A 72,089-nucleotide genomic window follows, 5' to 3' on the forward strand; every position below is an offset into this window, starting at 1 on the left:
CTGAAATAGTAAAATGATTTTCAGATGATAACTCAAGAACGCTTTTGCCTAGGATCATGACACTTCATAGGTACATTGATCGTGACCCGCAGATGACCCCTATTGATTTTCAGGTCACTAGGTCAAAGGTCAAGGTCACAGTGACAAAAATTGTATTCACACAATGGCTGCCACTACAACGGACAGCCCATATGGGGGGCATGCATGTTTTACAAACAGCCCTTGTTAATTGTTTTGTATTGTATTTGTCTAATTCCTAGTGTATGCGCTCATATTTTGTATAATATCCTTTATTTATAATAATTTAATGGAATTTTTACAAAAATGCGCATACAGCCATGTATCTAGCCATTTTAGCTTTGTTTGCACGCTTTATGAAGAAATCGCGCGTAAGGAAAACACCATGACTTCCTATGCGGTGGTGCCCTTCCCGTGTAAGCTATACGTATATTACGCTATCGTGCATATATATGTAAAACACAGAACAGCCTGGCTGAGGCTATGCGTATGCCTGTGGTCAAATTTAGGTTAACTTTATTTGGATCAATGCCGCTGTTTTAAGAATACGCATCCCCGGCGTTTCGCGTCAAAAATTAAGGTAAAAAAGCCGACCTTGGTTACATCATACATGCAGCACTTAGACTCCATACAAGGCATCACTTTTGATTCTAATAGGCAAAGCAGATGTAACATAAAGTATCAATGCTATTGCATTTAAACTTGGTTCACTTACTAACTATCATGAGGGGACTGGGCAGGCAAAGTTATATAACTCTGGCTTGCATTTTGACAGAATTATGTGCCCTTTTTACACTTAGAAAATTGAAAATTTTGGTTAAGTTTTGTGTTTAGGTCCATTTTATTCCTTAACTTAAAGGTCAACAGAAGAAATCTGACTAACTGTTCATATTTTATAAAGTAATACCATATTATAACAACAAAGTAAAAAAATAAAATTAAAAAAAAAAGTTAGAGCTAAAAAAACGGATGATTTTGATGATCGGGAATTTCCGTAACGCGTTCGGCAATTTCCGCCGCTATTTTACCCCGATGACGTATGTGTGCACCACTGCGCATGACGAATATTCCCATGTTATGTACAGTATGCACTGAAGCATGCAAATTTCCCTCAAAACTTCAAGGATTACAAGACTGTGTTGATCATTCACTTGCATATACTTAATTTATAATCTCTTTTGTGTTGATTACGAGTCGAACTTTTACATGACATTGAGGATTTACTGATTTATAAGATGGTTCAATGTGCAGCGTTTGGCTGCAATGCTTGTTCTGAAAAGCAAACGGAGAAGAAAGGATTCTTCGGCTTCTCAAAGGACGAAAGTATTAAGCGGAAATGGATTCTAGCCGTGAATTCACGAAGGATTATCGACGGAAAGGTGGTGGACTTTACGCCAAGCAAATATGCAAAACTCTGCATAAAACATTTTGAGGATAAGTGCTTTGTCCACCCCCCCGATCGTGATGGCGAGTGCGGGCTTTGGGATGAGACTGTCGCTGCATCCTGATGCAGTGCCAACTTTGTTCCTTGACACGGACAACTTCAAGGCATTACAGCGGAAAGCCCTAAGGCCAGACGAGTTAGGAGCCCCCAAACGGAAACGTGACAACTATGGTGCTTTTGCCAAGAGAAATCGCAAAACGGTAAGAACTTAATTAATAAGGTCAATGATCAGATATGCATCTTAATACCACAAGTTCTATGTTATTTCAAAAAGCTCAAACACTGACAATGTAAAAAATACTTTTGAATTAAAAATCATTGTATGTAGTTAGAATAGTTGGCAGCTAGTAACCAAACTGACTTTGGCAGTACGGCAAGATCTAATTATTTATTGTAAGTGTTTTGACAGGCATCAGTTTGAAATCGACACATTTCGATCTTAATACAAATGTGTATCTATCTAAATATACTGCTAGTCGACACGGTTACTGGAGGTTTCGGCGAAACACCTGAGTTCGGCGAATTGATTATAAATAGTAGGTGTTAAACCGGTTCGGCGAAATGATTTATGGTTGATCACGCCTTTACATAACTACTTAATAGGTGTGAATAGATCGATGTACAACATTGCTATCACATTCAAATTGTCGGCGAAGTGTTAGCAAACACTATTGTGTTGCCCATCAGCAGATCAATTACTATTGTAGTTGATTGCTCAAATCAGCGCACGAGGAGCAATTAAACAGTATGCATGAGTATTTAATTGTGTGAATAAAACAAAGGAAAAACAGTGTGCAGTGTAATATTTTATTGAAATACCTTTTAACGATTGTTCAACATGTTCATATTCACAAATTTACTTGCAAGTGATTATACATAAAAAATAGTCATAATTACCTTATTTACTTATGCAATTCACCATTATATATGCAACGACAGATCGAACCATCAGATCGAACAGTGTTTGGGACAGTTCCCGGATTGGAGAATTAGGGATACTTGTATCAGGGGGTATTTCGTCATACACTGTTGTTGACGACAATTGACGAACCTCACTGTCCAAATTACAATCCACACAAGACCACTCCATGGTCAGTTGTCCACTTGACATCAAGCGGTACTGCTCAGATGTAATACCGGTGTCGCATTAACGATGTTGCCACCGACCACAACCGTCACAACTTACGGCGTGCATACGCCGAGTCACATTTTTCATGCATTTTATACAAGGATATTCATTCGCCATGATAGCTTGAACAAACATAAGTGACCATGTCGACCATTTATAGAAGTCAGCATAATATGACATTCATCACTAGATACCAAACTGTGAGCTGTTTTCAGGTGTTGAAATTTGACAGCCTCACTTGAGCCAAGCGTTCTTTATAATAAGTGTGAAACAATATCGCTAATTAAAATATACAATTTGGATGTGATAGCAATGCCGTACATCGATCTATTCACACCTATTAAGTAGTTATGTAAAGGCGTGATCAACTATAAATCATTTCGCCGAACCGGTTTAACACCTACTATTTATAATCAATTCGCCGAACTGGTGTTTCGCCGAAACCTCCATAATTCGTCGACACAATTAGCATTTCAAGCAGTGGACACTGTTGAGTCCATTTCCTGGGAAGAACCAGTACTTGGTGTCTATGGAGGAGATAATGAGAAAGCTCCCTGAGTAGGGAGCGAACCCAGGAACTCCCGATCGCTAGACGGACACCGCATCCACTACACCACCGTGACCTCTTACTGTTTTCCACCACGGTTAATTTAGCTCAAGTTCTAATGTAAAGCAGTTGCTGACAAGCCATATTTTCTACCTATTTACCAAAAATTCAATTAATAATGTGTTGCTTATCTTTTTATTGTTTAAAATGTGAAAACGCAAGGGCTTTTTAGTAAATACATTCAGACTTCCAATAATGTATTAATGCTGGTTTAGAAAAAGAGATGATAAGTTAGAAATAGTGTGCCATTTAACTGTTAAAAGAATAAAAAAGAAATTTGAATTAGTAGCCGACAGGTGTTTTATTATTTATATACCATTTATTCTTCGTGTAGTGTGAATCATAAAATGCATCTTGATTTTTTTGTGTTTTCATAAATTGAACAGCAACTGATTCTAGTACTTAGTAGCTGATGGCTATTTAGGCTACTGGTAGTGCCATGATAATTTAAATAACAGTTCAATTTCAGTCTTCAGGGTAATATATTTAGCCAAAATCATTGTTCTATATTAGAAACAGGAGAAAAATCCAATAGCCTGACTATATAAATTATTAATTTCTAGAAGCCCAAATAACATCTTACCAGACCCGGGATGTCTGGCTTATAATTTAAGACTGAATAAATGTTATATTTTCAAATTAATATTGTTACATGCATTAATTGCATTGGAAACAGTTTTCAGTGTAATAAACTCATTTTGCTCCTTATGGGCTTTAGCCATTTTGAGATTTCATTATAGCATTCAATGTACTAAAGATGTGTTGTTTGATTAATTTCTGAAGTGGAAAAAAGAAAAACATGTAGTTTTACTATTATGAATACAAAGTTTACTTTATTTTACAATTTTGTGTTACAAATCTTGTAGAAAATAAATGACAGCATTATAATATGTGTAAAATTAAATAAGCTTTTTTCGGGTTATCATTTTTATATTTTATTTATAAAGTTGCTTCAATTAGGTGGTTTCTGTACAAAATAAGTTGGTCACTAAACTAGCTGAATTTTTGCAAATCACCATGCCAACAAGGTACCAAGTTGTGGTGTATTACCACCCTACAGCTGCCATAAATCAAGCTGGTGTCATAAAATAGATGGTCCTCTTTGTTTCTGTAAAGTCAAGTATTGTTATCAGTGATCTACTGTTATCAATTGTATTTGGCACAGACAGTAATAAAACAAGCAGATTATCAGACTGCAGTAATCATAACAACTGAATATACAACATACTGCACTAGTAGATAGAACAGTATTTATAAATAGAATAGGAAATAAATTGCAAAAAATATAAATAACATTTTAATTTTGAACAACAGCAAAAAATATAAATAACATTTTAATTTAGAACAACAATCTACACTTTTATTCTTGTCTCTTGTCTTTATGCTTTCTTTTAATTTAAACACTGTATTATTTTAATTGGGATATTTTTTTGATATATTGTATTTATTTAGTTTGACAAATTATAATTAAAACAGATACTTGCATAAATACTGGCATCATTTAAATAGATTTCTTCAAAACTTGATTTTTTTATTATTTAAAAAACAAATCCTCATGAAATGAGCTATAATGCTGCACATGGACACAGTTTTAAAATACAGTTAAAATGAAAAAAAACAACAACCATTTTTAATGAAATAGTCATGGAAAATTGCTTACCGGTATAAAGCTTTAATTAAAGATACTTATACTATATTGCAAAAATAAATGTAGATCATGAAATGAATAGTTTTGTTTGAGAAAATCACCAAAATGATGTCCATTCCCTGTTTGATGTCTTATTCTCAATTCACACAATACAGTGTTTTTAGAATACATCATGACTTGCAGTTGACCCCTATTGATTTTGAGGTCACTAGGTCAAAGGTCAAGGTCACGGTGACCCCAAATAGTAAAATGGTTTCCGGATGATAACTCAAGAACGCATACGCCTAGGATCATGAAACTTAATGGGTAGATTGATAACGAATCGCAGATGACCCCTATTGATTTTGAGGTCACTAGGTCAAAGGTCAAGGTTATGGTGACCCGAAATAGTAAAATGGTTTTCGGATGATAACTCAAGGACGCATATGCCTAGGATCATGAAACTTCATAGGTAGATTGATCATGACTCGCAGATGACCCCTATTGATTTTGAGGTCACAAGGTCAAAGGTCAAGGTCAAGGTGACCCGAAATAGTTAAATGATTTTTGGATGATAACTCAAGCACGCTTTTGCCTAGGATCATGACACTTTATAGGTACATTGATCGTGACTCGCAGATGACCCCTATTGATTTTCAGGTCACTAGGTCAAAGGTGAGGTATGAATTGTGATCGATTAATATTATATCTTCAGAAGAGCTAGCGCAGGCATGTTGTTTTTGTCTTTCATAGTCCAGTGGTAATAATTTATAAAACTACAACTTTAAGGCAAAAATTAGTTTATTTCCTACACGATTGATAAATATTTGTGCAAGTTTAATGAGAACAACATTTGATTATGATGCGGTTTGGGTTTTTTTACATTCGGCATTGGTTGCGGAAATTCTAACAACCAAAAATATGATCTTTAATTCAAGTAAAATTAATATCCTAGTTGACTAATAAACATTGTCATTTGCAGTTCATAAACCATCAAGTGCCCATGAGCATATGTCCATAATAAATATGCATTAGTTGTGAAAATGATTTTAGTTCCTTTTTATGCCCGTGAAGGTGGGCATATAGTGATCTCACTGTCCGTCTGTCTGTCTGTCTGAAATTTCGTCACACTTTGCGTTTAGGTTTCGAAAAATGTGGAAAAACACTTTGCGTTTAGGTTTAGACAAATTTGGAAAAAGGGGGCATATGTCATCCTATGGTGACAAGCCTTGTTGTTATATGAAATAGTAATTGTTGATATAATTTGTGATTAAAGGCTATTTTTTGTAATCCAGATTGCATCTGGCAGCCCTGCATTCCGTTTCTAATGCGCACAGGAAACATGCAGAGACGAAGAACGGCGAAAAGCGCTACAGGATTTCGTATCCAAAGTACAAGGCGGGACACCATGTCGTGAAACCTGTCAAAGAGGCCTGCAATTATGGTAATGGTCCTTCTAAGCAAAATAGAAAATTGGCATTCTAATATATAATATACAAAAACCTAACAGTGAAACTGACTAAGTTGACTGTTGTTGTTGTTTTTTATGCATAATATGTGTATTTTTATTTATTTGTTCAATGTGCATAGTTTAACCAAGTAGTAAAAAATAAATTGTTGATGCTTTTTTCAGATTATGTCACAGAGCTCATGGTTGAATTGCTGCAATTAAAACAACAGTTCAAGAGCACCCGGATTGCTAAGCAGGCATCTTCTTCCATTCTGTTCTCTCCACCACCATTAGCATCATCTGCGAAGAAAATTTTAAAGAATGAAGCAGTGCAGTTGCACCGCTCTAGGTTTAATTAATTACAGTAATTGGAAACAACTTGGCATGCCATTTGTCATGTATTGCTCCAGCTGGGTTTAGTGTACGTGCGTAAGGTGTCATCCCAGATTAGCATGTGCCATATATGTTTGTAATTAATTAAAAAAACCCTCGCGCTGGAAAGATGGGACAAAGCGTGCGCAAAATATCTCATCCCATATTAGCCTGTGTCCCTGATAAGACTGTGCAGACTCGACGTGAAAACATGATATGCCCCAAGTTTTATATGACAATGTCTACGAATGTGCCCTTTTGACAAATTAGAACCTAGCTGAAGCACTGATCACGTATTGTTTCAAATTAACATAGCAACTACAATTATTTTTTTGAAAAATGTGAATGTATTATTTTGACAAATATGCTGTAATAATAGTTTTCCCATTGTGTGCTATACTGTTAGTATAAAAATGTTAATGTCAACACCTTTATTTTTAAATGTTGGGACCATGTAGTGTTTTTTGTGTGATAGTATTGGTCTGTAAAAGATGTTTTAAAAGTCATTTTGTTAAAGGTACTTAATTTGACTCCATGACAAGTTGTATTGCAACATTGTGCTAGTAAAGCTCATTTACTTATTCCGTCCAGTTTTCTAAAACTTGTCGTCAGGTTACAAGTTGTTCTGTTGTTGTGTCTGTGGTAATTTATATTTTTAGATGTTGCAATAAACTTGTATGCTACATATATATTGTTGTGTTGGAATGTTTTCTCCATTTCAAAAACATCGAGAGTAAAAATTTGACATGCTATTTCTCATTAATAATATTAAGTCACCTCGCTCGTGGAGAGTTTAGAAAAATTCAATTGCGTCATATTTATATAAAATCAAGACTAATTATTAAAAAATATTTATTAAAAAACAACAGAAATGAGATCATTCAAACTTTGAAGTGAATGTCGACATAAATGAGATCAATTTACCATAAATAAAAAATCGTGTGCAGGGAACACATCGGGTTTCAACAAAATGGCCATGTCAGGATACTAGCAAAAGAAATAAAACATCTATTCTCGGTCATTTAGTATTAAATGACACGACCATTTACGTAAGAATTATTCATTTCAAATCAACATTATTTATTTCAACTAGTACGTTGTTGAAGTGTTGAACTTGAACGGTTAGTAAATTTGGACTGGCATTCGTACGTCGATCAGTTTCAGGGAATAATTATATCTTTTCAATGTGTCAATTATATTTGCCTGATTAAATTATAATTAAATACTTAAACAGTCAAGATGCGATGTCCTGTGGATGTGTACTATGAAAAATAAAAACACGTTATATGACGAACTTTAAAAAGACAAAAGCTGATACCGTTTCCTTTGTTATGAACTCGTAGCAAGTGGTTAACTCATACGTCACTTCCGGTTGAAACAAAAATGTCGACTCGATCACGAAGTGCGAAAAATCTGCATAGTTATCGGCTGTATACTCGCTGAATACGATGGTTTAAATCGAATTATGATATGGAAATGCATTTAAACGTTATAATCTCCCATAATATTGGTGTATTTCAGGATTTTTTAATCGGGTCCGTTGATCTTTAAGTATCAAAGCTATTGCTTTCATACTTGCAACACTAATTAACTATCATACAGTACAGCCAACGCGGCACAAACATAATCCGCGGCTACGCCACGGCCAGATTATTAGTACACGGGGGCTGAATCGAGTGTTCACGCGGCGTATCGCCGTGGCACCCGGCATCGATCCGCGCAAAGACGCCGAGTCTGTATTAACCTCGCGTACTTTCGGGTAGTTAATCCGCCGCATACGTACGCGGCGGATTTGGTGAAAAGATATCCACCTACATGTTCATACATGTATGTGTAGCATAGACTTAATTACGTGCAACTGTTAATGTTTCGTTCGATTATCATTATTAAATTTGTAATCTGAAACACACTTCCGAATTGTAATGCTAACGCGACCTTGGCAAATTCTAGCGTCAAATAAACAGTGCTAAAATATCCTTTGTTTCATAAAAAGCGTTTGAAAATTATGCAGACATGTAGAACGTCGTGGAAAGTTTGGGTGTATTTTATGTTGAATAATTACATGAACATCACGTCAGGCGTAAATCGCGTGTTCAGTGGGAAAAAAAAACGCACGATTAGACGTTATGTCATCATCTCTATAAATAGTAACAAATTCCAAAATGTATTTGATACTTAAGGAAATATCAAGAATGTTTGTGTATCGTAAATATTTACCAACATTTGCTTTAAAACTGGAATATACGGGATTATTGGGTAATTAGTAGCCAGTGTTCATTCTAGACCGCGCGATTGCGCGATTCGCGCTATTTTTTCAAAGATCGCGCACATCTGCAGCATGTGTGCGAGAAAATTCGCGCACTCGATATCCGTTACGGGTTTTTTAAACTGTTAAATTCTGCTTCGCGTATTTATTGAGAAAAACACCGGAAATCAAAGGGAATTAACTCTTCGATTCACGGGTTAATAAACTTTAAAGAATTTTCGTTTAAAATGATACTTGGGTTAATTAAAAAATAAGAAATTTCGTTTAAAAAATAAAGGGATGCGACTCGTGAATGATTAAGGAAGAAAATTGTCCTTTGATACTGGAATGTAAAAACTTAATTCTATACATTAATTAAGACACTTACATGACTTAGGTTTTAATATCATATCATCATTCATATCATATCATGATAGACAATCAGTATTTTTTTTTTATTGTTTTAAATGATACAGAAATATCATGTGAACAATTATTTTCATAATCCTTTGTTTTTATTTAAGTCAGCAATATACTATGGAAAGTGCAGTTATATTTAACAGCAGTTACAATGGTATTTCACTGACTTGACTGTTTTAAGTAATGTAGAAGTTAAAACAAATAAACATTAAAACGAAAATGAAAACATATAAATGGTACTTGATCAATTCCCCCTCATTTGTGAAAAATCCCCCCTATTTTTCAAAGTGAGGGGGGAAATTCCCCCCTACTTTTCGATTTCTAGAATGAACACTGAGTAGCCATATTAACTGTACAATATGAACAAAATAAAACGTGTTTTATAAATGCATATTCAAACAATAGTTATAATAAGCTGATAATTAACAAAACAACAAATACGTCGTCACCGTCTTGATTATTGATGTGGCTTCAAACTGCTAATTTTCTCAGCTTAAATATAATAGCAAAATCAACATGCAATTAATTTATAAATCCACCATATGCTGGAGCCTTGACCACTTGTATGTGCGAAAAAATTTTTACGTGACCTTGTTTATGTGTGAAATACATACACTACAGGTGGGAAACAAACTTAATTGGCCAGACACATTAACTATGCTTACATGTATATGCTAATACAATCCGCGCACAATAAATTTATTATGATTTTAATTATTATATAATTGTTCTTTCAAAATTTGTTAACTACATTTAACTAATAATTTTTTAAAGATTTTTTATTTCATGATGCGCATCGACTCGGCATCATGTCGCGGATCATGGCATGCCTCTGCGGACAGATGCGAAGTTTTGCGGCGAAATGCGACTTGCCGCCGCATACTGACGCGGCTTCAACGACTGACGCGGCATTGACTCGTTTCGCCTTGCCGCCGCGGATCGCGAAATACGTTTGTTCCGCTTTGGCTGTACTGTAAGGGGACTGTGCAGGCAAAGTTATGTAACTCTGACTGGCATTTTGACAGAATTATGTGCCCTTTTTATACTAAGAAAATTGAAAATTTGGTGAAGTTTTGTGTTTAGGTCCACTTTATTCCTAAAGTATCAAAGCTATTGCTTTCATACTTGCAACACTTACTAACTATCATAAGGGGACTCTGCAGGCAATGTTATGTAACTCTGACTGGCATTTTGATGGAATTATGGGCCCTTTATACTTAGAAAATTAAAAATTTGGTTAAGTTTTGTGTTTTGGTCCACTTTACCCCTAAAGTTTCATAGATATTGCTTTCATACTTGGAACACTTGCAAACTATCATAAGTGGACAGTAAAGGACAAGTTGCATAACTCTGAGTGTCATTTTTACGGAATTATGACCCTTTTTTTGACTTAAAGTAACTTTGAATATGTGGTTAAATTTTGTGTTTAGATCCACTTTACTTCTAAAGTATCAAGGCTATTGCTTTCAAACATTAAATACTTTCATGCTATCATGAGGGTACTGTACCTTGCAAGTTGAATTTCACCTTGACCTTTGAATGACCTTGACTCGTAAGGTCAAATTATTAAATTTTGCTAAAATTGCCATAACTTTTTTATTTATGATTAGATTTGATTGATACTTTGACAAAACAACACTTACCTGACATACCACTATAGACTCCACCCAAACCATCCCCCACTCCCCCCCCCCCATTTTTTTTGTTTTTAAAGATCATCTAATAAATGACCACCACACCCTCACACTATAGCCCGCCCCAAACCCCCCCCCCCTCCAATTTTTATTTTTTAAACATGTTTTTTTTTTTTTTTTCATTTTTGGAAGATAATGTTATAAATGACCACACCCCCACACTATACACCCTCTCCACTCCACCCCTCCCTCATTTGTGATTGAAATTGAGGTAGGTCCCTTCACCTTTAAAAAAAAAAATAGATGAGCGGTCTGCACCCGCAAGGCGGTGCTCTTGTTTTTTTTGGCACATTTTAGGTAAAATCCATGTAGAAGCAGCATTTCTAATGTCGTTTGACCCAACAAAAAGGCTTGCTTGCATGGAAAAACAACACACTTTACTTCCTGACTCAAAAAGTCATCGTCAAACATGAGCTTTAAGTCTTCTGTCACACCTGGACCTATGATACCTCTGCTCGAGTTCCGTCTTGGACAGGCTCCAGAAAGTGTCAGTCTGGCCCGGGTGCTCAATTCCATGTAATCTGAGAAAACAAAAAGTTTTTTTGTGCAAATTTACCCATTACGGTGCCAACTAATGTAAGTGAGATACAATTAGAGTAAGCTGTCATTAGTCTTTGTTGCTTTATTTGCTTCAAATGGATAAGTCACCACGCCGGCATCACATTGTCGGGCACACTGTCAAAGTTATCGCCACAAAATGTGGTTTCAGAGCTGCAGTAATTGTAAAAAAAACAGTTTTCCTAATTTTGGTGACAAAAGTGTGCCAGGATATCAAAGAAATCATTTTACAATAGATTTTATTGAAAATAACAGCGTACTAACCTGCAACGACACCGATCCTCTCAACACAATTGGGAAAGTGTTGAGAACCGTCTCCGAATCAGTCATACTGTGCAGTTTTTGATGGCCTGTCACTTCAGCCGGACTTGTAAACCAATTTGACAGAAGTTCAGGCAGAGCTATAGACCCATTTCAACAGCACCTAAAAATGCACACTTAGTTGACGCATAATATTGAGGTCACTTAAATACAGATTCCCTGCTGTTTTTCACGCAGGGTCTATCACAACAACATTGTTCCAGGAAAGAAAGCGTAATATTATTATCATTTTTGTGTTTTCAGCTGAATACTTGATTTAACTTGAACTCAGCAAGATATCCAAACAGGAAAAATAAGGCAAGGTAGTGTTATCCTGAGTAGATCTGACTGCACGGGGTTGAAGGCGAAGGCAGATAGCAGTGTCGGTCCAAATTTGGCGGGCAATTTTAACAGTTAAAGGCTTCTACGTTATACTGTAGTGGACATCTTCACGCGGCAGTTATAGTGCTGGAAAATGTTGAGAAGAGGTATCACAACAATGTAAAGGTTGTTTGTGCAAATAGAGGTATAAAAGGAGACAGTGATCTCCAGGTGTTTTCCAGCATGATATCATATAACAGTAAAAGGCTTTAAAAGTAAACAATAGTAATAAATACTGATGAAATAAAGACATGCATTAGGTTCATTATCGAGATTGATGCAAATTTATGTCAAAATGTCACTGAAAAACAATACCGAGTGTATACGTAGTCTTAGAATATGTCTCCGGAACAGGTTTTGGTGTGATTTTCCAGCCTTTACCCCCCTTAGGACTCCAAGTGCAACAGCGGTGCTCTTGTTTATTTCAACATTGGATAGGTTGTCAGTATAAATGTTGTGAAAAAAAAGACAAATACATTTTGGTTGAATAATTTGTATGTCAGTCCAAATGTTAATGGATTACTTCCTGTATCTCTTCGTGTTACAGAAAGATCTTTGTAAAGTCGGTGTGATGTAAAATTCGCCCAGGTTGTATGTTTTGTCAAAACCTGATATTGTTTTTCTGTTGCACAAAATTGTTTAAGTTCAGTTATTTGTTGATTGCTAATGAGGGTTATTACATGTTGGTTTATGCCTTTTAAATGCTTGACGCTATATACTTACTCATTGGTTTTTGTCATTTCCTTGTCACACATTATAGACAATCCCAGAAATCGATACCTCCCGGATTACCGCCCCTGAATACTCGTGCACGCCACCAAAACGGTACTGAAGAAAAAAAACAAGGAAGTGAAATGATCTTATCGAATATAATTGAAGAATTAATTAAATAGTTTCTGATATCGATCTGATAAAACAATCGCTACGATGCCTTATGACAAAAGTGGAGGGAAACAGTGTGTTGTCATAGGCTGTACAAACATTCAAAAGAAGTTACACAATTGGAAATTAATTAGATATAAATGTGTTCCTCTCTGGTACAGTAACGACCTTCTTTAGCATTGATGAATCACACCGCCATAAAGCGCTGATACTGCAATTGGCCGCAAAGTAAGCTAGATTATTGTGGTCTAAGAACTGAGGCCGTTTTGGAGTAGAATCACATTTGATCTTTTTTTAGTGGTATGATCGGCATTCACTATTTCCTGGAAATCCTCACAGGCTGTAAGAATCTCTGAGGCTCCTCTACCCCACATCTGCCTTCTGTCGGTGCATCCCTCTCTAGCGACTCCATATTCCTATGCCATAATTACTGCATACAGCACAGCAGCAATATGGCTGCAAGAACGCCCAGCACCTGCTGGGCATGTTCATTGTCCAGTCACAATGCCAGCATCCGACACAGCGACCCAGGATTGGTATTCTGACTTGGGGAAACAGTTGCCTTCATAAAGTGTAAATCGCCTTCCTTACAGTGCCGTACATCCTCTAACCATCCACTTTCCACATAGTTCTTGCCATACAGGACACGGAAAGCTCTCATTTCTTTCCCATCATATGCCTTCTTCAGGATCATGTAGTTCACCAGGTCTTCATACACAAGCCTGGGCCAACCTTGTGGATTGTTCTTGGACCATGCTGCATCATCGGGTGGTATTTCTGTGAAAACAACCATTTTCAAACATTTTTAGTGCACCTGGATTGCTCAGGTGAGCTTTTGTGACCGGTCTTTGTCCGTCGTCCGTCCATCCGTCCGTATTTGTCCGTAAACACTCTTGAGGCCACATTTATTGTCCGATCTTTATGAAACTTTGTCAGAAGCTTTGTCCCAATGAAATCTTGGTCGAGTTTGAAACTGGGTTGTGCCGGGTCAAAAACTAGGTCATAAGGAAAAAAAAAGAAAAAACTTGTAAACACTGTAGAAGTCACATTTCATTCCTAATCTTCATGTAACTTTGTCAAAATGTTTGTCTTAATGATATGTTGGTTGAGTTCAAAAGTGGTTCCGGTCCGTTGAAAAACATGGCCGCCAGTGGGCGGGGCAGTTTTCCTAATTTGGCTATAGAGAAGTCACATTTTTGGATATGAGAGTTGAGTTCAAAAATGGTTCCGGTCGTCAGTTGAATAACATGGCTGCCTGGGGAGGGGGGCAGTTTTCCTTATTTGGCTATAGAGAAACCTTGTAAACACTCTAGAAGTCACAATTTTTGCCCATTTATCATGAAAGTTGGTCAAAACATTGGTTTTATTGATATCTTGGACGAGTTCGAAAATGGTCCAGATCGGTAAAAAAAAACATGGCCGCCAGTGGGCGGGGCATTTTTCTCTTTATGTATATAGTGAAAACATGTGAACACTCTAGAAGTCACATTTTTGGCCCAATTTTCATGAAATTTGGTCAAAACATTTGTTTCCTTGATATGAGAGTTGAGTTCGAAAATGGTTCCAGTCGTCAGTTGAATAACATGGCTGCCTAGGGGGGGGGGGAGGCGTGCAGTTTTCCTTATTTGGCTATAGAGAAACCTTGTAAACACTCTAGAAGTCACAATTTTTGCCCAATCATCATGAAAGTTGGTCAATTGGTTTTATTGATATCTTGGACGAGTTTGAAAATGGTCCAGATCGGTGAAAAAACATGGCTGCCAGTGGGCGGGGCATTTTTCTCTATATGTATATAGTGAAAACATGTGAACACTCTTGAAGTTACATTTTTGGCCCAATTTTCATGAAATTTGGTCAGAACATTTGTTTCCTTGATATGAGAGTTGAGTTTAAAAATGGTTCCAGTCAGTTGAATAACATGGCTGCCGGGGGGGGGGCAGTTTTCTCATATTTATATAGTAAAAAAAGCTTGTGAACACTCTAGAAGTCACATTTTTTGCCCAATCATCATGAAACTTGGTGAAAAGATTGGTTTTATATATATCACATAATTAATGCCAAATTATTGCCCTTAGATTGTCCAAATTTTCATTATATTATACAAAATCCTTGTAAACACTCTAGAGGTCACAATTTTGTTTCAGATTTTATGAATCTTGGTCATAATATTTATTTTTGTGAGCAAAGTTTGATGTTTGGTAAGGGGGGGTCAACTCAAAATATAGGTCACCATTTCAAATCTTACAAAAACAAAAACACTCCCTACGCCAGAGTTTTGGTTCAATAATGATGAAACTTGACCAGGATGTTTGTCTGGACAATTTCTAGGTCAATTTTGACATTTGGTAAAGATTCAATGAACCGACTCCTCTCAGGTGAGCGAACTAGGGCCATCTTGGCCCTCTTGTTTAGGTCAAAACAGGCAATTTCACAATTCAAAATTACAATTTGTTTTAATATTTTACATAAGTGAGATAATATATTGATAGTGGGTAGGCTTTCCTATGGTTTGAGATAGAGTTTACCAATCAGAAATTTAGTGTCCAGACATTGAAAATATGATTTTAATGCATTATTTAAAGACGTTTTAATATGAGGCAAGTATTGCATGCTTTAACTATCCTTATTCTTAACAATCTGAATTTCACAATTTTTAAAAAGTTATTATGCACCACTTTGTGAGCAACTGCAATTGTCTTTTAATGTTTGAAACTAAGTTAAGTGAAGTCCTCTATTTTGTCTATAAAATACCCTCTCCCATGTTTCACTTCCATCTGCCATACATTTATCTCTCAGCAAGCCACCTTTGTAACATACAGCATGTCCTTCAGCTACATGCTTCATGTGAAATAATTTAGCCGTGTCCTGCAAAGATGGATCTTATGCCATTTGTGGGAAGGTTTCTCGGTCTTCTTAAAAGACTGCAAATAGTCCTTTTTCTTGCTTCTGGGAAGAATGCAATTTCAAGATTCGACATTTTTTCTCATGAAAACTCCACTAATTTGGTAAAAATAAATTTGATATAACTCTTTATCATTATTCAAATTATGAAAACATAATCCTATCAATTATAGTTACATACTGTGTCAGATAATATCAAAATAAAATTGAGATAAAGTAATCTTTAGACACTTCTTTAAAAAAACAAACCATTCAAATTGGGAATTTTTTTAACATCTTTTTTTTTAGCTCACCTGATTGCTCAGGTGAGCTTTTGTGACCAGTCGTTGTCCGTCGTCCGTCCATCCACATTTGTTCTTAAACAATCTAGAGGCCACATTTATTGTCCCATCTTCATGAAACTGGGTCACAAGCCTCGTTGCAATGAAATCTCGGTCAAGTTCGAAACTGGGTCGTGCCAGGTCAAAAACTAGGTCACAAGGTCAAAAAAAAGAAAAAACTTGTAAACACTGTAAAGTCACATTTCATGCCCAATCTTCATGTTACTTTGTCAAAGTGTTTGTCTTAATGATATGTTGGTTGAGTTCAAAAGTGGTTCCGGTCTGTTGAAAAACATGGCCGCCAGTGGGCGGGGCAAATTTCCATATCTGCCTATAGAGAAACCTTGTAAACACTCTGAAAGTCACATTTTTTGCCCAATCATCATGAAAGTTGGTCAAAACATTAGTTTTATTGATTTCTCGGACGAGTTCGAAAATATTCCAGAAACATTTTTTCGGTGAAAAAACATAGCCGCCAGTGAGCGGGGGATTTTTCTCTATATGTATATTGTGAAAACATGTCTACACTCTAGAAGTCACATTTTTTGTCCAATTTCATGAAATTTTGTAAGAACTTTTGTTTCCTAGATACGCGAGTTTAGTTTAAGAATGGTTCCAGTTCATTGACAAACATGGTTGCCAGGCGGATGGGGCAGTTTTCCTTATATTTATATAGTAAAAAGCTTGTAAACAATCATGAATTAAGGTCATGAAACATGCGAGACAACTCTTCTAAATATTGTATTTAAGTTTACAGTAGTAACTCCCCTTTGATTATTAATGTTTTCATAATGTGTGTATCATTTATGTGTTAATTGTTATTCAAGGTTGGATGTTTTTATGCACCCTTTTCGAAGAAAAGGGGGCATATAGTGATCGGACTGTCCGTCTGTCTGTCTGTCTGTCCGTCCGTCTGTCTTTCCGTCACACTTTGCGTTTAGGTTTGGAAAAATGCTCATAACTTCTATGTCCCTTGAGATATAACCTTCATATTTGAATTGCATGTGTATATGGACAAGGCCTTTCCATACGCACACATTTTTTTACCCCTGTGACCTTGACCTTAAACTTAGGGTTAGCGTTTAGGTTTCAAAATCTGCGTTTAGGTTTCGAAAAATGCTCATAACTTCTCTGTCCCTTGAGATATAACCTTCATATTTGGTTTACATGTGTATATGGACAAGGCCTTTCCATACGCTCAATTTTTTTTACTCCTGTGACCTTGACCTTGAACTTAGGGTCCGCGTTTAGGTTCCAAAATCTGTGTTTAGGTTTCGAAAAATGCTCATAACTTCTATGTCCCTTGAGATATAACCTTCATATTTGGTATGCATGTGTATATGGACAAGGCCTTTCCATATGCATATTTTTTTTACCTCTGTGACCTTGACCTTGAACTTAGGGTCCGCGTTTAGGTTCAAAAATCTGCGTTTAGGTTTCAAAAAATGCTCATAACTTCTTTGTCCCTTGAGATATAACCTTCATATTTGGTATGCATGTGTATATGGACAAGGCCTTTCCATACCCACAAAATTGTGATCCCCTGTGACCTTTACCTTAAAGTAAGGGTCCATGTTTAGGTTTCGAAGTCTGCGTTTAGGTTGCGAAAAATGCTCATAACTTCTATGTCCCTTGAAATATAACCTTCATATTTGGTATGCATGTTTATATGTACAAGGCCTTTCCATACGCACAAAAAGTTTGACCCCTGTGACCTTGAACTTAGGGTCCGCGTTTAGGTTTCGAAATCTGCGTTTAGGTTTCGAAAAATGCTTTAACTTCTATCAAAGCATTTATATGGGGCATATGTCATCTTATGGTGACAGCTCTTGATTTTAGCTCACCTGATTGCTCAGGTGAGCTTTTGTGACCGGTCTTTGTTTGTCGTCCATCCCTCCGTCATCCGTTCATCCACATTTGTTCGTAAACTTTTATTTCCGATCTTCATGAAACTTGGTCAGAAGATTTGTCCCAATGATATCTCGATCAAGTTCGAAACTGGGTCATGCTCCGTCAAAAACTAGGTCACTAGGTCATATAAAAAAAAGGAAAACCTTGTAAACACTGTAGAAGTCATATTTAATGCCCAATCTTCATGTAACTTTGTCTAAATGTCTGTCTTAATGATATGTTGGTTGAGTACAAAAGTGGTTCCAATCCGTTGAAAAACATTTTCATGAAATTTGGTCAGAACATTTGTTTACTTGATATGAGAGTTGAGTTGGAAAATGGTTCCGGTCTGTTGAATAACATGGCTGCCGGGGGGGGGGGGAGAGTTTTCTTACATTTATATATTTAAAAAAAAAGCTTGTGAACACTCTAGAAGTCATATTTTTTGCCCAATCACCATGAAACTTGGTGAAAAGATTGTTTTTTATATATATCTCAGATGAGTTTGCAAATGGTCCCGATGGGTCAATAAACATGGCTGCCAGGGGAGTGGGGTAGTTTTCCTTATGTGACTATATAGAGAGAAACCTTGTGATCGAATACTATAGAAGTGACATATTTTGCTTAATCATCGTGAAACTTAGTCAATACATTGGTTTTATTGATTTCTTGGACAAGTTGGAAAATGGCTCAGATCGGTGAAACACACTTTTTAGCTCACCTGATTGCTCAGGTGAGGTTTTAGGATTGGTCTTTGTCCGCTGTCCGTCCGTCCATCCACATTTGGTTTGTAAACACTCTAGCATTCACATTTCTCAAGCATTCTTTATCAAAGTTGCTGAAAGATCTCAGTCAACTTTGATGATGAGCAAAATCACATAATAAGTGCCATAATTATTGTCCTTAGAGTCAAATTTTCATTATATTATACAAAATCCATGTTAGCAAAGTTTGATGTATGGTAAGGGGGGGTCAACTCAAAATATAGGTCACCATTTCAAATCTTACAAAAACAAAAACACTCCCTACGCCAGAGTTTTGGTTCAATAATGATGAAACTTGACCAGGATGTTTGTCTGGTCAATATCTAGGTCAAGTTTGACATTAGGTAAAGATTGAATGAACTGACTCCTCTCAGGTGAGCGATCTAGGACCATCTTGGCCCTCTTGTTATAATTTAATTATTTATAACTATACTTTTACTAAATTTTATGTTTATTCAAACACAGCAAGTAAACAATTAGTTTCTATTGATTATGCTTAATGAACAAACCAAGTAACAAAAACGTTGTTCTGTGTAGCACTTTAGTAATTATACCCCCACAAACGAAGTTTAGGGGGGTATATAGGAGTGAGCTTGTCTGTCGGTCAGTCGATCTGTCTGTCGGTCCGTATTAGGTGTCCGCTCTCTAATTCAAGTTGTTTTCATCCGATTTTCACCAAACTTGGTCAGATGTTGTATCTAGACGATGTCTAGGTCAAGTTCGAATATGGGTCATGCCGGGTCAAAAACTAGGTCAGGGGGTCACTTAGTGCATTTTAAACTATTAGCATGGTGTCCGCTCTCTAATTAAAGTAGTTTTCATCCAAGCTTCACCACACTTGGTCAGAAGTTGTATGTAGTTAAATAATGTAATTGATGATGATGTACATCTATTTGACCAATACAAATTAAATGATATCCTTTTTACCAAAGGCGGTTTAAATTGAACCAAACTTCATAAAACGTTACCATAATAAAATCGGAATCCATCTTTTTTCGATGTATGTAAACATCCGTTTTAACATGTTCGTACAGTGCATTTCTAACGAACTGTTCCATTAAGCATTACAGTTGTGTGCTTAAACAACTGTCTACTGCATTATTGTTAAATAAAATAAATACATAAAAATAGCTTACTTATGTGTCTGGAATCATCCATATTTGATGTTTCTTGTTAGGCCTATGCAATGTAGAACTCGATCAGCTGTTATCTGTCAAAATTCTTCAGTACCTTTTTCAGTAGTGCGTCACGTGATAGCCAATATGGCGGCGGTCAATTTATCGATTCTGGGATTGTCTATTTGGTCTGCGGGATTTGAGGATCCTAAATATATTGTTTTCATCGATGTGCACTTTATATTTCTTAATTGTTTTTCGTTTCGTTGCTTAGAAAAATCATCTGTGTGAATTTTTTTTATTGTTTGTTCAACTCATTTCACATTCTGTGTTTTGAGCAGGTTTGACAGTTGTGGTTGTACCCAAACTCTGGCAAGTCCTTGGCTCCTTTGTCATACAGGAACTTGGAATGCTGGTGGTTTAGCATTTTCTTATGTCGAACATTATCCACAACTTTAGGCTTTAGAAGCTCATCTGCAATAATTGGCAATTTGTTCCTTGTTCTCTTGAACATTAAATGTCGCGTTGGACTCTGTCCATTCCTTCTGTTGGGGTGTTTCTCCAGTCGAGGATAGCTTTCCAAAGATCCATGTTGCTTTTAGTGGCCTTTTTTACCAGCCCTTTTGCAATTCTGACCGCTAACCCTGCTTTTCCGTTTTCCGTTTGACTGGCTATGGTATGGTTAGGATGTGACATGGTCCAATTCCCATTGTTACTAAATTCCATACTACACAGCTGAGGACCGTTGTCGATATTAGAGTATCTGAATGCTGTGCCTACTGAAATGACCTTTCAGAAATTTATTATAGCAGCTGAGGTTGTTTGTCAGTAAGTGCAATTCCCAGAAATCTGATTAGTAGTCAATCAGTTTTTACCATTACCAACATTAACAAATAGATAAGAAGTAGAGTAAGTCTAATTACTATAGTGGGGGACATATTGTTTTTACCCTGTCTGTTGGTCTGTCTGTTGGTTTGTTGGTTTGTTTGCTCCAAGGTTAATATTTTGCCATAACTTTTGCAATATTGAAGATAGCAACTTGATATTTGGCATGCATGTGTATCTCATGGAGCTGCACATTTTGAGTGGTAAAAGGTCAGGGTCATCCTTAAAGGTCAAAGGTCAAATATATAGCTTCAAAGCGGCGCAGAAGGGGACATAGTGTTTCCGACAAACACATTTCTTGTTATTTCTAAAACTCTGCATACCATTGTATCTTATTAAAATTGTGGATGCTTGTATTTTTTATATGCCCCTTGATCTAATGATCGGGGGTATTTTGTTTTTGGCCTGTCTGTCTGTCATTCTGTCCCAAAATTTAACCTTGGTTAAAGTTATGCGATAACTTTTGAAATTGAACATAGCAACTTGATATTTGGCATGCATGTGTATCTCATGGATCTGCACATTTTGAGTGGTGAAAGGTCAATGTCATCTTTCAAGGTCAAAGGTAAAAATAAATAAATCAAAGCGGCGCAATAGGGGGCATTTTGTTTCTGACAAACACATCACTTGTTTTAAATTCTTCCAAGAAGAACAACAAAGTATTTTTGTAATTCAAAAGCACTTGTTGCCCTCCCCATTAAGTTATCATCATATGGGCACAACAAATAAAACATTTTAAGTACCTCTTATATTATTTTTATGCCCACTTTCGAAGAAAAGGGGGCATATAGTGATCGGACTGTCCGTCTGTCCATCTGTCTGTCCATCATTCCGTCACACTTTGCGTTTAGGTTAAAAAAAATGCTCATAACTTCTTTGTCCCTTGAGATATAACCTTCATATTTGGTATGCATGTGTATATGTACAAGGCCTTTCCATACGCTTACAATTTTTTACCCCTGTGACCTTGACCTTGAACTTAGGGTCCGCGTTTAGGTTTCGAAATCTGCATTTAGGTTTTGAAAAATGCTCATAACTTCTATATCCCTTGAGATATAACCTTCATATTTGGTATGCATGTATATATCGACAAGGCCTTTCCATATGCACACAAATTTCTACCCCTGTGACCTTGACCTTGAACTTAGGATCCGCGTTTAGGTTTCGAAATCTTTGTTGAGGTTTCGAAAAATGCTCATAACTTCTATGTCCCTTGAAATATAACCTTCATATTTGGTATGCAATTGTATATGGACAAGGCCTTTCCATACGCAAACATTTTTTTACCCCTGTGACCTTGACCTTGAACTTAAGGTCTGCGATTAGGTTTCGAAATCTGCGTTTAGGTTTCGAAAAATGCTCATAACTTCTTTGTCTCTTGAGATATAACCTTCATATTTGGTATGCATGTGTATATGGACAAGGCCTTTCCATACGCACAAATTCTTTTACCCTTGTGACCTTGACCTTGAACTTAGGGTCCGCGTTTAGGTTTCGAAATCTGCGTTTAGGTTTAGAAAAATGCTCATAGCTTCTATGTCCTTTGAGATATAACCTTCATATTTGGTATGCATGTGTATATGGACAAGGCCATTCCATACGCACAACAATTTTGACCCCTGTGACCTTGACCTTGAAGTTAGGGTCCGCGTTTAGGTTTCGAAATCTGCGTTTAGGGTTTGAAAAATTCTCATAACTTCTATGTCCCTTGAGATATAACCTTCATATTTGGTATGCATGTGTATACGGACAAGGCCTTTCCATACGCACACAAATTTTGACCCCTGTGACCTTGACCTTGAACTTAGGGTCTGGGTTTAGGTTTCAAAATCTGCGTTTAGGTTTCGAAAAAAGCTGATAACTTCTATCAAGCGTTTATAGGGGGCATAAGTCATCCTATGGTGACAGCTCTTGTTTTATAATTTCTTAAAGATAGATGCACTCCTTAAAGATCCCATCCTGCATTTTTGTGACAAGCTGCACATGTCTTTTTTATTTCCAGAAATACCCCTTATTTTGACTTATAAGATAAAAAATACATAATTTCTGTTTGATTACTTTATACAATTCAATGAAAATCAAAAGTACAAAATATATTATTCATGTTAAAAATAAACTTGGATGCCATTTTTGCATTGGAATACCACATTTTCAAAAATGTAACTGAACAAACCTGGGAAAACCAATTCCAGTGCTTGTATTTCTTTTTCATCGTTATCTGTCATGACAAAATCTGGACACCAGTCTGGATTCAGCCTTTATTAGAATTTCAAGGGCTTTATGAGGACTACAAACTGTTTCATCTTCTGGGATAAACACACCAACATGATAGTCAATGTTGGTGCGAACTGCCAAGAAATATAGGGGTAGACAGTATCTAGATGTCTTGTAAGTTGCATCTAAGCAAGTAACATCATTCCCATAACGTGCCATGAGTGTCTTCATCCATTCTGTTTGAAAAAACATTTGGAACTTCTGAAAATTTATAAAAAATTAATTTAGAATCTGGAATTATTTTTCACAGATTGTAAGTCATTGGTCTAAATACTCATTCTAAGTTGTTCACAGGTAATATGTTTCAACAACTTTTCGGTAACTGAAAACAGAAATTCAATCAGTTTTTCAGGATTTTTTTCTGCTCTATAAATTAAAACTATGATGTACATCATCATATCAAAAATTCTATTTAGATATTTTTTTATAAAAATCTAAATCTAACATTATTTCCTTAATGTTACTATATACTCTGCACAAATTAATTAAGGATTAAAACTTTACTTCTTTTAGGGCTTGGCTATCAGTCAAAGAATTATATGGCTCTAGTAAAACCTTGTTAACACTCTAAAGGCCACATTAATTTCCTGATCTTCATGAAACTTGCTCAAAAGATTTGTCCCAATGATATCTTGGATGAGTTAAAAAATGGTAACCTTTGCTTGAAAATGGGCCTGGCATTTTTCCTTATATGGCTATATATGGCTATAGTAAAACCATGTTAACACTCTAGAGGCCACATTTATTGTCAAATCTTCATGAAATTTGGTCAGAAGATTGGTCTCAATGATATATTGGATGAGTTTGAAAATAATTATGTTTGCTTGAAAAACATGGCTTCCAAGGGGCGGGGCATTTTTCCGTATATTGCTATAGTATTGATCAAATCTTGTTAACACTCTAGAGGCCACATTTACTGTCCGATCTTCATGAAACTTGGTCAGAAAATTCATCCTGATAATATCTTGGAAGAGTTAAAAGATGATGCCGGTTGGTTGAAAAACATGGCTGCCATGGGGCGGGGCATTTTTCCTTATATGGCTGTAGTAAAACCTTGTTAGCACTCTAGAGGCCACATTTATTTTCATGAAACTTGGTCAGATTTGTCCCAATTATATCTTGTTATCTCAGGTGAGCTTCTTTGGGCTTTTCAGGCCCTCTTGTCTCTGGAATTTTCCAAATAATGTTTAAATGTCAAAGGTAGTTACCGTAATGGTATGCAAACTTAGGGAATGGCAGTGATAGTGAATTGATCCACCTCCTTCGTTTCTGTTAACATAATTCAACTGGCTCATAATAGTCAACCTTCTCCATTTCCTGTTTAAGTTTTTCATATTCCTTGTCTGCATGATTGTTTCCTTCCACCACACTTGTCTGCCTTGCCAAACGTACAGGTTCATGTTGCTGATGATTTGCACTCATTTTCTTAGATGCCAGATCTAGGTAGTTAAGGTATTTTTGTAGCCCCTCAAGAAGTTCTGCTAAAGCTGCTTTAAACAATAAAATCTTCCTGTCCAGTATCAGAGGCGTAAGCAGCAAATCTCCGAGGCGGTCAACGTTTTCTTTTAACATCTAATCATGTTATCTGCAAAAGAATATATTTATATATATGTAAACAGAAAAAAGAAAGCAAACAGAATGTTTTACAAAAGAAATGTTCACGTGGTTTATAGCTCAAGTTGGTTTCATATATATGAAGCATAGCGTATGTGAAGCCTCTGCAGTATTGTTCAAGCCACATTCCACAGTGTGTGACCTCTGTCCTGTATTGGCTATGTCAGGTGGGTTAGCTTGGGTCTGCTTAGGACTTGACCCTTCGGACAAGACCTGCAAGCCAAAAATTCGAAAATGACTAACATACAATAGGGAAAAGACAGGCATTCTGCTTTGGAATGAGTACAAGTATATCGTAAATTCATGACTGCTTTGAATAGCTATGTTACAAAATGCAATTCTGAAACTTTAACATGATAACTGAATGAAATAAGCTAAAGTTTCAATTATATTTAAATAGCAGAGGTAATATTGATGGTGTATTTTGATCACTTTAAATCATGCATAGACCTAACATAATGGCAATAGCATTCAATATACCCCCCTAAACTTAGTTTGTGGGGGTATAAAAATTGAACAGTATTTTAAAACATACTAAAAAACAGTTGAATTAACCTCAAATTTGAAATCTAAAACTTTTTAAACACTAAAATATTAAACATAATGAAAAACAGTTTGAAGCATGTTGCACTCAATTTTACTTTGCTCTCCTCCGCAACACTTTTTGAATGTTTTCCAGCTTGTTTATGAACATTTCTTTAGATATCTGTGTCTTTTTTCGAACTACTCATTCCATCCTTTCCATCTTGGTTACATGAAATGGTGGGCGTGGATTGCCCACACATTTGGTTGTTTTCTTTCCGCTTCGCGAGCACGATACCAATTCGTTTACTGTGAAGACGGATTTGGATAGTGACAAGATAATCTCTTGCATATTTAATGGGTTTAAATGCTTTACCGACTCTAAAAGCTGCCGATCCTTGTCAATTACTTTCAAAAATATGTATGAAACATCTAGCACGAAGGAATTCATGAATTATTCATGATGGATCCTCAAAGTCTGTCTCAGAAAAGTCATCAGAAATAATTGTTCATGAAATGTTCATCACTAAGTATTAATGGTTAGATGAAGAACTGTTCATGCATTTTGAAGTGCTCAACAATAATTCATAAACAGTTCATGAACGTGTCTTAAGAACAGTTCATGCCCAAAAGTTCATGAACCAAGTTCAGGAACTTTTTGAGAACCGTTCATGAACAGTTCCTGATTGGCTTGAAGTGTTCATGAAATCATGAACAACTTTTCGCAGGGGAAGTACTGGTATACATGTAATGATATCTGTCTGCTTTTTTTAATTTATATATGGCTGTGGATTTCTTAATAACTTATCTTTTGAGGACTGCAGCACCGTATCTTTATCTACACACTGAAACCAATGTGAGGACTAGAAATATTAATATTTTTTTACAAATGTCAAGTAAATGTGATTATCTACACTTTTAACTTCATTAATATCTGATTTGTGATAAAGTGATCATAGTGGTAAAAAAATCAACATCATAAAATATCAGAATAGTATATTGGTACTGTAAATGATCAATTTGAATTTTAATGAGATTGTTATTTTACAATATTGTTTTATTGTATAGTTAAACTTCAGCATTAAGATTGAATGATACCTTTAAACAAGATTGTGGCCAAGTACTGAATTGCATGTGGTTTCATAATCGTTTTAAACAGTTCAAACTCTGGATGACAAAATCCCCTTATGGTGGCTGGACCTCTATCAGAAGAAAACTGAAAATATTCAAGTTTCCAGATCAGTTTCCTGATATTGAAATCTCCTGAAAAAGATATTTTTATAAATATTGTTGATGTATGGCAATGGAACAACAAAATTTAGGAACTTAAATAGTCACTTATATTCTGTACTATTATTGAGATTGAACATTGTAGTCAATAAATCACAATCTGTTTATTTGTTGTTTTTTATCTTGGACATATTGGTTTATTATATGTAAACATGTTTGATACAAGATTATCAAATAAAGCCACACACCTAATAACTGATTTGCTGAAGGCAGTCCAGGTTTTTCATTATTAAGATCTAATGACTTTAGAGCACCATTACATGTCCGCCATGTGTCAGTAAGTGTTGTTGATGGTGGCCATTTTTCATCTGAGTGTGAAGGAAAGTGTTTCATCAAATTGAACATTTGCTGTCATGTTTCCAGTGCTGTATGGATGGAAACATACTTTGTATCTAGTTTTAATGGCTTAACATTAATCACTTTTGGTTTTGGGTTTTTTCCTGCATTTATTTCAGTTTTTTTTGCATTGATTTCTTTTTTCCCAGAATTGATTTCTTTATTTTTTCTTCCATTGATTTCTTTTTGGGGGGCTTTCTGGTTGCATTCTGTTATTTGCTCTCCTCGAGTCATTTTGTTAGGTTTTATGCTTTTGTTTAAGCCTCACCTTTGCATTTGCTTGAAAACTGTCTTGAGCAGGTGTGGTACCGTACATTTTTTTAGCTCACCTGAGCACAATGAGCTCATGGTGAGCTTGTGTGATCGCTTTTTGTCCGTCGTGCGTTGTGCGGCGTCAACATTTGCCTTGTTAACTCTCTAGAGGCCACATTTATTTTCCAATCTTCATGATATTTGGTCAGAAGATTGGTCTCAATAATATCTTGGATGAGTTCGAAAATGGTAACGTTTGCTTGAAAAACATGGCTGCCAAGGGGCGGGGCATTTTTTCTTATATGGCTATAGTAAAATCTTGTTAACACTCTAGAGGCCACATTTATTGTCTGATCTTCATGAACTTTGGTCAGAAGATTAATCCCAATAATATCTTGTACGAGTTCAAAAATGATGCCGGTTGGTTGAAAAACATGGCGGCCAGGGGGCGGGACATTTTTCCTTATATGGCTATAGTAAAACCTTGTTAACACTCTATAGGCTTCATTTATTTTCCGATCTTCATGAAATTTGCTCAGAAGATTTGTCCCAATGATATCTTGGATGAGTTCAAAAATGGTAACCTTTGCTTTAAAAAAATGGCTGCCAAGGGGCGGGGCATTTTTCCTTTAAGTTATATGGCTATATGTGGCTATAGTAAAATCTTGTTAACACTCTAGAGGCCACATTTATTGTCCAATCTTCATGAAACTTGGTCAGAAGATTCATCCCAATAATATATTGGACGAGTTCGAAAATAATGCCGGTTGGTTGAAAAACATGGCGGCCAGGGGGCGGGACATTTTTCCTTATATGGCTATAGTAAAACCTTGTTAACACTCTATAGGCTTCATTTATTTTCCGATCTTCATGAAATTTGCTCAGAAGATTTGTCCCAATGATATCTTGGATGAGTTCAAAAATGGTAACCTTTGCTTTAAAAAAATGGCTGCCAAGGGGCGGGGCATTTTTCCTTTAAGTTATATGGCTATATGTGGCTATAGTAAAATCTTGTTAACACTCTAGAGGCCACATTTATTGTCCAATCTTCATGAAACTTGGTCAGAAGATTCATCCCAATAATATATTGGACGAGTTCGAAAATAATGCCGGTTGGTTGAAAAACATGGCTGCCAGGGGGCGGGGCATTTTTCCTTATATGGCCATAGTAAAACCTTGTTAACACTCTAGAGGCCACATTTATTTTCTGATCTTCACGAAACTTGCTCAGAGGATTTGCCTCGATGATATCTTGGATGAGTTAAAAAATGGTAACCTTTGCTTGAAAAACATGGCTGCCATGCATGGGGCATTTTTCCTTATATGGCTATATATGGCTAAAGTAAAATCTTGTTAACACTCTAGAGGCCACATTTATTGTCCAATCTTCATGAAACTTGGTCAGAAGATTCATCCCAATAATATCTTGGACGAGTTCGAAAATGATGCCGGTTGGTTAAAAACATGGCCGCCAGGGGGCGGGGCATTTTTCCTTATATGGCTTTTGTAAAACCTTGTTAACACTCTAGAGGCCACATTTATTGTCCAATCTTGATGAAATTTGGTAAGAAGATTTGTCCCAATGATATCTTGGATGAGTTCGAAAATGGTTTTGGCTGCTTTAAAAACATGGCCACCAGGGGGCGGGGCATTTTTCCTTATATGGCTTTATATAGCTATAGTAAAACCTTGTTAAAACTCTAGAGGCCTCATTTATTGTCCAATCTTCATGAAATTTGGTCAGAAGATTGGTCTCAATTATATCTTTTATGAGTTCGAAAATAATTGTTTGCTTGAAAAAAATGGCTTCCAAGGGGCAGGGTATTTTTCTTATATGGCTATAGTAAAATCTTAACAATCTTGAGGCCACATTTACTGTCCGATCTTCATGAAACTTGGTCAGAAGATTCATCCCGATAATATCTTTGACGAGTTCAAAAATGATGCCGGTTGGTTGAAAAACATGGCTGCCAGGGGGTGGGGCATTTTTCCTAATATGGCTATAGTAAACCCTTGTTAACACTCTAGAGGCCTTATTTATTTTCCGATCTTAATGAAACTTGGTCAGAAGATTTGTCCCAATAATATCTTGTTATCTCAAATGAGCTACTTTGGGCCTTTCAGGCCCTCTTGTTTTAAAATAAAGTACATGCGCTTTTCTCGAGGTAATGAATGGAATGGTAGACAAAATGACTGTTCATCTAACAATTTTATAACAATTAAAATGCAATCCACAATATTGTAAAAGCTCTACCAAAGATGCCTGGATAAATTAAGAAAAAAGCAGAAATGGCACATTGTAAATACAAAATTACTTAACAGAAGAGCAAAATATATGTCCCTTAACAAAAAGAATATGATATTAACTAATACTATTTCTCGAAATAATTAAAATTGCCCATTTGTATGACCATACTGCTAAGATTAAATTTCATTCTAAACGTTTACCACCACAGTGAGTACCCATGAAATGTTTATGATATAACAAAGTAAGGAGGCTTCAATTGAAATAAAAGCTTCAAACAATAATGATAATCTTTACTCTGAACATTGAAAATAATGAGCAAAAGTTAATTGCCCATGATGAAACAAACACTTCTGGAAACAGTGTACTAAATGTATATTATAAGTGATATTAAGTGTATTTTTTCATGAAAGTGTTTTATAAGTATATTTAAGAGTGCATTTCTAGTGCATTTAAAGCTTTTTTTTTTAAAGCTCAAAAAAGACATAAACTAAAACAATTATTAACAAAATCAATACATGCATGCGTATTTGAGAAATCATTCCTTAAATGTGTCTTTAGAAGAAGGGGGAGGGGGGATAACAAATATGGAAAACAAAAAAAACATTGCTGTGAATCTAATTTTCTGGTTTAAATACTTAGTTGTTTTTTTAAAATAATGTTTCTATTAGTGTTAAGTAAATACTTATGGAAAACAGAGAAACAACACCATTCTTTTTCAAAATCAATTTACTCAACGTTTCTTTCGGTCAAAGACCTTCATCAGGAGTAAAACATTTGTAATTAAGTAAAGGAAAAGACGTCACAATCACATGACGTCAATTGCAACAACGTCAAAGTGTAACATACATCTATTAGTGTGTGTAATACTAACGAAACAATTGATTACGGTACTCTAGATGAAATTCATTTCCGTTCTGCAACTGGCAGTCCAGTATGACATTCCTGTGTAACTAAATGCTTTTTTTTAATACAAAGACAGGTAACGTCACTTCAGTTTCGCCTAAGTTTATATTCAGCAACGTTGATAAGAATGAAAACGGAACTTTTAAAATCTAAAGTATTGGTAGGTGGACATGTCTATGTTCAATCTGCAATGTTGTTTCATGTTTTGTTATCTTAGAATTATCTACATGAAGCATCTGAATTATAGTTAAATGTACCTTTCGTTGCCTGCAGGAAGGCAAGGAAAGCCTGTGCCGTGGCTTGCATTATCTCCTTGTCCCTGATTTCAGTCCCGATATTTAAAACGCAACAAGCTTCTCGCCGCACTGCTGTGTTCTTTGTTTTTTTAATTTACACATAGTTATGATGCAGTTCCACAACATCAACAGTTTGTGTGGAAGTATCAATCATAATTGGACGATTTATGCACAAATACTGAAATTTATGGCAATAACCGCAATGACATTTATCAGAAAGTTCTGGCGTAGTGACTTCAAACCTTTTAGCTGTAAATAGATCAGCGTTTAAATCATGGGTCAAACAGCAATCTGCTGATGTTTTCATCACTTGCACATTCTCCGTATCATTCATTGTCAATGGTTTACGCACAAGTGGTATGTGCAGGTGTGACTGTTTGAAGGTTGTAGCCCATGTTCATAGCTTGGACGGGATTTTCTCTGGTAGGTTGACCATCCACCAAGCGCACTGAGCCAAGCTGTCAATTAAAAAAATAATTAATAAATAATAGAAAATTTAAAATAGTTGCAATTTAGTGTAACTAGAAACCTCTGCGGTGGAGGTATCTTGTTGATGACAACAACCACAGGCCACAGATTGACTTATGAGTTGTATGGATGAATACCATCAGTATTCATGTTCATTGTCACAGTTGTGGGATTGTTTGTCTTCTTTATGACTATGTCTCTGTTGAGAATGTCAACTAGCTGCTATTAGAGAAGGAAAGCGCCGAAGAATGACTTTCTTCGCCTATGATACTGTGCTGTTTCTCTGACTATTATGGTTTTCCAATCCTCAAAATCCTTCAGTAGAACAATTGAAAACTTCTTAATTATTTTGAAGCACTTATTGCAGTAATCATAAATGAATGGTTCATTATCACAAAAAGGTACTCTTCAGCATCTTTGTTTTTATATCCTCAAGGCTTGAATCGCGTAGAATATCTACCAGCTAGAGAGTTTCCTCTTGTTAACGAAGTGGAATTTAGCAGCTTTAAGGATTTAGTGCACACATTTTCTTGCAAACAGATTGGCTATTTCTTTTAAAAAAATACCGCTACTCCCGTAATCTTGCAGTCTTAGATATGCACTGTTGCCTCCTTTATCGAAAATACATGTAAACAACATGTTATGTTGCATGTTCCTCTTGCTGATTGCTCTAGTACACACATGTGCAATTCATTTTGTTTCTCAAGTTTTCATGTGTAAACACAAACTCACATGATGAACTTTTTGTCGAATTATTAAAATCTTAATGATTGGCTTTGACAATATAAGCCAAGGAGTAGCTACGGTATCCAGCAGCGTTTTTTACAACAACAGATTTCGGGCGAGAATAAACGTTGGTACAGTGTTGTATGGCTAGTGCCTTTTAGAGTATTTCTGTACCTGGGGTACATTTTTGTATACTTATAAGGACCTTAGTACAACTAAGGTAAGTGAAACATTAGTGATATCATTCTGGAACTGTAATTCAACAGAGCAATGTGTGCTGATTAAGGCTTCCCATGCCCATTTGGCGACATCCATGTCACTTTGGGAAAAGGGACATTAATGTTGATTCCAATATGACATTGTTTGTTTTACCACATGTGTGCCACTTTTAAGAAAGGGACATGTCATGTGTATGTGTAGACAAATGATAAAACAATAATGTTAAATATTTTGCCATGTTAAGGATACCTGTTTTTATGCCCCTGAAGAAGGACATATAGTGATCGGACTCTGCGTTTGTCCGTCTGTCTGTCTGTCCGTCACACTTTGCGTTTAGGTTTCGAAAAATGCTCATAATTTCTATGTCGCTTCACATAGCAGCTTGATATTTGGCATGCATGTGTATCTCATGGAGCTGCACATTTTGAGTGGTGAAAGGTCAAGGTCATCCTTCAAGGTCAAAGGTAAAAAAAAACAAATCCAAGGGAAGTCATAAGCTTTAAAGGGAGATAATTATCTGTACCTGCCAAATGATAAAAAAAATCAAATCGGCACAGTAGGGTGCATTGTGTTATTGACAAACGCATCTCTTGTTCTACATCGAGATGTTTGAGCATAAAGTGAATACAGCTATTTTCTGACACTTTTGTCTTTATAAGGCTTGAAATAAAAATTGATTCATCCAAATAGTGTAAAGCTTAGATTAACTGGTTAATCTTTTTTTTTAAACCTAATATTGGGTCATGGTCACACCAGTTAAACCACCATGAAAGAGGAAACTAGCTACTGACCCAGCATCATAAATTAAAAAAAACTTAAAATGAAATTAATTCCAGGTACATAAACAAACACAATAGCATTTCACCTTTTATTTAAATTCCAACTAAACAGTTTTATTTTCATAACTACTTAACGACAATAGAAACACAAACAATGGGTTAATGTGTGACCTATAATTTTGCTGATTATAAACAAAAGATGATGCTATAGATATCAACAACAAAAATTGAGCATCTTAACAATATAATGAGTGTGCATTTTATTTATTGTGGAAAAGAGTTAAAAAAACAATCACATCGTTCTACACAACATTCTCATAATGCGCGGATGCAAACCAATGACAAAAAAGGTAACTACTTAATCAAATATTTGTGTACACTTCACACATCTGTTCAAGTATATTTTCAATGGTTTTCTTTATCCGGTAAAATTTGTGTAATAAACATGTGTGTATGTATGTTACAAAGTCATTAAACTGATCTGGTACTCCGATTTTCCTGAGTACATGTAGATGCACATTGTCTCCTATCTAAGCCAGGTCCAGCCTTGCACATACCACAGGCCAACTCATCACACTGTCTTTCTTTACAATTGCTGTCATTGAGAAGACTCTTGCCGCCACGCCTATAGATGTTTCTACCGTAGTATTAGTCATGTTAGTAGATGCTTTTATGACGTACCAATATTGTCTTCTGTAGCTGGACACCTTGTAGATGAAATATCAAAGAAATATCCACCAACTCCATCTATTACAACAGGAGGAATCTTTGAGAGGACCTTTTTTAAAGTGGCCTTTTCACAGATTTTGGCATGGTTTGAAGTTTGTCATTAAATGCTTTATATTGATAAATGTAAACATTGGTTCTAAAAAGCTCCAGTAAAAAATCAATAATAAAATTTAAAAAAAGAAAAAAAAAGGTAACCCTTAGCAGGACTCAAACCACTGACCCCTGGTGTTCTGGAGTAAAAAGTCTGCGCATTAGACCTCTCGGCCATCCTTCCGTATACCATTATAGGTGTATTTTATACTTCATATAACCGATCCTCCTAGTTTCACAAAATATGACGACAACAACAGAACTCTCCAAATTATTAATTCGTTTCGCGTTGCAACGCTTTATAATTTTCAGGTTTTTAAATCGTCAAAAGATGCATATAAGGCTATTTTAATAGCTTAATTACGTTACCTGCTATCATATTGCTACTCACTCCGAAGGATCGTAATTCATCCGGAAACTTTCTGTCCAAAGAATCCCACACTTTTCATGAACCCGTCAGGTCAGGTCAGAACGGTCACATAGTGCCGTGTAGCCGTATAACCAAAACAGGATATTACCCAGAATCACTCTTATTCCGGATGCGTTATACAAAGGCCGACAATTTTGTTATTTACTTAATTGTTGCTTCTGTTTCGCTGGATTCTTCTGTTTAACAGAATAGAGAAGTTTTTGTATTGTGTTAAAACATTCTCCGTATATATATCCGTTTATTTCTGTATTGTTTTGTGTTTTTGTTTGTTTGTTCAAGGCAAAATATGCCTCAAACACGTGGCTCATGTGGACACATAAGAGCAGCATGGGACAACCATGGTAGCTGCCTGTCGTGTGCCGGATGTACCCAGGATAACTGCTGCCCTTTCTGTGAGCATTGGTCTGTAGATACCTGGGCCATCAAGCGTCGACCTTTCAAGAGTCGTAGACGCAACATGCATAGTTCAGATCAAAGTAGGGAAAGTTCCGTTTGTCGGGACTTTTCACCACACGATCTTGACCATATGCCACCAGGAGATGCCATGCATCGGTCCTTGCCCGGTGACGACACCGTACAAAATTTGCCCGGTCCGTTCATCGGGAACGACCAGTTGACCGGTCCGGAGACTTCACAGGTCACCGGTCAACATTGACCGGTCCGGTCACCGGTCATGCTATGACCGGTGTCGTCACCGGTCAACCGGTCACTGACCGGTCCTGTCAACGGTCATGCTATGACCGGTCCGGTCAACCGGTCACCGGTCCTGTCACCGGTCATGTAATGACCGATCCGGTCACCGGGTACCGGTCTGTGCCACAGATGTCCCGGTCACCGTAGATGTTGACACTACCTTGTCAGTACTCTACAAAGGTAGACGCAGCCGCGTTTCTACTGTGAGTCACAGACGTAAACACCTAGTGTCTGATGTTTCCGGCTACTTCTCCACCTCGGGCTCGTCGTCGTATGACTCATTGTCTACTTCAACTAGCCCTCATCATTATCGGAGTGGACGTCGTTCACGCTCACCGAGTGTTTCTCGGCGTAGATTGCCTCGTAAAGAGCGATCACGCTAGCGCTCTGGGAGACGTTCGATCAGGAAACATCATTCCCAGCGCCGCCGAACAGTGTCTCGGCATCGCAGGGATAAGGGACATAGACCTTCCTCTATTAGGCGCTCTCGGACTCCTAGGTCCCCTAGTCGATCCTTCTCTGAGGAATCTATTGACACCCTTCCACGTGTGTCGGCCTCTATTTTGGCCTCAACACACACATTAGCCATTCCTACAACCACTGAGCATAATTTGTATTCAAACACTAGTTTGCATACATATCAGGCTCAAGGTACAGGGGTTAATCTAACCACTTCGGCTGCGTTTTCAGCCCCACGGGTCTCTTCCACATTGCATAGAAGTATACCCCGGGCTGCCGCTACACCATCAAATCCCAATACTTTGTGGATCCAACAGTCGCCTGGAATCTTTGTCCCTTTTTCGACTGATCCTTTACCAGCGACCGCTGGTATTCAAAGTGAGTCTGCTGACTTGATCTCTGATAGACCTAACTCACCAGCTATATCTTTGATGGTGCCGGAAAACGATCCTCTCATGATAGAAGCGAATAAATCTAGTATTCCTACTTCTGTATCCACCGGTTTCAATCAATCCAATGCTCCCGCAGACGGTTCGATTGAGGCGGGTTCGGAGTCTAATGAGGCCGAACTTTATTATTTGGCCTCCATCAATCAGGTTTACGAACTAATGTTCAATACCTAAGATGAGGACCTGCTTCCGCCCTTCCTTGTCTCTTACAGGATCTGCGGTTACCGTTACAGAACAGGTAGCCCGCAGACGAGAGTCTGGCAGGATAAGTAAGGCGACTTCCCGAGTGGATCTCCGCCTTCCTATTGGCTCTTCCACAATGGCTGTATTCCAGTCACTTGAGCCATCCAATAAGCCTTCACCATCTCCATGGAAAGCCCCTAAGGAGCTGACGGAGCCTAAACAGATTGACGGCGGGACAAGTTATAAGGCCCCGGTACCCGACCCTTCTACCAGTTTGGACCTTTCCAAACTTCCGGTTCCTGATGCTGACATTAGTAAGCTGTCCCTTACATTGCCTTCATCATCTACCCATACAGCAGTCCCTCTTTCCCTGTTGGAAAATTGGGAGCTGAGAGAACGCCGTTCCATAGGTCTGGCTAACCAGCTAGATCTCATGGCAGCCACAGCCTTAGACTTGGTTTGGGAGCTCTCTGATTCAATCCCAGAGGAGCTCCGTGCCTTGTTGATACATCTTTCACGTACTACGCAGTGTTTATCTCACAATGCTGCGTCGTCTATGTCTGAGATGTTAAGGCTTCGGAGAGAGGTCATCCTCTCTTTCTTGCCCAATAATTTCCTTTTGGAAACAGGCGTTAACTCCCTTCGAACTGCTCCACTAACAGCAGATTCTCTTTTCGGAGGGAGGATACAGTTGGCACTAACTGCTGATCATGAAGATCAGATACATGCCTCCTTAGCTAGGAGCAACTCTGGCCAGCGCCCTGTGGTTTTTAAGCGCCCTGCTTCTAAGCCCCCAGGAGCCCCACCGGCCAAGAACGCTAAAAGGGACAGTTTCCCTACTAAGCGTCCGTCTGCTCCACGTCAGCCCACAAATAGGCCTCCTTTTCAGAACAGAACATCTTCCTATCGGAAGCCTTCTGTAAACCAAAATTGGAGTAAGGGCAAACCCAATGCGGACAAGAAGTCATTTAATCCTTCTTCCGGCAAGGGTGGACCTCCAAAAGGTCAGCCCTAGGTCATACCCCTTTCTACCGCCACAACCTCCGATGCCGGAGGTACCAGTCGGGGCCAGACTTATGCACTTCGCAAATCGATGGCTCCAAATAACTTCGGACGCGTGGGTTCATTCTCTTGTCACACAAGGCCTCACTTTTCAATTCGAAAAAAGGCCCCCACTCTCTCGGGTCCCAATAGATCTGGTATCTCCGCATCCACAATCTCGGACTCCTGGAAAAACAGGCGGTAGAAAGGGTTCAAGACCCTTGTTCTCCAGGATTTTACAGTCGCCTTTTCCTTGTTCAAAAGAAAAGCGGCTTCTGGAGACCAGTCATAGACTTAAAAGTGTTCAACACGTTTCTAGTCAAACCTTCTTTCAAGATGGAGACTCCTACCTTCTTCGGCGCTCCATCAGATGGGTGCTGTCCCAATCTCATATCACAGCTCAAGATTTCCTCTCACTCAACTGTATCCTGAGCTCTGTAGCAGACTTCGTGCAGTTGGGACGTCTCTTCCTACGTCCTCTTTAGCACTATCTCTCAGCTCGATGGAAATGGTCTCCAGACAATCTGCTAACACAGATTCCCATCCTTCCGTCCTTAGTCCCCCACCTTCAATGGTGGCTAGACGAGGAGACCCTGTTGACAGGAGTACCGCTTCTTCCCCCGCAACCTTTTTTACATCTCATAATGAATGCGAGCATGGAAGGTTGGGGCGCTCACCTGGAATCACGCAGCCTGACATTATCAGGATTGTGGTCTCCTCAGGAGTCTCTCCTGCACATAAACAATCTCGAAATGCGAGCAGTCTTTCTAGCTGTTTCTCAATTCCAATCACATCTTCGGGACTCCTGTGTGATGGTATCGACAGACAACACATCAGTCGTTGCTTACATCCAGAAACAGGGCGGTACACACTCTCACTCCCTGTATCTGGAAACAATGAACTTACTTGTTCTTTGCAAGAGCCTCAACGTCTCTCTCTTGTCCAAACACCTGTTACTTCCATCGGAGTGGACACTTCATCAGGAAGTGGCCAACCAGATTTTCCTCACATTCGGTTATCCACTGGTCGACCTGTTTGCGACCAAAGACAACCACAGACTTCCTCTGTATGTGAGTCCAGTGTACGAACCAGCAGCGTGGGCGGTAGACGCGCTTTCGTTCGATTGGGATCAACTGGACGCTTACACTTATCCTCCACCCATTATAATTCCCCAAATCTTAGGGAAAATCAGTGTGAGCTCTTGCCGGATCCTCCTGATAGCCCCTTGGTGGCCCAGGAGATCCTGGTTCAACGACCTTCCCAGGGAACTTTCGCACAGGTCAGATCTCCTATCTCAGAGAGGCAGACTTCACGTGGATCCAGACATTTTCCACTTACACGTCTGGCCCTTATCAGGCAATCCCTGCAGAAGAAACGCTTTTCTGTCAGGGCTTCAACGCTTGTTGCCTCTGCAAGGAGAAAGTCCACCAGAGCAGTCTATGATGCTCGCTGGAAACTCTTCTCTAATTGGTGTGTTCGAGGGAAAATTGATCCCCTCAATCCCTCTGCTAGACGCATAGCGGATTTTCAAATCTATCTCTTTGATGATAAGAAACTTTCTCTTAGCTCCATCAAAGGATACAGATCTGTGCTTTCGCATACCTTGGCTTTTCGTAAGTCATCACAAGTCTGTGCTGACCCAGCCATTTCGGAACTGATCCGAGCCATGGAACTTAAACGTCCTGTGTCTCGTTCTCTTACCCCCAAATGGGATTTGGCTTGTGTTCTTGGATCGCTTATTAAAGCTCCCTATGAACCCCTTAATCAGGCTTCTTTACAGTTCCTAACCTGGAAGACCGTTTTCCTTCTTACCATGGCTTCATCCAAACGTAGAAGTGAAATTCAGGCTCTTTCTATCGAAGAAAGCCATCTTCGTTTTGGTTCCTCCGATGGCTCTGTCACTTTGTTGTGTCAGCCAGGATTCCTTGCTAAAAATCAACTCCCCTCAATGGCTTCTAAACCCTTCAAGGTCCCAAGTCTTTCTAGAACTTGTGGAAATGAAGATGGAGATAGACTCCTCTGCCCTGTCAGGTCTTTGAAGTTCTATCTTACCCAGCAAACAATTGATGTTGTACCAACGTTGCACCACCGTCAGATTCTAACGTTGGGAGAAGGTTGGATGGTGGTTGATTTTGCAAACTTTTGCGTCGTCATTTTTCAACGTTGACCCAACGTCGGATTCTAACTTAATCTCAACCTCCCTGCAACCTTCTCCCAACCTCCCTGCAACCTTCTCCCAACCTCCCTGCAACCTTCTCCCAACCTCCCTGCAACCTTCTCCCAACCTCCCTGCAACCTTCTCCCAACCTCCCTGCAACCTTCTCCCAACCAAATAACTATCATGCAACGTACAACCTCCCTACAAAATCTAAATTCCAAACCAATAATATTCAAGAAGAGCTCCGCGGTCGGAGACTTATGTCCACAAAGCAGGGACTTGACACAGGATTCACCTTTTGACTCGATGTTTTCAACTTATATCAATGGTATGCACAGGATTTTATTGGCATTGTCATCCTTTTTAGCTTTTTGATTTCATTGTCCTCTGGATTGCTGAAAAGGGAAAAGGGGTTAAGCTATTGAGGTTTGGGGTTATCCCTTTCCGTCTTTTTTTTTGGATATATATCACGCTTACTTTCACTTATTGTGATAGTGACCTTGACCTTTGACCTAGTGACTCATATTTCAAAAGGGGTCATCTACTGTTCAAGGCTTATCGACATGGATAATATCAAGCCAATTTGTCACTGTGATAGTGACCTTGACCTTTGATCTCAATTTCATTAGAGGCCATCTACTGCCCAAAGTCAATAATATTCAATTTGTTGAGGATTTCTTTTAATGGAAACGAACTGGTCTTCCGACAGACATCAAGAAAACAATATACCCGCCTTTTTGAACGTGGGCATTATTACAACAAGAGCGCCGCATAACGGGTGCCAAGGCTCGGCTGTGGGTGCAGGTCAAAATGACCTTGACCTAGTTACCCAAAAATGGGAATGGTGTGTAGAAATCATGAAGGTGCAGCTAAATATGAAGTCAGAAAGTTGTAGGCGGAACCACTTTGATTTTAGAGGCAATGTTCACAAGTGTGACAAATGTTAAGGTTTAAGAACACAGAAGACAGGACAAGCTGGCTATGACAATACCTCGGGTTTTCTCCGAAAACAGCCAAGCTAAAAATCTTGTTTTCCCATCTTTATTTTTCAAAGGGGATTGTGACAGACATTTCAATGACCACATATTTACATAATTATCTTTTTGCAAAATGTAATTCTTTAAATGAAAACGAACAAACATTTCATTTTATGTACTTCTTCCAAGAAGTGTATTCATTACAGATCTCTACAGACATGGTCAATTCATTAAATGATTCAATTAATAACATTCACATGACATATCTATCAAAGCAATGTAATGAAGAAGTTAGAACATGTTTGGCCTGGATCGCTCACAAATAGTCCTTTCAAGAGTAAATTCATAACAGATCTAGTATGATGGAAATCGACCCAGCAGTTCATGATGATATTACTGAATTTGAGATTTCAAACGTCTATTTGAGTGTGTTCTGGGTCGTTGTAGCATTTTCATTGTTTAAAAAAATGTCAAGCACATGTTTGCTATAAATATAGTAATAACACATAGTAATTTACAATTATGGATCTACAAAATACAAAATCTTGGCCTTCTCCATGTTGTAATTAAACTTTACAATATACATGTGCAATAAGACTGTTTAAAACAAAACAATCACCAATAGTAATAGTAGCAAACTTTTTTTGCGAGGCTTGATTGCACCCATTACCCTTTACTAAACGACAAATTTTAGACCTTCCCAAATTGAAACAGATTGCAGATGCCAAATACAATTGTTATGGCAAAGTTTCAAATTGGTTGTCTGCTAAAAGAGTCAAAGATCTGCAGTAATGAACTACCTATGGGGTTTAGTCAGAGCAGTAATGGACTCAACACTGGATAAAAGACTTTTGTGTTCGACTCAGACCACTAATTGATTCATCACTGGATACAGAGATAATTAACCCTTTTCAAACAACATATCTTGGACTGACCAAAATTGAAAGAGGTTGCAGATGACTAATTAAATTGTTATAGAATATGAAACAATTGATTTGGTAAGTTAGAAATAATTAAGCAATTTCTCCTTTTTCCACAAACATTTTAAGAGTTGTCTTTAACAATCCCCTAAAATCTTGTTACTGTTTGGTTAAGGGTCAAGAATTGATGGCATTTGTAATTGTCTTGCAATATCATATTTAATACAAAACTATTTAACAGTGTTCGTCATTACATGAAAATCATGAATACATGTTTAAACAGGGTTAAAAGATATCGAGAAATCGGTGAAATTAAATGTGTAAAAGATTGTTGTACAGCTTCATTAATCCTTCATACCAATAAGCACTTTAACCCTTTACCAAATGGCAAATTTTGGACACTCAGAAATTGAAAGAGGTTTTGGAAGGCTAACAAAATTGTAATGGAATATGGAGAAATTAATGTGGTAGGGAAGAAATCATTGTGATAAAAGGAGAAATTGTTCATCATGAGCAATTTCTCCTTGTATCACTATTATTTCAAGATTCGTCTGCAACAATCCCGTAAAATCCCGTTATTGTTTGGTAAAGGGATAAGCCACAAAACATTTATCCGCAGGTCCTAAGCGTGAGGCATCCTTAGCATGTCATTAACAAAAATTATGGATTATTGTCAAGGTATCTTTTTCCACCTCCTTTCCTGTATGGGGCGTATTTCAGGTGGTAGCTGATAACTTCCTTGACTTGGTGTTCTGTAATATCATTGTTTCCCTTCATGGCACTAGCTGAAAGAAGAATTATTTTGCATTCTTTTTCATTTGTTCATTGATAAAGCCGCCTAAATTTATTATAATCTATAATGTACTTATATCATAAATAATGCAAAGGGGGTGTAATATAACGCTGTTGAATAGTTTGAAATTACACAAGTGTAATAACTCTTTGACATTACATTCATTTTTATTCAACTTACAGTTCACGCTTATAAAGCTATGCATTTCTTTATGCCTTTATATATGCCTCAGTCACATACAGGGATAAGACATGGGATTATACTATGGATACGATCGGGCATCATAAGTGGCAATCTTTGTGGTCCGTAGCTTTCTGAATTGTCTCTGTAGCTATTGGTAGTCATACATAGAAGTACTTGCCTGTCCATAAAATGTTTAAAACTTTACTATGGATCAAACAGATGTAGCTCATCCCCACAAACTGTACTACAAAGTACTGATCTGTTTAAGTCTGCCTTTAAATTTAAAATCATAAGCATTCGTTAGAATCATTCCGTGTCAGCTCCGTATCTTATTGTGTTGTACCGTAACGATTCAAGACAATATCATTAGAAGTTATGTGAAAACATATAGCAACACTATAGTACATGATCCGTATATATTGGACCACAGACAGGCTTGGACTACCAGGGTCGTCCTTGAGATTTAATCCGCAGTGGAACCGGCATTAGCACCCGTGAATGTGTGACTGAGGCATTAGTATGGCATGAGTTTTGTACTTAAAAATTAAAGGCAAATAAACATACCAATTACAACTTTGAATGTCTCTGATGATTCAAACGATAGCTTCCCTTTAACTCCCTTTGAGTTGAATTTAGACATCAGTCTATTAGACATCAATCTGAAATAGTACACATACAAGTTAACATATGAATTAATTCCACCTAATAAACAATAGTAAGAAAGCAAATAGAGATGGAGTAAACACAGTATGAGTGATTGACTTTTCCAGGTGTCTTCAAACATTCATTTAGAGAAGAAATCTTTATGGAAGTATGGTTATGACAGTGAACAAATTACACACCAAACATGGTCTTCAAACAGCTCAATGGAAATTACAATATTGAATAACAAACAAAATGTGATACCTTTCTAATATGTTCTGCACAGCCTGCTTCGTATTTGCTCCACCAATCAGTGAAAGATGATAAACCTGAAAGAATTAGACAGTTGTATTTCAGGGTTGCCAAAAAGAACATGCTAATTAACCTGAAAGACAGCATAAGATAAATGTATCTTCCAGATAAAAGTTTTTAGAAAATTTTAACATTATTGCCATAATTCCATACAAAAGCATGTTCGGATCTATGGCAGTAACACTAAAAATTGAGTTTTTATCTGTACTAATGATAAACATATCAAAATGTATCACAATTTTTGGCACTAGTGCCTGCTGTTTTTGCCTTCATATGTTACTAGACGTCTTGTAGACAGTATTATAAATAATCAGATTTTGTGGGATAGACAACAGAAGTATGCAGGTAGGCAGTGTACTTTTTTCCCCTAGTTAAACAAGTATGTCAGTCTTTGTTAGGACTCGGTCTAGTTCTTATATAAGTATTAGTAATGTGGATAATTTGGTCATACAGATACGGTCAAACCTTTCAGTCCCCATTTGATGAAAAGATTTTTAATGATAAAAGGTTTTTTTTGCATATAAAACTAAACTTTACTTCATTGAAATTTATTTTTTATCGAGGTTGACATTGACAACCTGGTTTCTCATCAATAAAATGATTATAAATAAATACATGCAAATCATTGCAGTCATGAGTATTGCAAATTATAAGATTAGCATATTATTTTCATATAGAAGATTAAAACATAGATTTAGCAAAAGCGTAGTGTTGCAAATCAATTTCCGTCTGTAACAGATGTATTTGCATTTGTTCTTGGATTCTCTCCACTAAATTCATCCATATCCGCCATTTTTCTTGTTTATTATTGAAGTCAAGTTACGATTCATGAATATCAATTAGGTTGAATTCGTACTTCACAGTACTTAATCCCCCCCAAAAAAAACGCTATATGGTTTGTTTTCAAACAATTTCAACTGTATTTTCAGTGATATCCACCATAAAAATACTTTTTCTTTTACAATTCTGCGCATATATATATATATATATGTCCGCAAACAGGGACTTTAAAGTAAATCCATAGAACTGGCTTATTTAAGAAAGTATTAGCCTTATGTAGCATGATTCTGATTTCTATATATATTAATATTTACCATTTTTTGTCGTTCCTCTGGTCCTTTTATTCTCTCGTCCAACAGATTGAACTCATCAATAGAATCTGCCTGGAAAAAGTCCTCTTCTTCAACAGTCCCGACTTGTCGTACACTTTTTATTCTTTTCAAAGACTGTATTTCTGCACTTAACTCGCAGAGTTTGAACAGAACACGTCTCTGAAATCCTGTAAAGATGATACATCAACATCGGTTTTCAGACTTTAAGAAGATGCAGTTTTATTCAGACTTCAAGAAGATGCTGAAAATGTTGCCTTACATTGAACATTTACTGGAAAACATTTCCGAAATTTACATTGACAGACATTTAATCAGAGTTACAAAAATTTGTCAGACTGACTAAGGTCCTTAATTAAGTCTGGCTGTTTTTATTTAGGGAGACTTTTGACTTTCCAATATTTATGTTAGTGAATAAAATAAAATAATTTATTAACATAATTCTTATTTCAAAAAGATTATATTATGTAAATTTCTACATATCCATATTTTTACTTTAATTCTTTGATCTAAGACTGACTGACAACCATTTCAAGTTTATTTTTTTAAGGGTATTCCAACACATTCTTCATTACTTCACGCCTATATGAGCCCCGTAAAGCAGAAATGGGTAATGTTTGAAGATTTTTATGCTTAATAACATTACAAATATTCAGCCTTTTCTGTTTCATCAAAAAATGTACACCTTTAAATTTCTTAATAGTCAATTTTCTACCATTAGTTATAAATAATATATAACACTATACTAACTGCACTGTCTTAAATTAAGATGGCACTTGACCTAGATTTGTACCTATATAAACAGGCTTGTATCAGTACATTTATACTACAGTTTACTTTGTTATACAAGGTGTTTAATTTCTTTCTAAAAGTCTTTAAACCTTGGAGCAAAGCCACCATTAAAATAACATGATCCTTTTAACAAGACTGATACTATAATACGACTAGCATTTATTGTAATTGGTATAAAGCAGACAATAACAATGAGCCTCAGTTTTAAGTGCCAATTACATGTCAATAATGACGTCATCCTTATGTTGCGTTTCTTCAATAGTCATTTTTACTGTAAGACCCATTTCTGCTAAACGGGGCTCATATTGACAACAGTTGCTTACGTGCTTCTGGCATAGGAAATTTGTCCTCAGTTTTATTAGTCGATGACTTCCGAGTTGAGTTGTCCGGGGGAACAACTGACCTGTCTGATCGGTCAAATGACTTGCGGGATGACCTGTTGGACCTGTCTATTGACCTAGCATATGATTCATTGGATCTTGACCTAGATCTAGACCTGAATGACTTTGACCGAGACCTGTATTTTCGATACTCTTTATTTTTTGACTGAGAACTAGATTCATTTGTTCTTGATCTAGACCTATATGATTTTGACCTAGACCTGTGGGAACGATTATGGCGATACGTTTTAGATTTTGACCTTGATCTAGACTCATTGGATTTTGATCTAGACCTTGACCTGCATGACTTGTCTTCTAACATAGTGCTGGACATAAAGGGTGACATATTAATCTGTCCTAATGAAGACGACCTTGACCTAGACCTACTTTGAGACCTTGACCTCAATGGTAAACTTGACATGGAAGAGGACCTTGACCGTGATCTATAAATAGTTTTGGTCTTGTTCTGACCAGTAAGGGAACCTGAACTACTTTTATTTGCCTGAGGCTGACTTGGAGTACTTTTGCTCTTGGACTGACTTAGAGTAGTTTTGCTCTGGGACTTACTTGGAGCAATTTTGGTTTGGGACTGACCAGAAATAGAACCTTGCCTATTTTTGGTCATGGACTTACTTGAAGCAGTTTTGGTCTGGGACTGACCAGAATTAGAACTTTTACTATATTTGGTCAGGGACTGACTTGTAGAAGTTTTAGTCTGGGACAGACCAGAAAGTTGACTTTTGGAGGCCAGATTTGTTCCTGGACTTATAACTGCTTGTGATGTACTTTTTTTCTTATTTGGTGGTATTGGCAATGTTCCTACAAAAAAGAAAAAAGTAACCACTGTCACTGATGGTATGCCAAAAAAACATCTATATATTTATCAGCTATAGTGTTATCGATGTTAAATGGATTCTGGGTAAAAGAAATAAAAGGACACTATCCACGGAAGCTAGACTTCACTTTTCTCAGTGCTTGATAATTGGAAGCAATCAATAAATCTTATGTTATTTATGTCCTTGATGAGTAGTCTTAAGTGTAACTTGAGCAAATAGAATGGGGCAACCTGTATAATCTGAACACAAGATGCTCACTAAAATATAATGCAATTCCTAGCCATAGAAGTATTTTGTTGGATTTATTGCGCACTGACCAAAATTTCTGATCATCTGGCGCCTTACATGAAAGATGATTTGGGCTAAGCCTAACCTTGGGTGTTACAAAAGTTAAATCAACACCCAGGTCAAAAAACCCTCACCTGCTTATTATAAGAGATGCATTGACTGCAATTGGTTGCCTTTATGATTCAAGAAGGGTTAAATCATGCCAGCAATTCTGTTTTGATATATCCATCAGCCACAATGGTAAGAAGTAGACTAAGTTCACAATCTCTGTAGCAGCATTTGTTAATAATGAAATTCATTGAAAAAAAAACAAAAAAGAATTACTCACCAGATTTCTTATATTCAGAGCCTCCAGTATAAGTTACTCCTGTAGCACAAGCAACTGATGTGTCAGAATCTAAAACATTAAGATTTTTATTGCTTTTTTATGATGCACCAAGTCCAATCAATATTTCAGATCATCTGGCACCAAACAGGAAAAATAATTTTGGCTAACCACGGATGTTACAAAGTTCAATGCAACATCCAAGGTAAAAAACCACATCCCCTGCTGGAGCTAAGAGATGCATAAACTTCCATTGTTTTTTAAAACTATTAAGTCACCTTTTACGATTCACACAGGGTTAAAGGGTTACTCCAATTCTGAGTTAGAAGCCCATCATCCACAAGGGGTTAAAACAAGAAAAAGCTTACAGTCACATGGCTAGTCTAAATCTATCACTACTGGATTTATTTTCAATAACACATATTATGAAAGGTTTCTTCCACAACTTTTTAATTGCTGTCAAGTAGGAAATGATGCCAGTAATAACGGCAAAATACTGTTGTTCTTTGGTTTACTTTCTTTTCTTTGCAAACTTTAAGAAAGTTCTTTAATAGGAAATGTTTCTGATCTTCGAATACATGAAATACTAGTATTGGAAATCTGCTGGCAAATTCATAATTGTTTAATCCAAGAGACTGGCCTTCAGCAACCGGATCATCACTCATAACCATACTACAATTAACACAGAGTTATCAGTAATACAAACAATTTTCCAGTTCAAAGAGAAATTAGTATAAAGGGAATTAGTGAAGTATGCATTTTTTAATCTGACATTTCCAGAGGATTTTGGATATTTCTCTGATGAAGAGTATTCACTTCTAGTGCACAGAATCAAAACTTAAGAATAGTCTTTAAACCTTCACAAGGAAAAAATGTGCTTTACCATCACAATCCCTGTCTGTAACATTTCAAATGAACCAATCTAAAACCGGATGTCGACGACATTCGGATTTCACTGTGGAAAAACATTGATAAAAGAAAATTACTCACTGGATTTCTCATGTTCAGAATCTCCAGTTTTGGTACCGCCTGTAGCACAAGCATCTGATGTTTCTGAACCTAAAACAAGAACAGCGTACAGACACATGGCTAGTCTAGATCTGTCACTACTGGATTTACTTTCAAGAATATTTATAAAGAAAGGTTTCTTCCACGATTTTTTAATTGCTGTCAAGTCGCAAAGGATGCCAGTAATAACTGTAAAATACTGTTGTTCATTAGATTTATTTTAAAATTATGCATTAACCAAGATTTTGTGATAGATAAAAAAAATTAGTAATTATAAATAGCAGGGTCGACAGCCCAAGTTTTTAAGGTTCGAGCAAATTGCCTTAAAACCCACAACTAGGTAAGAAATTGGTTTCATGATTTTTATGCCAACCTTGAGTAATTAGTGTTTTTTCCAGGAGGACAAAGGGGCATGTCGCAGTAAATTTGAAGAGGGCATCTTAACGCGAGGTTAATGCAAAAAAGGGCAGATATACGCGTGGTGCCGTTTAACTGTAAAAGTACTGTTATAGATAATTACTTATCAATGATAACGGCTATGGATATACTTGTATAGGTAATTTTTACTAATAAATTATAATGTGATTACACTGTTATAGATTAAATCTACTCAATTAATATAGTTGCTTAGACGTTGAAGTCTCTCGAGTAAATCAGTCGAAACGTCAAACACAATCATGGACGCTGATTTTGCGGACACGTTAGGTCATTAGTCAATAAAGATGTTATCAATAAGGGCGCGTGGCGAGTTTTGCCTTTAAAAAGGGCAGAGTGGCGAGCCGGGAGGGCAGCGTGGCGAATCGCCACGCTAAAAGGGCCTGGGAAAAACACTAGTAATACTAACAGACAATAAGATATGCCATTGTGAAAATAATTAAAAAAAACTAACCAGTTACATAATCTTGAAAGCTCTTCTTCTTTGGCTTCCGTTTCAGATCCTCCTCCTCTGAATCTGTCTCTTGAGTTGTTGTGAAAGTATAATCATCACATTCAGACTTCTGTTCTGAAATTTTAAAAAGTAATTTTACTTGAAATATATGGTACATCAGAACCATAACCATTCATAAAAGTTCAAATACCAGTTATTTTCTATACAGATATTTAAATATATTATAATACTATAATGGGTCTACTGACTACTCTCAGTATAGGTTTAGACTTTGATCAGAAAGAGAATCTTCTAAATAAACTGCAATATGAACTGGTCAATCAGCAGACAAAAGTTAGTTTTATAATAAACATTGAAACTGCAGTTTGCCAGGTCTCATCTTATCACTCTTAAAAATTACCATTTTCAATTATGCAACCTCAACATTTGTATATACATGTACTAATGCAGGGGTGTTGAAAGAAATTGGTAGACGGAAAATTGGCTGGCCATTTGATCATTCTTGCCGGCTACTTTTCATAACAAAAATTACTTAGAAAAAAATCTCAAATCAACCTCCTACTTTCATTTTTACTTTTCTACACCCCTGCTTATGATATACGTCTATTCCATGACACAAAAATTATACATGTATATATTTGCTACAGGCCTGCTAGAAATGCCAGATGCGATGTTGAACTGCTGTCAAAAATTGACAACATTCGGAACACCTCGTCAAATTTTTCAAATTGTGACCCAAATGTATGTAGTAGGCTGCCATCTTGGACGACCCCATTTTGACCCCATTTTGATGATCATGTGATTCTACCATGTAAAACAATCGAGAGGCTCGGGTAAGATGCGCCAAAATCTAGTATGACGCAAGTGTGACGTAAGCAACCGAACTACTTTGAACTACTTCTTGGCCCATCCTAACCTCCAGCTAATAATTGGGGGTGTTTTACCCCATGTCCTTCCACCAGATACACCGAGGCATGATTTAATCGGAATTAGCCGAGGATTCCCGATTGAAATTGACAAAAGCCAGATGTTCATTAAGAGCGTCCTCTATTAAAGTTAATTTTACTCACCAGACTTATGTTTAACTTTCTTCAACGGAAAGGATCTCCAGGAAGTTATTAGTGGCGTGCTGAGTTTTTCTATGTAGGGTTTTGCGTCCACTCCAGGTGGCCAATATATCACATTTTCTATGAAGTCCACCCAGGAAATTGGAATGACTCCCTCTACCTCAATTCCATTTTCCAACCACACTACTAAAGCGTACATTCTGAAGATAAAAATCATTACTCATTATATTTTTATGTATATATTGGGAGTTAAAATTTCTAATTATTTTTCTTTTTTTAACAGTTTCTCATATCAGAGGTCTCGAAAGCTAGGGTGTCCCATTTTATTGTATTCCCAATTTTAATTTTGGAAAAGTAAATCCTGTTTAAAATGTTTAAATTTTGACACAAAATCATTCTGGTATCTCTTTTGGGAAGTCTCGATTTCACATACATGGCAGTGCTGAGAAAAGAAACTACTTAACAAGATGCGTTTGTGAAACCGCTATGTCCCCCTTACCGCTTTGACCTTGAAGGATGACCTTGACCTTTCACCACTCAAAATGTGCAGCTCCATGAGATGCACATGCATGCTTGATATCAAGGTGCTATCTTCAATATTGCAAAAGAAATAGCAAATGTTAAAGTTGGCGCAAACAGACCAACAGACAGGGCAAAAACAATATGTCCCCCAGTATATACATAAAAAGTTGTCTGAATATTTATACTTTATATCTATATGCCAGAATTTATTTAAATTTTATACATGGCACTGCAGCAGTTAACATGCTCTTAGAAAGTTCATAATTTATTAAATCATTCAATAATCATGCAGCATGCTCATAACTTGCTAACCAGATGCAGACTCAATTTACTCTAACCTTTTGCTCAGTGCTCAATTGTATGAAGCATGGGTACGAGGACAACTCCCCTTTCAAATGGAAATCTCACAAGCTTCTTATACAGTTCACCAACAGCAACACGTTTCCTTTTCAGTCGCAGATTATTCTTCCTGAAAGCAATGTTGAAAAGCTTTGACTCACAGGGCTTGGTGAAAAAGTTCTCGGCTTGTTCTGGTTTCAGAATTTGACATAGCAGAGTTTTTTGGTCAATTTTTTCTTTCACAAAGGCGTATGTTCCATCTTGTAGTAGGAAACAGTTGTTTTTTTCTTTTGTGGAAATAACACTAAATGTAGATTTCTGTTTAATTGTGACATTAGCTGTATAACTCCTCTCTTGGATCCTTTTAGCTACTTGAACTATTGGATTTTTAGCATTTTTAACAAGTTTTTTGACTGAGTGCAAATGATTTTCATAAGGGAAAGCGCAAATATCATTCAACGAACAATTAAAGTGTTCACAGTCATCTGCTAAATGAAAAAGTGAATGTACATTGTAAACAATGAATTTCGGGTGGTAAAATTCTTTGCTTTTTGTAACAAAATATGTCAGTAATTCCCGTGCATAGTTCAAGTAAAAATTCCTTGTTTCATTATCACTCTCTAGAAGAATGGACATGCCGACAGATAAACACAAGAAGTGTTCATACATATCTTTTGTCAATACCTTTTTGAGGACAATTGGACCGGTATACAACAAAAATTGCCGAAACTCTGTCGCCTTCCAGCGCTCAAAATCATATAATGTTCTAGGTTGACGAGCAAACTCAGATGGCAGTTTGCCAGAGTACATTAGTAGATTTGTTGAAATTTGGGTTAATTGTTGTGCAGATAGCCTGCAATTAGTTGGTCCCTGCTTTAGAAATCCAAGAATACGTTTTACCACGCCTAAACATACCATGTGCATGTAATCAAGCGCAAAAGATTTAACACAATTGATTCCGTACGTAACTAAAGGTGTTTCTCCCATTTGGTGCCCAGTGTCCCGGTATCTATTTGCGTTGAAGGCTTCATCAGTTCTAAGTTCACAAGAATGATCAGAGTCCAAAACGACACGATGATCTGTGTGGTAGCCATGTATGGTGCATCTTTCACAGGCATTGTAACCAGTGTGGCCCTTAATAGATTTCAGAAATGCACGAGCTGGAGCATCACATATAAAAGCATTTGCTTCAACCTTTATCAACGTATCTTCTAAACTTATTCCGTCCTGGATTAGTTCACTTAATTCTGTTAAAAAATCAGACAAGAAGTCTTCGAGTGAATTTGGCTTTCCTTCTCCATAGAAAATACAGATCATGAATGGTGTGTAACTGTTAACACTGCAAAGAATAGGCCAAAACTGTGCACTTGTTGACTTGAACAAAGGTATTCCATCGATATTAAAATTAAGTTTTACAGTGTTCTCTTCTAAAGAAAATGATTTCAATTTTAATATTTTCAGTAGATCCGTTTTCATTCCAAAGTATATATATTTTCCACCACATTTTTCACTGAAGTCTATTGATTTTGGAGTCTTAAGAAGAGTTCTTGCATCTTTTGGGAGGCCATTACAATGTGGCTGTAAAGTTGTTAGCAATTCATCTACACAAACTTTACTCACATTATGTTTTGCTGCCCATGATGCCAAATTTTTCCTTAAATTGTCACTTTCATCTTCTGATAAACTTGACTCGGTCTCAGAAGAATCTGAGGACTGAATTGTTTCAGAAAAGGAAAAGTCAGAAAAATTATCTTCACTTCTGTTATTATTGTCAAAGCTCTCATTGGAAGACGGATCAGACAAGTTCTCATTGGTGAAATGATCTGGAGAATGAGACAGCTCATGATCTTCCTGATGTTGGTCTTCATCACTACTACTTTCTGCTAAGGCATGAACAGCTGCTACATTCGAACGATAGCGTTTCCAGTATGACATAATTGACCCAATTTTAAACTGAAAAAGGAATTAAAAAGCATGCTTTAAAATGCAATTTTCAAATATAGCAGTTAGTAAATTACATCTATTTAAGTTAATATACACTCTTACATGCATGGAGTCATTCATTTTTACTGCTGAAATCTAGCTCTTGTAATAAAAGTTTAATAAACTAAATTATCTACAAGGTTTCACCAGATCGTCGGCTCTGGCATATCTGCCTTCATCGAAGCAACAGTACTTTGTTTATATTTGAAAATTACATTAAAAATTAATTTATTTACAATTTAAACAATGGTACTACTTTTTAGATTATAATAACTATATATCAGTCTATCACAACAGCAGTCGTTAATTGCTTGATTGTGTGGCAGCAGTAAAAATATATTTTCTTGTCCATTTAGATCATAGTTTACACATTATTGTTAAAAAAGAATACTTCATAAGCCAGTGGGGGCAGGAGTGGTCTTGCACTCTCCATAAGCACTCATGAAGAACAGACCCAATGGAAGTCAAATCTTGTCTGTCATTGTAGATAGGCGTAACAATAGTATATATCAGTATATATCAGTGTAACCTAGATGGAAAATGCCTTCGAGGAGACTAAAGTGAGAATTGCCCGTAGAAAATCGTCAGTTAAGTACTAAAGTGATTATCAGAGGTAAGCGTGCACCCAGTGTGGGGCAAAAACCCACGACCACCGTAACACTAGACAAAGTGCTCTACCGACTGAGCTAACCGGACGGCTGGTTAGTTGTTGTCCCCACACAGTCAGTACACTACTTTACCCCACCCATTTTCAAACAGTGGACTTTCATTTTTAATGACGCTCTGCATGCTCGCTGTTATTTCGGCATACTCATGCATGAACAAACATAATACATTTGAATACCTGTCTTTCCTGGTTGATATCTTTCTATTTTCTTTTCCGTTGAATCGAAGGTTTTTCGTTGAATCGGAGGTTTTTCGTTGGATGTTTACGTTTATTCGCACACGTTTTTTTGTTAGATCCGGTTCTCCGAGCGCATGCGCGACAGTTTCGCTTTTTAGTTTTTATTGTTTTACAAGTGTTTACCATCGTTTATTGTTATAGATGTCTTTATTATGACAAATTAAGACAAAATAACATATTTAATTATTTAGTTTTGGACTTTTATTTAAAAATTATTTCGAAGAATCATGTACGAAACTGTGAGTTGAAATGCAGCGCCACCTATTTCGATATTCTGCAGGGGAGTTAATAAGGCACCTGCAGATTTTTAGCGATTTTACTGTAAAAGTTATTTACTTTTTCTTTCATATTTTGAGCGGTTTAACCACCCGGCTCGGTTATCATCAAATTTAACTCTTATAAATATACAACGTTGGGTTGACGTTGGTACAACGTTGATAACTAACGTTTTATTGATGTTAGAAATTTAACGTTGTACCAACGTTGGCATTTGGTTGATAACCAGCCAACCAAAATCCGACTATAATCTGACGTTGTATTGACGACGCATGTTTGCTGGGTAGTAGAGTTAAGTCTATTCGAGGTTCTCGCAAGAGACTGGGGGGGGGGCGATGTGTCTGCGTCTTCTATTTCCCGTTGGGTAGCCTCGACTATAAAAAGGGCTTACTCTTCTCTTTCTTCAAGGGATTCATCCTTTTTTAAGATTAGACCGCATGAATTACGAGCAATGTCGGCTTCGTGGGCGTATATTAATCATACCCCACTCTCTGACGTGCTTCAAGCTGCTTTCTGGAGGAATCAGACCACTTTTTCATCTTTTTATCTTCGTTCTCTGGAGTGCCAACAGAACAACTTGTATTTGTTGGGCCCCCTTGTGGTTGCACAGACGGTAGTATCTTCTACGGCATAGGTATATTACGCTTATCCGTGAATTAAGTTAATACCGTAATAACGAAGATTAGCTGAGAACCCGAGATATGGGTTCCGCTGTGATGGGGAGATTTTCGCGAACCTTCCCGCCGCAGCTGCAAAGTCAGCAATATGATAGCAGGTAACGTAATTATAAGCTATTAAAACAATTTTTTCTAGTAAAATTCATTTTAATTAGTAATTACTTACCTGCTATCGGTAAGTCCCACCTCCCATCCCGCTCTTCGTCTAATATTTTCATATTGTTTATTGGAATAAGAGTGATTCTGGGTAATATCCCGTTTTGGTTATACGGCTACACGGCACTATGTGACCGTTCTGACCTGACCTGACGGGTTCATGAAAAGTGTGGGATTCTTCGGACAGAAAGTTTCCGGATGAATAACGATCCTTCGGAGTGAGTAGCAATATGATAGCAGGTAAGTAATTACTAATTAAAATGAATTTTACTAGAAAAATTTGTTTTAGAGCATGGTACATGTTCAGTATTACGGTTTCCTCACAAATATCATAACTAAAACAAAATTTGCGAATATGAAACAACTTTTTTCAATTTTGTCAATTTACCAAAATGTGAAAGTGAAAAGGCCCCTTTAAATTGGCTTCAGTATCAGAATTAGGCGTACTTCTTTTAAACTGCATTGACACACATCGTTTTTCTATTATTTTTTTTACAGCACTTGAATTCTCGCCACTTTTGTTTGCAGTCTTCATCTTTTCTGTTCAGACCAACAGCATTGACTCTTTATAGTAATATTTATAAGTGACTATATAATATACAATTAAAATATATAGTGACCACATGATATCAAAATGGATTTCAACTTACTGTTACTGTTGCAAGCTTAATACATATATACTTAAGGTTTTAACTAAATTATTTTATTTTTTACAATTTTAAGATAGATCTGACAGGAAAATGTCACAAATGATTGATACGTTATAAACATATACTTAAAGCCACACAACTTATTTAGCATCGTAAATTTAAGTATACATAAAAAACATATTTTATCTATGCCAATTAGAATATATCTGGTGGTTACAAGGTAGAAATTCGTCTTTTTTGCGCTTAAAACTTAAAAATAATCGCGTTTGTCGAAATGGACTTATACATATAGAAATCCTACTTTCGGTTTTAAAAGCGGAACCCATTGAAAAATAATAAATAACTTGCTAACTAGGCTATAGATTTAATTTTATCTATGCCAATGCGAATACATGTATATATGGTGGTTACAATGTAGAAATCCGTCTTTTTTGTGTTTTAAAACTTAAAAATAAATGCGTTTGTGGAAATGGACGTATAGGTAAAGCAATCTTAATACTTTCGGTTTAAAAACGTGGTACCATTTAAAAAAATAATAAATTATTTGCTAACTACATGTAGGCTATAGATTTAATGACAATTTTGCACACTTTCAAATTGCATCTACATGTATATGTCTTGATTAACATGTACTTCATTTCAAGGTAAGAGGCAATTTGTGTGGCTTGAATTTATCATCATGAGAATATAGTTGTGTCAAAAATGTTAAAAAAATTGGACTTTTTAATTATGTCCTTTTCTGAATTTAAATTTAAACTGACAACATCTGTTGGAATTGACTAAAAAGTAAGGCATGAAACAGTCCCTATATGTTGCTTATTGATGCTTGATGTAACACAAACCACGGTCTTCCTGAGCTAACACAGTCTGGCACAACATAAACTGTTTTAATGCGTATTGTAAGTTTTCTTTATTTGTCTTCTGATAATATACAGATTTCCTGCCTGGAGTCATTAACCTTACAAGAAGTGTTTTTTTTATGAACAAATTTCTCAACACATCCAGGGCATCATATGTTCTGGTATGCAACTAAGTGTGTGTTCATTGATGATGAAGTTTATTCTTCAGAGAATCATAGTTTGGAATGTCGCATAAGTCAAAGAGGTAACGTTCTCACCAATTCCGATGTTCAGTTAAATTACCCTAAGGGATATTAAATAATTATAAATCTCTGATTCGACTTCTTTAATTTAACGTTGTGGCATTATGCCTTTATCAAAACAATGGAAAATATCTGTAAACTACATTTTTATGTCTTTTGAAAGCACAATTTAATTAACAAAGTAAATGTTTTTAAACGTCAAATGACGCTGTACATGATGACGTCATAAATTGAGTTATATACACTGGCGCGAATTTTAGAAAAAATTATATATATATATGAAGATATTTTAATTAGCCTTGAGCAATGTATTTGCGAAAATTTATAAGTACATCTGATTTGCTTACCAATATTTTTCTTCTGTTTGATTAAAAATTTGAACTAATTGTGTGTCTTGGACAATAGTGTGGGGGCAGTTTGCGTGCTATTGTGTGTGTGTGTTTTGAAGTTTATGAAGTCGTTCCCCGCCTGAGGCTGCATTATGGGAGTACCCGGAGGGTGTCCAAGCACTTGTACATACTTAACTTTTATTTATGAAGGTTGAGACAAATTTTGAATGATATTTGCAACTTAAAACTATTTAATTTTTTATCAAAAGGTTTGAACTTTTGACGTGGTTTTGTGTTTCGGACATGGGAATGAGAACTCAGAGGAAACCCCACATGACCATAAACCAAATCCACAAGCGCCATGAGCGAGAGGCAAATGTGCCAACCGCTGCGCTAGCCGGAAAGCCTATAGGATAAATATGAGTGTAGATAACTTTGGAAACATTATTGTATTTACCTCACTATGACTCCAGGTGTTTTGTTGTACGTGGGTACGGACATGTTGAATTATTAAATTCGGACGTTACAGTGATCTCCACTTGTGATCTAGATAACGAAAGAAGACGTCTTCTTCGTCACCATAAAGGTTTTGGACAGCCTTCGTTTCTGCATTTGATGTAAAGTTAAACCACACCATTTTTGCTGCGCTGAACTGTAACGCCCTCGTTCATAAGAGTAAAAGCAGTTTCAAGAGTGCAAAATACGTTTCTTAGAAGGATCGACATGTAATTTTTGAAATCTGGACAGTGCAAGGTGTGTAAGTGTGAAATGGTAAGACCGTTGTCTACGGTGCAAGTGTTAGATGGCGTCATTGCTGACACCTTTCCTTCCCACCTTGCAACTTCTGGATATTTTGAAACTCATAGAGATGGCTGATATATCGGTTCTTTTGTTTTCTTTCTTTTTCAGACCTAATTTCTTCGGTGACGTTGACAGAAGCGTCAGTCTGTTCTTTCTTCCTTTGCCTCTTTGTTTTCGTTTGCCGTGTTCTTGAAAATTTAATTTCCTTAATACTGTTGATAACTCCTGTCCTAAAGTCCGTTTCATACTAAACCATCTTAACATACAATGTAGTAATGATGTGGTTGCACAAACAAGTAAAGTGGGCAGAGAATGTCTTTCCGTAGTATCGGCCCTCTTAATGAATACATACAAATTTTGGAAGTGAATACAAAAAAAACGCATGTGTAATATGTCAATCTATATTTAGATGTGTATTCTTGGACATAACAATGGAAACTGCATCAGTGTAGTAATCTGTTTTATGTACATTTGTCTCATAGTATCGGCCCTTCTGATTGGTTGCTAAGATTTGTTACTATGCGCATTTCCTTGTTCTAAAAAAAGTAATTGGATATATATAAAGGAAACTCTTACTCTTGTTGTTCATACAATATTTTTACATTTTAGTTAAAAATAAGCGCCCTATAAAACATTTGATAAAGCTACTATTTAAGAAATAATTTGTGTACGTTATAGTTTGTTGTCGAATAACCCACAGCCGGAAGTTTAGATGCGTAGGGATTAAATCAAGAGTGCGAATTGCTTACATGGCTATGTTTACCTTGAAACGAGCAGAAAGAGATATTGTTACATCAATTTTTATGTCCCCCACTATAGTAGTGGGGGACATATTGTTTTTGCCCTGTCTGTCTGTTGGTCTGTTGGTACGTTGGTCTGTCTGTCTGTTTGCGCCAACTTTAACATTTTGCAATAACTTTTGCTATATTGAAGATAGCAACGTCATATTTGGCATGCATATGTATCTCATGAAGCTGCACATTTTGAGTGGTGAAAGGTCAAGGTCATCCTTCAAGGTCAGAGGTCAAATATATGTGGCCCAAATCGCTAATTTTATGAATACTTTTGCAATATTGAAGATAGCAACTTGATATTTGGCATGCATGTGTATCTCATGGAGCTGCACATTTTGAGTGGTGAAAGCTCAAGGTCAAGGTCAGAGGTCAAATATATGTGGCCCAAATCGCTTATTTTATAAATACTTTTGCAATATTGAAGATAGCAACTTGATATTTGGCATGCATGTGCATCTCATGGATCTGCACATTTTGAGTGGTGAAAGGTCAAGGTCAAGGTCATCCTTCACAAGGTCAGAGGTCAAATATATGTGGCCCAAATCGCTTATTTTATGAATTCTTTTGCAATATTGAACATAGCAACTTGATATTTGGCATGCATGTGTATCTCATGGAGCTGCACATTTTGAGTGGTTTAAGGTCAATGTCAAGGTCATCCTTCACAAGGTCAAGGTCATCCTTCAAGGTCAAACATCATATAGGGGGACATTGTGTTTCACAAACGCATCTTGTTTTTTTCTTTTAATAGCAAGTAATTTAAGAAAAAAGTTGGTACATATTTCCCCGGTATATCATCATGAAGCAAAAATTTTAAAGATGCTGGGGACTGTTTCATCAAAGGTCGTACAACGATTGAAATATACGATTAAAACTGAAAATATAAAAGCTGTTAAACAACATGCACTCAAAATATGGACCATTTGGTAAGAAAAATATGATACGTATCAATTTACCGAAATTAACAATACTATGATTTTGTGTTTAGTAATAATAATTATTTGAAATATGCATTGTATTCTAAATCTGTCGCACGATGTTTGATGAAACAGCCCCCAGGGCCGGTAAGTCAAGGTCAATATTTTAGGATGAAAATATTAAATTCATAATATAAAATAACAGCATCTTTAACAAATAATCATTCTTAAAAAAATTCAGTTTTAATGCCCCTGGTAGGGTTGCATATAGCAGTTGAACTGTCAGTCCATCTGTCAGTCTGTGCGTCCGTCCGAAAACTTTACCATTGGCCATAACTTTTGCAATATTGAAGATAGCAAATTAATATTTGGTATGCAGGTGTATCTCGCTGCAAATTTTAAGTGGTGAAAGGTCAAGTTCAAGGTCATCTTTAAAGGTCAAAGGTCAAAAAAACAATCCAAGGGAAGTAACAAGCTTTAAAGGGAGATAATTTCTATTTTATATCATTTATATTTATATAAAAAAAAGTAATTTCCAAATGGCGCAGAAGGGGGCATTGTGTTTCTGACAAACACATATCTTGTTTAAAGAAAATATCCTACTGGGCACACTTAAGCGTATCCAGTCAGTAGAGAACTGCAGTACATTGTTCAAACAACTCTTAGATTTCCAAACTGCCATTCCAGTTCCTGATCAGAATTACAAAAACTGCAGCAGGCAAGAGGTTTAACCGTTGTGTGGAACCCTAAGAAAGAATTAAGTATTTCACGTTTGCACATTTAATTGTTTAAACAGTATTCTTTCATGTCTTTCCTCATTGCTGTGGACGCCAATTCTCCTTCAATCAGTTCTGCGTAATTTAGGACAGTTCCGGCTTGGGCAGTTTCCAACACTTTCGTGTGATGTTCCCGTGGATCTGGCTGCTGAGCGACAATATTATCGACACCGTATGGTGTTGCGATGTTATGCGTGGTTGGTTCTACATCGAAAGGGATTGCGGGCGCATGAGCTGTCTTTGGAATGGCATTTCGGTCCACAGGGTAAATACCGCTTTTGCGAAACCCGCCTACAATGTTAGCAGCGCTAAAGGATTTGTCATTCGCTTGCCTGAACAGCCAAGGTCACTCCCATTTGTTTACCATATTGTTTGGACTAAGTGCCATGATTTCGCTACAGATTCTTGGGAAATCTCGAGAAAGTGGACCGAATATGGACTTGTCCAAAGGACATGCCACTGGGTTGTATGGGGTGGAAACGCTAAGAGATCGCAACGTCTATGAGACCAAGTGTCCCGTGTGAATGTAGATCCAGATTTTTAAGCTGGGGCCCCCCTGAACCACAGTGTTTAAGAAAATGGCCCCGAAACCAGATCTCACCCAATGTATACCACATCCAAGCTCGTTCCTGTAATGTGTAAACGCTGCCGGGAACTCCGTCCTCAGTATTGTAAGATAACAAACTTGTGTACGTTCTGCCCTTAACAATAATTAGAGGGGGGATCTCGCCACCAGCAGCGTTCACACAGGCCAGGACAGAGACATTTTCCCGGTTATTCCCAACCCTTCCGGGAATTTTTTTCCGCACCGGACTACCCAAGCACCCTAGCAGGCTTGTGTAGCAGTGGGACGCTCGTTTCATCAATGTTCCAGATGCGAACAGGCTTGTCCTGTAAAGAAAGAGACTCAAGCAACCTAGCAAGATCGGTAAAATAACTATTGGTCAATGTTACATTTAGCATCCTTGCTCTGCACGTCGATAAGGCCTGTGGTGTCCTCAGGCTTACGTCTGGATGCCTCTTCAAAAATCCCGCAATCCAATCCATGCCAGGAACGTCATTTCTAAACGGGGACTTAATTCCGAGCTTACGGACGATTCTGCCAATCTTCACCTGCAACATTCGCCTGGTAATTCGAAGTCCCTACAACAATAATAATATATGATGTACATGATGAATATAACCGCATTATATCAATAAATTGGTCGTTTAATTTGTTTATACATGTGGTTGCTGTGAAACAAACTAAGTTTTTCATTGTCGACCAATAATCACCAATACGGAGTTTTTATGATTTAAGTTACGGAGTAATGGTAAAGTACAAAAGTGTGAGACTGTGATCCATAAGGCAAGTATTACAACGACACAACTTTGTTATGGCCCCGAAGGTCGGCATATAGTAATCGCATTTCCGTCCGTCTGTCTATCCGTCTGTCCGTCTGTCTGAAAGTCCGTCACACTTTGCGTTTAGTTTTCGAAAAATGCTCATAACTTCTATGTCGCTTCAGTTGTAACTTTCATATTTGGTATGCATGTGTATATGGACCAGGCCTTTCCATATGCACACAAATTTTGACCCCTTTGACTTTGAACATAGGGTCCGCGTTTAGGTTTCGAAATCTGCGTTTAGGTTTGGAAAAAGCGTTTTTCGGGGCATTTGTCATCCTATGGTGACAGCTCTTGTTCTCTATTTTTTTACAGCACTCTTTAAGTCTGTCCACTTCTGTTTACAGTCTTCACCTTTTCTGTTCAGACCACCAACAGCATTGCCTCTTTGTAGTAATATTTATAAGTGACCATATAATCTACCACATGACATCTAAATGGATTACAAACTACTGTTACTGTTGTAGGCGTAAAACATATATACTAAAGGATTTAACTATGTTATTTTAATTTTCACAATTTGAAGATATATCAGGAAAATGTCACAAATAATTGGTACGTTATAAACAGATACTTAATTTTATCGTTATGAACATAAGTTGCCTAAAAAATGTTCAAAGTATTGGACTTTTCAATTATGTCCAATTCTGAATTTAAATTTAAACTGACAACATATATTGGAATTGACTAAAACGTAACGCATGAAACAGTCACTACATTTTGCTTATCGATGCTTGCTGAAACACAAACCACTGTCTTCCCGAGATTACACAGTCTGGCACAACATTTTTGCACAGCACAAACTATTTCGATATTTATTGTTTGTTTTCTCTTTTGGCTTCTGATAATATCCAGGTTTCCTTAATGGAGTCATGAACCTTAAAAGAGGTGTGTTTTTATCAAAAACTTTCTCAACACATCCAGGGCACCATATGTTCTGGTATGCAACTAAGTGTGTGTTCATTGATGATGACAAGTTTATTCTCCAGAGAATCATAGTTTGGAATGTCGCAAAAGTCAAAGAGGTAACGTTCTCATCAATTCTGATGTTATTATCGTTTTTAGCAGATTTTGTGGACAAGAGATCATGTCTGTTTTAAAGGACTAGGTTCACGAAGCAGCTTTATATGCCCTATGAAATTGTAAAAAAATAAGTTTCAAAAATCATCATAAATTTGGTATATTTGTGGAGCTTAACATCTTATCTGTCTCATTCAAAAGCACTTTTGCCTTACAAATTGCGATAAACATCTCTACAATTGACCACAAACATGTATAGTTCAGCAAAATAACCTAAATTTTGACAATTTTTGGACATTTAATGACATAATAGAATATGAAGGCAAGTTTCCCACACTTTCATATTTTAAGTTTTGATTCATATTTCGGAGTTAGATGCAATCAAAAAATTACTTTGTGTCGGAAATATGCCTTCATATTTAATTTTGAACTTTTGTGAATTTTAATATTGGTAGATGTAAGTTACAGTGTAACCCAAATGCCTCGTTGTTTTGCACATTAAAACACAAAGTAAATTATATGTGTTTTGTTGTTGATTGATACTGTGGTTATATTTAGAACACGTTTTCCATGCACAGTGTAATGTGTCTTTTCATTTATGCGAAGATAAAATATTTTTTTGTAAATATACGAATTTTGTTAACTACTGTTAGTAAGGGCATCAACTCTTGCATGATTGTTTACATCGCTCCATGACAACATGTAGTCAACACTCAGATCGATAATTTTAAAGGATCACTAGCATTCACGTAAGTTTTAATCTTTATTTTACTTTCATACATTTAAACTTACCATTTTAAATGTTTTATTATCGTAAAAATGGTGTTCCTTCTGTTGAAATAGTCAATAAATTGTTGACAGATCCATTCGATTATTCTGGTGTATTGCGACTGCAGACGACTCCAGCAATATTGTTGTGAAAACCGTTGTTTTCTATCGCAATTTATATCTAGTTTTATAGAATTGGTTGAAAAAATGTTTAAGCTTTTGAAAACATGCAAGTTGAGAGAAATTACGATTTAAACAATTAAAACCATTTAAGATGACAAACGACACTTCCAGTGAACGTCATATTGCTCAATAAATATACATCATTATCGATACTTTTACAATTGTCTGTGTGGTGTAATGGATGTAGTGTCAGACTCCCACGCGGATGGTTGTAGTTCGATTCTCGATAAAGTCATTTTTTTTGTTACAATAACTGCAAAAATAAAAACGTAACTTTGTAAAAAATATTGCACCTAATTTTTTAACGTTTTTTTAGTATAATATTTGTGTTAAAGAGAAACATCTAATATAATTTTTCTTTTTCTTGCAGAATGCCTCTCAAAGCGTGTATTTTATGCGAAAAACGGCTTAAAATACACCAACGCCGTCCTGTAAATAAACATGTCGCAAAATATTTAAAAAAGAATTTCCTGATAGAAACAACACAAGATCAATTTATTTGTGGCAAGTGTAGTCGGCCAGCGTATTACGCTGCATCACAACAACCTTCTTGTGCACAACAACCTTCTTGTGCCTCTACCAGCTCATTGCCGCCGCAAAATGTTCTCCCAAACAGTCCTCCTTCAATCAAATTGAATATTAAAACAACATCAAAAAGCCATGCTTATTGTTTCATTTGCAAGAAACCTGGACCAAAATTGATTGTCGTTCCTACTTCTACAAGGACAGAAACCTTCATTCAACATAATATTTTAATAACAGCGGAAAGTAGGTGTTGTCCCGGTCATTTCAAGCAAAATGGTACATCCTTTGAAGAAAATGTAATTTCAAAATTGTCTACAATAGACAATGTTTTTTTAAACTGATCATCTCTTCTTAATCTTCTTACTGCAGTTCGAGAGTACTGCGTATGTTCAAAAAGTAAGAGGCTGTCGTTTGATGACTTAACAACTTTCAGTGAAGAAGACTTGTTAAATCTTACCGGCATTTCGGTGTCGAACTTTTTAGCACTCTTGAAAGCCGTCGAATTATCAATAAGAAACACGCCTGCTAGAACTGTAGCAACTACTATTGAAATTTTCTTGTTTAAGTTAAAGTCAGGTCTATCAAATAAGGTCCTGTCAACTTTGTTTGACGTTTCAAAATCAAGCGTCAGAAGAGCCATACAAACATCCAGAAAAGTACTTATGACCGACTTTGTGCCTTTTAATCTTGGCTTTTCACACATTTCACGCGAAGATGTAATAAATAAACATACTCGTAATTTGGCACAACTTCTTTTCACGGAAAATAAGGAACAAGTCATCCTCGTTCTCGACGGAACATACATCTACATTAAAAAAAGTGGAAACTTTCAATTTCAACGGCAAACGTATAGTATGCACAAGGGAAGACCGTTAGTTAAACCCATGGTTATTGTAACAACATCAGGATATTTTATTTCCGTAATCGGTCCATATTTGGCCAACAGCAAAAATAACGACGCATCAATTCTGCATCATATAATTAAAAACAACATCGAAGAAATTAAAAACTGGGTCAAGGAAAACGACATATTTTTGTCGACAGAGGCTTCCGTGATGCCACCTCTCTGCTTGAAGAGCTCGGGATCCACGCGCAGATGCCGTCATTTTTGCCGCGAGGAAGCAAACAACTACCAACTGATTTGGCAAACTCTTCACGGCTAGTTACAAAGGTATGTTTGCTTTATTTGCACAATACACCGTCAGATTATACGCTAAAACATGAACAGCACAATGTGGAATAACTATGTGCCATTTATAGGACCCATGTAAGACGATTTAATAATTACTGAAAGGGTTATACCTTGTAATGCAGATGTAACGGGTGTGTAATACTATTTGTTCGGAGAAGAAACAAAAATCGCCTTTGTTTAAGCACCAAATAAACATTGACGATGCAAATTGAAATCTCTACTTTGTATTTTTGTCTTATTATTATAATTAATTGTATTGTTATGTTGAAACGGAAATGAAAATGAATATATAGTATTATTATTTAATCTACAAATGAGCCCATGCATGAAAGTCTTATGTCAGCATACCGATCTTAACTTAATTTCTATGCATCGGGTCAATTAACTTATGTTTATAGGGGAAAACATCGAACGCTGTACGGTAGTGAGCTAATTTAAACCAAATATAAGCTGTAAAGTTGAGAAAAAATTAAAAATTGACTGATTTTAAATTGACTTTTAGATATTTTACAATACCTTTTTAGGTAAGATGGGTAGTTGAAGCGGCAAACGCTAGAATCAAGCGGTGGAAGTATTTGGACCACATCTTGCCAACGAATCAAGTGCCATACATAGGCGACTATATTAAAATTATTTGTAGTTTATGTAACAAGTTTCTTCCACCTTTGAGTGCCAACTGTGAATCGTCTGAAGATTTTTTATGTGCGGAAAGGATGATGGCCAAACTAAAAGAAGAAAATAAATTGCAAAAATTTGTAGAAGATAATAACCTCCATCGCCGTAGTATCAGTAAATGGTCGTCTGTTAACGAATCTGTTTCCAACTTTCCTCAACTTGACGAAACAATGCTTAAACTCCTGACGCTAGGCACCTACCAGTTGAAGCTCTGTCCGTCTTACATTCAAGAATATATGGGCTCTGAATGCACCATCGATGTGTTCAGAGAAACTTGTGATCTCATTCGTGTCCGTCTTCAAAGCCGTCATATTTCATCAAAGACTTATCAGGTCTGGATTCAATATGACTCAGACCATGTTAAAGCATGGTATTGTCAATGCCGGGCAGGTGCGCGTACTGTTGGCACGTGTTCGCACGTTGCATCTGTCATTTGGTATTTGTCTGGTTTATCCGGGCCAATAAATGATTGTGGCATTCAGGACTGGGGCAAATATATTGATGACGCGTCTCATGTGCCACAAACTGTGGACACTTCCGGCTCCGAGTCAGATGTCAGTACTGTTGAGGAGTTAATAAGTCTTAAGTCTTTGGAATATTTTTGACGGAATATATCGACGACTAAGGTCTTATTTACTCCTCAATATGTCGGTATTTTCTACTGGTAAAACTATCTGAATTAGCTAAAGGCGTATCTCGACTTTTAACCTGTAATTGTTTCAACAGTCGGACATATTGTATTAAGCTTTTATATATTATGTAGCGGAAAGATACGTAATAGAAGTTTTATGGTAATAAAAATGTTTAAACCTGGCAAAATATACATTTTCACAAACAGATCAGCCTTAAGTACGGAATCCGGATAGTGCCAGCCATAATATCGATCTTTCATCAAGGGCGACACATGACACACGAAGCGATACCCGATATTTTGCGCGACAGTCGCGGCGACGCAGGGTAATTTGCGCGACAGTCGCGGCGACGCAGGATAATTTGCGCGACAGTCGCGGCGTCGCACGAGATATTCAACGCGACATATAGCCTTATGGGCTACCTACACAAGGGCGATGTATCGTGTTAAATATATCGTGCGTCACCGCGACTGTCGCGCATAATATGGTGCGTCGCCGCGATTGTCGCGCAAAAATTCGTGCGTCGCTTCGTGTGTCGCCCTTGATGAAAGAAGGGCGAGATTATAGATGGAACTATCCGGATTCCGTACTTAATAGATACATATGTGCGTGTCACTTATAAGATTTATGTGAAACACCCGGTACATTCGCTTTTATAGTCCCTTGCCAGCTGTTGTTAAAAGCTTTCGGCTGATAAAACACGTTAATCTTTTTGGGATGATAGGAATATTTAAATGTAATATTGTATCATTTTGTTACATAACTAAAATCCGTTGTCTGTGAAGTGAAAAGTATACACTCATAGATGAGACATTTGTACGTTATTTGACGTAATTAAGGTATATGCAGGACTGCTTGTGTCAGTAACATTTTGATACGTTGATGCGTTTGTAACGCTGAAGACGTCAATTCTTGTATAAAATACTGTTGTTTATGATATTTAATACCATGAAGTGTTGTGCATTATAACAAATTGTTATCATATGCAGGACTGCTTATGTCAGTAACATTTTGATACGTTGATGCGTTTGTAACGCTGAAGACGTCAAATCTTGTATAAAATACTGTTGTTTATGATATGTAATACCATGAGGTATTGTGCATTATAACACATTGTTATCATATGCAGGACTGCTTATGTCAGTAACATTTTGATACGTTGATGCGTTTGTAACGCTGAAGACGTCAAATCTTGTGTAAAATACTGTAGTTTATGATATGTAATACCATGAAGTGTTGTGCATTATTACAAATTGTTATCATATGCAGGACTGCTTATGTCAGTAACATTTTGATACGTTGATGCGTTTGTAACGCTGAAGACGTCAAATCTTGTATAAAATACTGTTGTTTATGATATGTAATACCATGAGGTATTGTGCATTATAATACATTATCATATGCAAGTCTGCTTATGTCAGTAACATTTTGATACGTTGATGCGTTTGTAATGCTGAAGACGTCAAATCTTGTATAAAATACTGTTGTTTATGATATGTAATACCACGAAGTATTGTGAATTATAACAAATTGTTATCATAATGTAATACTGGGTAACTGGTTTATTATTTTAAATTGCCAACCGGATGCTTGATGTTAAGCTTGTATTTAGTATGTACATTATTTGTTTGCATTCTAATTAAAAATCCGTTACCATAGTAACATCTTAATCATCAAAGATTCATTTTTTATTGCAGTAATTAAACAATTGAATAATACAATAATTGAGATATATTTTTAAGTTGTTCGGTTTATGTTGTTTGCCGATCGATATTTACTGTAAAAAGTGGCATATATCATATACATTTAAATTGTTTCCATGGAAACGGCAATTGTAGTTTCAGAAATTATTAATTAAAACTTACCTGCATATATTCCGATCAATTGGGTATGCATTAGGCAAAGTATGCTGTGCATGTTAAATTATACTTTATATTCTTTGATTTCTTTGACAAAAAATGTAGAAAAATGTCAATGTCTTACTCGTTACCATGACAACCAACAACTATTTGTTGCTTTTTTACAACATGCTGTGTGTATTCAATACTCATGTACAATTTTAAAATTTTCATGGTGACGTATAATGTATATATATACGTTTGCAATTGATTTTTATATACCATAACAAATATTCTCACGTATTTATCATGTTGCCATAGCAACCATAATAAAGCGATACTAATTATAAATATGTTGTTTTCCTATATACAATAGTTTGCCCTATAAGATAAAAGTAAATTTATTTAATTCTGAAACAGGGCATATTTCAACCCTTCGTGAACCTAGCCCTTTTCGGGTTTTACCCACATATTTATAACATAAAGATCAAAATATGTTAACTTTCCACTTGATATACAATTCTAATATGGGCTCGTCAATTTTTAATATAAGAGACCTAAGAAGTGTAGCAGGACATTCACTTTGGTTTAGGCCAAGTCAGATTTAACAGCAGTTCATTTCTATTGTCACCATAATTCTTTCCTAGTGACTTGTGGGAATTTTCTGCGCCGTATGCTTTCCATCTTTCACGAACACCCATGTTCCTTTATACAGTTCATCTTGTATTAAGAGACCACTCAAGGGAGTAACCAAAAGTGGTCTCTTAATAAAATAGTCTTAACAAACAAACGTTCTGGAAGAATGCGAACCTTCCATTTTTAAATCTTTGAAGAATGGTCTCCGTTTACAACAATTACTTCAACTTGTGTAAGCAAATGAATATAAATATAAATAAAATTAATAAAACATTGTTTTACTTCAAATGTTTTTATTTTTATGTCCCCCAATCTAAACTGGGGGACATATTGTTTTTGCCCTGTCTGTTGGTTTGTTGGTTTGTTTGTATAACATAGTACACCCTATTGAAATACGTTTGCTTGTTTAAAGTGTACAATTCTTACATGTTGGAAAAGACAAATATTCAGAAATAAATGGGGTATTGATAAAGCCTGATTTCCTTAATAGTTTATAAGTAGTTCTTTATCAACTCAATTAATGACAGTTGATAGTGACAAATGTTTTGTATAAATACTTCAAGATTTTGTATTAGAGAGAGTCGAGTTTGGTAAGCCGTCACGACTGGACGGAGGTGCTCGGCTCATAGATATTTTACAATGCGTACTATACGATCACTATAATACAGAATGTTTTAACCATGAACTGGGTTGTCATTCTATCGACTATGTGATAGAAATTAATTTGGTGCCGTGAGCAGGATATTACAAATTTGGTAAGTTCTATTTGGTAATTTCTTGAATCCATGCTCGATTAATTAATTAATGTTTCCAATGCTTTAACAATTCAGGGCATTTCACATACAGTTTCGAAATGTGATGGAAACCGTCGCGAGTATAGGTAATGGATAAAATCCATTGAGAAATTTGCTTCGTTAATGAGTATAAAGGATGATATAAAAAAAATTCATTGCATATCAAAGTGCATCGGGTGCAGTTTCTGGTTACATTGAAAGGTATATTCAGGATAATCCTGCTAATACTTGGGGTCAGTTCAAACAAGACTTAGCAATAATGTTCTCCGACGTGACAGATCCGCATTTCGCACTGTCGCTCTTAAGGAAAATGAGACAAGGTAGATATGAAGATATTCAGTCATACGCTGAACAAATTATGTCTTTGGTAAAAGAGGCATATGGCGTGGGAAACGCTGATTCTGAGAGACAATTGATAGACAATTTCACATATGGTTTAAATGATAATTCTCTGAAATTAAAGATATTAAGGGAAAGGCCCGCAACCTTACAAATTGCAATTAACAGAGTCATACTTGAAGAGAATTTGTTGGCACGAGTAAGACTATCTGGTGGTACTAGCAATGTGAGAGAAGAGAGAGAGAGGAAACTCCTAAAGATTAATCATAATCGAGGTATCCGGTGTTACAAATGCAAACGGATCGGACACAAGTCTTCCGAATTCAAAAATGTTAACGTTGCCTTGGGCGAAAGAGAGTCCAAGAGAATTTTGTGTTGGGGTTTTGGTATGGAAGGGCACGTGTTGCGTGATTGCTCTTATTCAAAACAGGGATCGAGAAATAATAAAACAGGCCATAGAAAAAAACTAAAACATTCTCCAATATGTCGAGGTCGATGTTGAGAAATATAACAATAATTCAGAAATTATTCAACCAATTCAAGTTAATATTTCTGGAAACCCGAATTCTACTTAATTACATATTGGTTAGCAGAAAATTCGAAGTTTGATAGATACAGGTGCTTAGATTTCTTTGATGCATAGACGAGTCTATGGTAGTTTGATTGAAAAGCCAAAATTACAAAAGAAGGTGGTTAGTGTACAATCAGCAAACGGTAGTCCGTTGATGATTGATGGGCTCGTCAGTATTAAAATCTGCGTTGGGAAATCAGAAATGATTCAAACATTTTATGTTGCTAGAAATTTAAATAGAAATTTAATTTTGGGTTTAGATTGGTTAAAGAATAATCACGTTAAACTCTATTTTGATTTGAAATGTATGAGAATAAATGTAAAACATTATGTCAGCTTAGAAGAAGATATTCATATTGCATCAACAATCAGATTGAACAAGATGTGTTTGTGAAACACAATGTCCCCCTATATGATGTTTGATCTTGAAGGATGACCTTGCCCTTGTGAAGGATGACCTTGACCTTTCACCACTCAAAATGTGCAGCTCCATGAGATACACATGCATGCAAATATCAAGTTGCTATCTTCAATATTGCAAATGTATTCACAAAATAAGCGATTTGGGCCACATATATTTGACCTCTGACCTTGAAGGATGACCTTGACCTTTCACCACTCAAAATGTGCAGCTCCATGAGATGCACATGCATGCCAAATATCAAGTTGCTATCTTCAATATTGCAAAAGTATTTATAAAATAAGCGATTTGGGCCACATATATTTGACCTCTGACCTTGAAGGATGACCTTGACCATTCACCACTCAAAATGTGCAGCTCCGTGAGATACACATGCATGCCAAATACCAAGTTGCTATCTCCAATATTTCAAAAGTATTCATAAAATGAGCGATTTTGGCCACATATATTTGACCTCTGACCTTGAAGGATGACCTTGACCTTGACCTTTTACCACTCAAAATGTGCAGCTTCATGAGATACACATGCATGCCAAATATGAAGTTGCTATCTTCAATATAGCAAAAGTTATTGCAAAATGTTAAAGTTGGCGCAAACAGACCAACAGACCAACGGACCAACAGACCAACAGACAGACAGGGCAAAAACAATATGTCTCCCACTATTATAGTGGGGGACATAAAAATACATGCATTTTAAAACCATAAACAGCGAAGATATGTTATGGTAAAATTAGAGAGAATTCAAATATACCAACTGGTTACAGTTATTCTGTTTCGGAAATTGACATAGGTTTTATAACAGATCAACCAGGTCTTCAAATTGTTAACTCAGTTACTTCTTTGGCTAAAGATAGATGTCTGACAATTTTAATTGTTAATAATTCGAACACAACATTTAAACTTAACAGAATTGACGAGGAAAACACAAATAATATGAATTCAGTTTTCACTGGAAACCAAACATATGAGGAAATACAATTGAGTGATATCAATGTGCCAGAATGCCATAAAAAAGTAGAAAATTTAATAAGGCGAAACATTGATTTGTTTGCAGACAAAGACTCTCAATTGGGTCACACTGAAACAGTTAAGATGAGTATAGACACTGGTAAACATTCACCTATAAAATTAAGGCCGTACAGAACTCCCTTAAATAACAGAGAAATAACTGATAAAGCAATTGATAAATGTGAGATGCT

General features: G+C 36.6%; 1 protein-coding gene and 1 long non-coding RNA gene across 3 annotated transcripts; one reads left to right on the forward strand and one right to left on the reverse strand.

Annotated features, from left to right (window-relative positions):
- Positions 1–5,815: 5,815 nt before the first annotated feature.
- Positions 5,816–7,334, forward strand: LOC127843181 (uncharacterized). The gene is made up of 2 exons (XR_008032115.1): positions 5,816–6,269; positions 6,459–7,334. It is a non-coding gene; the product is annotated as an uncharacterized LOC127843181 (long non-coding RNA).
- A 31,730-nt stretch (positions 7,335–39,064) lies between these two features.
- LOC127843176 (serine/arginine-rich splicing factor 4-like) lies at positions 39,065–53,754 on the reverse strand. Of its 2 annotated transcripts, none has more exons than XM_052373033.1 (11): positions 50,543–51,023; positions 49,686–49,882; positions 48,616–48,729; positions 47,709–47,777; positions 46,722–46,790; positions 45,213–46,088; positions 44,083–44,267; positions 42,941–43,005; positions 42,599–42,693; positions 41,751–41,843; positions 39,065–39,556 (listed from the first exon to the last, which is right to left on the reverse strand). In XM_052373033.1, the coding sequence occupies exons 2-11, from the start codon at positions 49,879–49,881 to the stop codon at positions 39,525–39,527; spliced, it is 1,794 nt and encodes a 597-aa protein (XP_052228993.1). In that variant the 5' UTR covers position 49,882; positions 50,543–51,023; the 3' UTR covers positions 39,065–39,524. The 2 variants fall into 2 exon arrangements, with proteins under 2 accessions (XP_052228993.1, XP_052228992.1); XM_052373032.1 differs by lacking the exon at positions 39,065–39,556 and adding an exon at positions 53,371–53,754 and having other exon boundaries at positions 40,189–41,843; positions 50,543–50,673.
- Positions 53,755–72,089: the final 18,335 nt, after the last annotated feature.

This window comes from Dreissena polymorpha, chromosome 8 (assembly GCF_020536995.1).
Source record: "Dreissena polymorpha isolate Duluth1 chromosome 8, UMN_Dpol_1.0, whole genome shotgun sequence".
NCBI classification, from domain to species: Eukaryota; Metazoa; Mollusca; class Bivalvia; order Myida; family Dreissenidae; genus Dreissena; species Dreissena polymorpha.

Coding starts and splice junctions, on each gene's coding strand:
- LOC127843176 (XM_052373033.1), bottom strand. CDS start 49,881: ATGTACGCTTTAGTAGTGTGGTTGGAAAATGGAATTGAGGTAGAGGGA. Junction 46,089..46,721: donor CTCTGAATATAAGAAATCTG/GTGAGTAATTCT, acceptor TCTTTTTTGTAG/GAACATTGCCAATACCACCA. Junction 43,006..44,082: donor CAGAGGAACGACAAAAAATG/GTAAATATTAAT, acceptor TAATTCTTTCAG/GTTTATCATCTTTCACTGAT.